Source organism: Rhinolophus ferrumequinum, chromosome 10, assembly GCF_004115265.2.
Source record: "Rhinolophus ferrumequinum isolate MPI-CBG mRhiFer1 chromosome 10, mRhiFer1_v1.p, whole genome shotgun sequence".
Taxonomy (NCBI): Eukaryota; Metazoa; Chordata; class Mammalia; order Chiroptera; family Rhinolophidae; genus Rhinolophus; species Rhinolophus ferrumequinum.
In genome coordinates this window covers 25,306,825-25,373,573 of record NC_046293.1, presented here as the reverse complement: position 1 = coordinate 25,373,573, position 66,749 = coordinate 25,306,825, and the positions used below count along the sequence as shown (strand labels likewise).

Genomic DNA, 66,749 nt, shown 5'->3' with positions numbered 1-66,749 from the left:
TTTTTATTCTTTATGTTTTCTTCGGAGATGAGACAGAGGCTCTTGAGGCTGTTGGTTAACTGTTATTTTTCTCTAAGTCTTTTCTAAGCAGGAGTGTTATACAGCTTATGCAATAAGAAAATAAAGGGATTCCAGTCCTAATCCAGCCACCTGAATTGTGTGACCTTGAATAAGTGACAAATCTGTTATAAATTTAATTTACTCATCAATAATAAGAGCATTCAAGACAATGACATTATCTCTGGGTGGGACTTTGGCCACATCTCATACATTTAGATACACAAAGTTGTTAATATCATTTATTGTAAATACTTTGTAGTTACTGTTTGAAATTCTTTTCATTTCAAGAATTATTTACAAGAGTGATTTTCTTTCTTCCAAGCATTGAGGGTTTTTTTTGTTTGAAATGTTTAATAACGCCTAAAATAATGACAAAATATTTAACTCGGTACTTTGTTTTAAAAAAAGAAATGGTGTGTTCTCTGAAGTACATATTTTAAATAGCTCATAAATATGCCCTGTTATTTGATTATAGTCTATTAAATTTTAGTGAATCTTTAGTCAAGTGAATGTAGCAAATGTAGAGTGTGGTGTGCCAAAGCTTCCCACTATAATTTTGTTTCTATATATTTCACATATTTTAAAACATTTCTTTGATATTTGTAGTCTATACTTGTGGTACATTAAAGTTCGGGATCAGTTACTCATTGAAGAAATAGTAATTGACCTACGATGCCCATCAACATATTTGTCATTTGGAATACACCTGTGAACAGAATACAAAAAGATCCCAGACTTTATAGAGTTTACATTTTCTGACAGTCAGGTTAACAATAAACAATAAAAGTAGGTAAATATGTAAAAGGTAATAAATACTAATGAAGGAAGAAAAGGTAAGAAAGTGTGGAGTGGGGCTGACCGGTGGCTCAGGCGGTTAGAGCTCCATGCTCCTAACTCCGAAGGCTGCCGGTTCGATTCCCACATGGGCCAGTGGGCTCTCAACTACAAGGTTGCCAGTTCAATTCCTCGAGTCCCGCAAGGGATGGCGGGCTGCGCCCCCTGCAACTAGCAATGGCAACTGGACCTGGAGCTGAGCTGCGCCCTCCACAACTAAGACTGAAAGGACAACTTGACTTGGAAAAAAGTCGTGGAAGTAGACACTGTTCCCCAATAAAGTTCTGTTCCCCTTCCCTAATAAAATCTTAAAAAAAAAAAAAAAAAAAGTGTGAAGCACGTGAGGGATGGTGGTGTTATAGACTGCTATTAAATAAGTTGGTCAAAGTCAAACATACATATTGAGCAAAGGCTTGAAGTGGGTGAAAGATTTGCCCAATAGAATATCAAGGAGGTAAGTTAGGCAATAGAATATCACAGTGAATCACAGTGAAAAAGGGACCTAGAAAGAAGGAAAAGCAGTGAAAAATAAGTTATGGCTGGCATATTCCAGGAACAGCAAGAAGGTAAAAATGTCTGGAGCTGAGTAAATGAAGGCACAGAGAAGCAACAAGGTGAAATCACGTAATACCTGCAAGTCATTGTAAGGATATTGGCTTTTCCTCTGTGGGAAACAGGAAGCCATTATAGGCTTTACAGCAGAGTGAGGATGTGATCTGGCTTACATTTTAGTTTTCGTGTTAGATCATTTTGGTTTCGGTATGGACAAAAGAGTATGAAGGCAAAGTTAGAAACAAGGACACAAGTTAGGAGGCAATTACAGAAATATAGTATATTAAAAAGAACAATGTCTATATTATATTATCAATTTAACAATGTTATATAACATTGCTATATTGGTAATATAGAGCAATGTCTATATTTATTGAATTGACTGCCTTAATAAGGTGTAAAAATATCCTTAATGAATAGATAAATCATATTAATTATTGTGTATACAAATTCATGTCTTTCTATAAGCATTGAATCAAAAATGTTTAACCCGTCACATTAATCATCACATTCATTCATGTTGATAATCCTCTGCATTATGTGTAGGAGTTACTCAAGTAGTTTCTGGATTTCTCTCAGAGAGAACTGATCCATGTGCAGCTGTATTCTTGGTATGTCCATGGGAGGAGGGAATTTCAGGAGCTTCCTATGTTGCCATCTTGGTGACATCCATCTTCAGTGCATATCTTGAGCCAAGACATTAGAATGAGTTATACCAAAGTGTTTGTTCCTATTTCTTCTAGAAATGGAAATACATGACTCCAGGAACCAAGGCGTGGATCTGGCGGCAGTTGTTGTAAAATGCTTATTTTCCATTCTTGAGAATATGAGCCCTTCTGATTTAAATGTTTTAGAACCCAGGAAAGAAATATATTTTCATTAATACAATTAGAATTCCACTGAATTGGAAACTTGTATCTGGCCATTCAGGGAGTCCATGTCCATGTCTCTGGTATAACACATACAAATTCTCAAGAAACAATAGATTTATTGATGCACAGTGGGGGCAGGAATATAAATGGAACCACGATGATCTTATGAAGCCCCTCCATGTACCACAATGCAGTAGTTATATTTAACAGGAGGCTAATGTAACCACCCCTCCCCCCATTCAAGTAGAACTGTCAATGAAACAGATTCCTCAATTTGTGAACTGAAGACTACACAACTGGTAAAGAATTCTTATGATCGGTGGCCTTCACTGTGAGCAAAAATAACAACAAGAAACAAACAAACAGCAAAAAAAGGATCCTTAATAACTTTTTAATAAATTCTTTCACTGCTGAGTTAGCTGGGAAAATCTTGCTTATCACACAGTCCACTTCTATATACATGTGGCCTCAATAATCTATTGCAAGCAGGACCAATAATTCTTTTAAATTGTGTTGGTTTGACTCATACAGGTTTTCATATTTTCAGATTTAAAGAAAAAGCTATTCTATATACGTAAAAAGGATTTGTTATAACGGTAGTATACTAGATATAGAGATTCTGCTTGGCTTTTCTGGGATCATTTCTTTGGGCTTCTCAAGTTCTTACTCCCAGATAAGAACAATCTAATAAAAATAAATTTTAAAAAAAAATGGAGAATCTTTATTATGTCACTTTTGTAATGTTCAGTCATTCTTCATCCAATGAATTGTGATTAGAAGTCCTGGTTTTACTCTGATAAAGATGGCTTTGCAGTTCACAACACTATACAGGAAGAACCAACTGGAGTTAATGATCTCTAAGAATAACAGTATGAAATACCAGGCAATGTGAGTCTTCGTGGCACATCTAGTTCACAAAATATTTTTAATCTGTTCAAATATACACTTTTTTTGTTGTACTTTTCTGATGCACCAGCATTCTTCACTATCAAAATAGTAATGCTAAAAGGAGTTCGCATCTTTATGTCCATATAAAAATAACTCATTTTGGATCTTTCAGGATAAATTAATCCTAAAATTGTTGCTAAGTTAACTAATTATAACTAGTATATGTTTATTTGCCTGAATTTACTATATCATTTTGGCAAAATTTATATTGAACTACTCATTCCAAACATAATCTCATAGGATTCTTTTCTTCTTGAGGTTACTTCTGGAACATACTAGTAAAACTGTAGTGTGGATTGACAGTTTTGTAGGCACATCAAAAGACCCAGCAGGAGGACTTCGGATCTCAGCCTGCCATGACCTTTGCCGTGGCCCACGGGCGTCAGGCGGCGGCGCAGCTGTCCGCCAGCACTCGGGAGCCTCTCGCGGCCGCTGCTGTGCGGCCTGCGTCGCATCCGGTGCTTACCACACTATGGGCTATGGCCGCCGCTGGGGGCGCCCTGTTCCTGAGCGCCTCCTCCGTGGCCGCCGCTGGGGGGCGCCTTGTTCCTGAGCAGAGCGGCTCAAAAGATAAAATAACAGTCCACTTTTTAAACCGTGACGGTGAAATATTAACAACCAAAGGAAAAGTCGGTGACTCTCTGCTAGATGTTGTGGTTGAAAATAATCTAGATATTGATGCTTTTGGTGCATGTGAGGGAACCTTGGCTTGTTCTACTTGTCACCTTATCTTTGAAAAGCACATATATGAGAAGTTAGACGCAATCACTGATGAGGAGAATGACATGCTTGATCTGGCTTATGGGCTAACAGACAGATCCCGGTTGGGCTGCCAAATCTGCTTGACTAAATCTATGGACAATATGACTGTTCAAGTACCGGATGCCATGGCCGATGCCAGACAATCCATTGATATGGGCAAGAACTCCTAAGCTAGAATAAATAGGAATATTTTCACAAAAATTTACCCATTTTTATAATTACTATTTCTTAATGTAATTGAGAACATGGATGAATGGGTTTACTATATGACTAGCTTTACTATTTTAATTCACCCTGTATAACTGCCAAATTTTGTAGGTCTGAAAGTATGCAATCTTTATTTTGGTTAAATTATAAAAAGCAAATCAAGTATTAGAAAATAGTTAATGTGATAAAATGTTACAATTTTAGCAAAATGTTTTCACATAAATCTTATGTCTACTTGCCTATAAAGTAGGTTTAAAAAGGTATTATTATGCCTTTTAGATGTGGGTGAAGGCAGAGATCCAGAATGGTTTGTCTACGACCATACAGTGAATTATAAAATCTGTACTAGAACCCACATCTTATTACCACAAATTATATGTTCAGATCGAAATTCGAGAAATTATGAATATCTTATTTAGTAGTAATAAATGTGAATGTGTATGGAAAATAATTGCTTTGTGAACTGCTTAATTTCAAAGACAGTTATTACCTTATAAGTAAATATTTCAAAATTTTAACTGAGTGAAAAATATAAGTCTGAGCACAGTCAATACAACGCTGTCAAAGAAGTTTGGTCTCAGTTCTGACTAAACTGGAGAAATAAACTAAAAATTAGATGTCTTATTCTTTTCTATCCTAAGCAGAATGGTCTGTATTTGTAATCTTTCAAAAATAATGCTGATCTCTAAATCTCTGCCTGTAATAGAATGGAAATCTCATGGATTAGTTTTTCTCACACTGCACAGCTGGGCAGGGGTGCCAGCCCCTCCACGAGGACAGAGCAGCTCAGCTCAGCAACGTGCATAATCCCAGAAACAAGGGATTGGCTCGAGTAGCACAATGACCAATTATGTGTGGCAAACATTTGTATCTTTATCTTTACTATGAATAAACTGGGAAATAATAATAAAAAAAAAAAGACCCAGCAGAATGAACTTTTGGCCTAAATACCTCATGTTATTCATTTAAATATTTAGGAAAGGATTGGCCACTTCTAGATGTAATTCATCCAAGGGTTTACAATTTGTTGGCTTGGGCTGGGGAATACGTATGCAAGGAAAATTTTAGTATATTTTATTTAGTATGTAATTCAATTTGATTAAAATAACATTTATTAAGCTAACTCTGTGCTTAGAGATCTGTACTTCAGTTATATAATTGGAGTTTTAACAATAATACAAGAAAGTTATATAACTGACAGCAAAGAACACAGTGGCTCATATTTTCAAGCTGGGATCATCTTTGTACTTCAAGCATTTTGGTCAGTCTTGGTACATATCTCACACTCTACAATATTTTTTAATTTAATGAAATCTGAAAAGAATAACAGAGGTACAAATTCTTATGGTCAAAGCATAGTCTTTAGTCCTCTGATATTTACAGATATTAGTGTTCTTAAGTCCTAATAGTCTCTGCCTAAAATTGCTTTTTTCCCTAATAAGAGAAAATATTGGCCTAAAATAATGGATTTATATTTTAAATCTAGATATATTATCAAAATATATTAAAACTCAAGGAAAAATTATTAGGTTGGATTTTTTTAAATCCCACACGATCACATATGAAAAATCTCTAAGAGAAATTTCCAGAGAATTTGCTTACTATGGAAGTATATAAAAAATCACTTTATGTAGCTTTAAGATAAATATAACTGTAGCTATTGGTTTAATAACCTAAAAGAATCTGGCTCCTCTTGGCCAATATTTGATATGAATATCAACTATATACCAGTGAGACAAAAATTTTGCAAATTTATATCTTTAGCTCCCAACCTTCCTCTGTAGTTCAATTTTTCCAATTGCCTACCTAACATTCCTATGTGATATCTGAAAAAAAGTGTTCATATGTTATACACAACATGTGTAAAGGAGAACTCTGAATTCTCTGTTCATCCACACCCGATCTCAGAAATTGACTTTAAGTATTCATCCAGTAGCATCAGCAAAAATAAAGAATCATTCTTCATTCCTCACTTTCTTTCATTCTTCACAGCAAGTCCAGGTTATTTCACTTTCATAACATATTCCAAATATCTCCTTTCTACTCCATCTCCCTAGCTCCCACCCCAGTTCAAAGCCACCATCATCTCTCAGTGTATCTCTTCCATACACTCCTTAGTGGGCTCCCTGCTTCCATATTTGGTTCTCTAAAACCTATTCTCATCAAAAAAGCCAAAATTGTTTTTAAAAGTTAATTGATTTACAATTATTATTTGAATGAGTGCTATTTGGTCAGTTCTACCATAACAAAATTCATTTATTGAAAATATTTATTGAGCAACTATCATTATGCTATCCAGTTCTAGGCACTGAAAGTATAGTAAAAAAGAAAACACAGTTTTTTAGTGTCTGCCCTCATTAAGGTCACATTTAAATAGGAAAGACAAATATTGAATCATCAATTTCAAATTCAGTGCAATATAAAGGAGAACTCATAGGTGGTGCCATGGGTGATAAAAGAAAAAGTAGTGATGGGGTAGGAGAATTATGCTAGTTAGCAGATTTAGTTTAACAATATATTATACTACACCTTCGGTCAAGTGTAGAGGTTTTCTAGGGAATGAGGAATAAAAGCATCTTAGTTGTAGAGCATAGCATGGTAAAAGCCTTGTAGTGAGAAAGACCTTACTATTTGAGAAATTGAAAGAAGTCTACTAGGTCTGAGTTGGGGCAAACTTTAAAAAACAAAAAAAATGCTTTTGCTTTTGTTTTGTTACAGAATTTTGTTGAGTTCAGACTTTGTTATTATAAATTGGGACTTGAAAGATGAAAGCAAGTTCTAAAGAAAATTTGTGTAATTCTAAAGCTATTGTCAATGAAATTCACATAAAGCACAGAATGCCAGTTCACTACTACTTCAAAGGGACACCTTTTGCTTATTTAGAATTTTGACCTCCATCAGTTACACCGGCTCCAAGCAAGGTCAGCCCCTCCTGCTCAGTGCCACCAGCCTCAGGTTTAATTTTGATAATATTCATCACATAGACAAAAATCAATAGTCCTAGGTATTGTAATATAGAGTAAAGTGAATGTGATTTGATTTAAATATTAAAACAGGAAGTATTTTCGTCTACTTTTATGATCAAAGCAAAACATTTTTTTTGCTTGATTGCATATTGCAAAGGTATTATTAAGACTGGGTATTCTTGTAGATATGATGAGGAAAAAAACTAGTTGATTCAAAATGTTAGCTTGTTTCAGCCATAGGCCAATTTTTTTAAAAGTAAGATTTCAAAGACATGGACAGAATGAGATCTAAAATGTAGGTGGAGAAAGAATTGACCTTAAATGCAGGAGGGACACTTCATCTCCTGACATAAAAAGAAAGGAGTTGAGGAAAAATGAATTGAAATATGTTTGAAAGTTTGTGAGAGATCTGAAGTGAAATCAAATGTGATGTTCTCAATTTTACTGATACATCTTTGAGAAAGATGATAAAACTTTGAGAAAGTAAAAGAACTCACGAGTAGTACTTAGTGACCTGCCTAGCTGAGCTACCAAAAGTTTTGCTCTACAAGGCATTAATTTGTATTGTTGTGTTATTTTTTTCAAGACTAGGCCATGGTTTTAAAAAAGAGCACATTATTCTTGGTCAGACTTATCTAGAATAACAAAGATTTTGCAATAAAATGTATTCCCTTTTTTTCTCTTTGTTTGTTATGGCATAATAGATTGGCAACTCCTCTCTTTACTTCTCTATAATACTTTGAAAGTACCACAAGTCAATGGAGAAAAGGAAACACATACTATTCAGATCTTTAAAAGGCTTTCAACAAAGATTTTAGTGGTTGTTGACTCTAGAATATTGTTTAATCCTGCCTAAGTGCTTTCTTATTTATACAATCTTTAGTTTATAAAAGAAAATGCCTGGTTTTATAAGAGGTCAGTTACATTTGGGTTGTTTTTTTGTTTTTCTTTTTTAAATCCTGGTGGATGGAGTTGGTCAGGAAGAAATTTCCCTGTTTGTGTTGGACTAAATTAGTCAAATATTGTACTAATTTGCACAATTCCAGACCAGTTGGGCAGAGCATAGCAAGTAACTGATTCTCCTTCCTCCTTCCTGGAACAATGCAAATCACTGCCCTGGAATCAGGCAAATGACTACTGCTTTCCTAGACAATTGATTCTGTCCCTGGCTTGGAATATCAATCTAACCTTAGAGATAAGATGTATAAACATAGAAGGAAACATAGAGATTATATATTGTATAATGGCCATATTCTAAAGTAAACATGAGGCCAGGTCAAAGAGTTTTAGTTTGCTTTTGTCCACTCTCTTACTTGACCTTATATATCCCAACACTGAGTTTTTACTAAGTGCCAAAGATTGTCCTAAGCACTTCATCAATAAGACATTTAATCCTCATAAAAACTCTGCATGATTGGTACTATTTTCCTCATTTTGCAGATGAGAAAATTAGTTTCCAAGAGGTTTCAACATGACCAATATTAATCAGTTTGTAAATGAAAGAGCTGTTAAAAAGAAACCACAGACCCAAAATGCATGTGTGCTAAAATACCCATGATACCAAACCTAGATTTAATCCTGATTTAATTGCAGTTTCAACCTCTTGCCGAAAAATCATCTTAACCAACCAGTCTGAGACTTTCTGGTCAACAACAATGAGGTTATCTGTCATGTAGGCCCTCTCCATTCCCATGGGAAGAAGAAGCAATCTGCATGATAAAGCACTTGCCTTGCTGATCCCTTCCACCCAAAAGAAGATGCCCTGCTCTAAAAATAATCTTTTCTATTCTTTTGCTAATATATCCCCAATTCTCTCTTCTTTGAAAACCTTCCATGTTTTATAATCACTCCAAGCACCCTTGTCTGTGATTTTCTTGGCCCCCAGCTTCTTACCGCACTGGCCAGCATGCTTCTTGGCCATGGTGCCCTCAGCTCCTCCCTGGTACCCAGGGGCCCCGGGATGGGTGGAGGAGACCACAGCCACACTGGCCCCAGTGAATGTGTCTGTTCAGGCAGGCCAGGGCAGGAGACTCCCAGCAGTTCTCCAAGAGCAGGTGATTCACCTCTTTGAGGGAAAACTGGGGGTTAGGCGGGATCAGCACCTGCTGGTCAGCAACATGTGCCACATGCCCAGCTCAGCTGTCCAGTCCCACTCAAGCACATTGGCACCGATCTCACCACTGGTGCCCACATCTGGATGGAAGATCTTGGTCAGGAAGTACATCTTGGGCGGGGACGCGGGAAAGTCTTTTCCCAGCAGGAGTTTCATGCCCAACTGGCCTCTGGCATCTGGGGTCCCCTCAGGGCCCTCAGTGGTGACCTGCAGATCAGTGAGATCCCCCTCTTTGGGAACCTCATTGATGTTCCCCTCATTGGGAAGGACCTTGATGCCAGTGGGTGGGTCAGCAGTCAGCATCATGACTTCTTTGTACACCAGGCAGGTGGCCCGTGGGGTGGGGGACAGGTTCTCCATGTTGAATTGAATAGTTGACATTTGAAAAAGACTTGAAACTGATGAAGGTGTGAGCCTTAAAAATTTATGGGAGGAGAACATTCTGTGAAGAGAAAACAAGAAGTGAAAAGGTCTTGAAGCATGTACATCATACTATAATTTTTTAGGATTCCTCTTCACTTCGTGAAAGGAAGAGAAGAAATTCCGGCACTTCTAGGTTCTAGGTTTGTAATAAAGGAGGCTGGTTTTATTTTTATTTACTTATTTACTTTAATTAAAGTTTATTGGGGTAACAATTGTTAGTAAAGTTACATAGATTTCAGGTGTACAATTCTGTAATACATCACCTATATATCACATTGTGTGTTCACCACCCAGAGTCAGTTCTCCTTCCATCACCATATATTTGATCCCCTTTACCCTCATCTACCACTACCCTCCCCCCTTACCCTCTGGTAACCACTAAACTATTGTCTGTGTCTATGAATTTTTGTTTCTCATTTGTTTCTCTTGTTCTTTTGTTGTTTTCGGTTTATATACCACATATCAATGACAGTAATAAAAGAGGTTAGTTTTAATATAAGTTGTTAACATTTTATCTAAGGAGTGTCTTAAAACACATGAACATACTTCTTTATAATTCCATAGCTTAGCTTAGTGGGGAAGGATAGGAAAGGTAGAATACAGAAGGGCATGGCTAAGTCTCCATGGCTGAGGTGATCTACCATCCCTAGAAATAGTTTTAAAGTAATAAAAGTTTCCATTTATTTAATATTTCAATTAACACAAACTTTTTGCATATTTACAGACATTATGTTTCAAATAGTGTGATCATCCCTGGAAAACTCTTGTGAACAATTAGTGTCTGTCCTTAGAAAAGACAGAGCACGATACATATTTGCTGAAAAAATGTATTCCAATAGAAATATCAGTTTCTTCTCTAAAGCTATATATATATATATATATATATATATATATTCTATAGAACAAACATTGGAGATAAAATATTAATAATAATTTGAAACGTTCCAACCCACTAAACTAGATCCAAAGCTTAGAGTTTTCCTCATGCAGTGCGCCTAATGCTCTTTTTGTTTGGACATTGTCCAGTCATAATATATGGACATGTCTCATATCATTAAAAGACAGGAGATCTATGAATAATTTAAAGCATACAGGTCTGAAGAAAGAAAAGAATGGCCAGCATACATATTAAGGTAAGAAGAGATTAAATAATATAAAATAGTTGTTTTGCATTAAGTGTTTGGTGAAGCATTTCATATGTAAATAATTTCAAATTATTTCAAACTTTCATTCTTTTCAAAGAAGATCAAATTATGTCTTAACTTACTTCTTAAATTTTAAAGAACAAAACATTTAAAGTATATTTGCCCTCTTGAAATATATATGTGTAAAATTACTACACATTTGACAATGAGTTTTAGAACTTACAGTGAATATAAAGATTATCTTGCTCTAAATTCTTGTTTTATAAAGAAAACAAGGTCTAGAAATTTGAAGTAGTTTTGGTAAGCAGTGGCAAACCAGGAGGATAGACTAAATGGCTTAATTAACAGTCTAGTATTTTTTTCTGTGCACACAAATCACCTGAGAATCTTGGTAAAATGCAGATTCTGATTCAATAGATCAGGGATGGGGTCTGAGATGGTGAATTTCTAACAAGTAGCTGATCCTGCTGGTCTAGAGAACCACAATTTGAATAGGAAGATTTTACGCTACCCAGATTGATGTCAGTTAATACAAACTAAATAATACTAGACATTATTCTAGCTTCAAGTGGCTCTGGATAGTAGTTTCCAATTCTGATCCGTGAAATGAAGTTTACATTACTACTACACCAATATTCACTTTGAAATTTGTACCACAGAAAGAAAAAAAAAGTTTTACAGAGCTCATGGAAATGTACTTTTAAAAAATCATATATTACAGCACACATAAACGGAACTTGACATCAAAACTTTAGTCAAGAAAGTTTTCGTTTTCTAAATCCACTGGGATTTAGAAAATCCAATTAGAAAACCCTGAATTAGAAACACAAAATATCAAATTAGAAAACAGTGAATTCTAGAAATTTCATTGAAAGAGTTCATCAAAATTTTAATTACAGAATATATAAAAATTAAAATTAGTGTCAATAGAACATTCATAATACCAGTTATAGAATATTCAAATAATTTACTGTTAAGTAAAAATGAATAAAGTAAATTAATTGACTTGAGGGCCAGAAACCCAACATAAGCTCTGCTGGACAAGAACTATGCTTTGGTGCCTGTCTGCATCCACCTGGAAGAGAGGTTCCTTTCTCTTCACACAAAGATGGCATATAAGCTGGTGACAGCCCTGACTTTAAGGATGTGAAAGAGTAGCAAGTAATTCTTCAGTTTCTAAAGACATGTACCTGGGCTTCTGATGGTCACATTCAGGACTTTTTTAAATTCTTAGGACATACACTCCTTCCTCACAGTCAAAGACAGCATACTTTCACAATTGCCCAAGTAGTCACTATAACTTTGGAGGCTGTTCAGACTAGACTTATGAAATCACTCCAAGGCTAACATAACAGCTGTTCTCTCTGAATCAGATATTCCCTTGTGAGCATACACATAACAACTTTTCAAGTTGGCAATGTAAGGAACAAGCACACATTTGTTCATGGAAGAAATAGGAAGGGACGGGTAAGTAACCAAACAGAAGACTCAGGAATACAGAAACATGTGATTCTACAGACCAGCCAGAAACAGTATTTCTGTGGTTTGGCAAAAATCCTGGAATAGCATAGACCTTGGGGGATAGATTCACTCACAGGAATTGGAAATCCAGTCACTGTCCTTGCTTCACAGAGGTAGATCACATTATTCCCATCTTCTATGATGCCTTGGAACATGTTAGCATCTTAAAAGAGTATCATGCCCATGAATTTTGTTTCAAATCTACATTGGAAACTATTAAAAGTATAACTTGCAAAATAATTAGTTTTTAGTACCATGAAAAACATAAGCTTTATTCATTTTCCTTCCTCATTATTAAGAGGTACTGATTTTTAATTTCTGTGGAAATTATATCACTTTATAGGACTAAACAGTTAAATTAACATAATTTAAGGTAGACTCCCTGTGCCTAATATCTCCACAATCACCTACCTGTGCCTGAAAATCTACCATTAGAGAGACTTTTCTTTTGGTCTTGAAGTATTTCTTTAGTATTCATCACTTTATATAAAATGCACGTACCCCAGTATATTTAGCACTTTCATCAATATTATCAGAATGAATTTACAAGTAATAGCAGGAGGTTCTTCAGAGGGGAGAGAGTGGAATGCATGGAATTCTAAGGCAAACTGTTATTTTTCACTTAGTCAGAATAAACCGAGGTAGTTTCTTCCCAGATGCTGCAAGAGCATTCTCTTTTGATGAGGCAGACATTAAATTATGATGAGGCAGACATTAAATTATCTAATGTCTAGGCAGACATTAAATCACCTCTAAGAAGAGGTTACTTGATATTTTGTATTTCACGGATCAATAAAATAACATAAAATAAAAATTAGAAAATTGATAAAAGATGGCTGATTTTTTATTTTTCCAAGTAAGAAATTGAAGAGTAAAACCATTTATTTTTACCATTACTCTATAAAAGAAAGGACATTTGATACTAAACATGTAGGAAGACTGTAAATTTAGAATGAAGAACCTAATATGTTGTCAGGTTTCTTTATTTCCCCAAGGATTAATGCAAACTTTGTCAACAACACCAATATCTTATTCTCAGAGATTCTTACATCATCATTTAAGAAGCATTGCTCTGGTGGTTCCCAACTGGGGATAATTTTGCAAACTCAAGGGATATTTGGCAGTGTCTGGAGACACTTTTTGTAGTTATAGGTATGGGAGGAGAGTGCTACTAGCATCTAGCGAATAGAGGTTAGGGATTCTGCTAAACATCCTATAATACAATGCACAGGACAGTCTCACAACAAAGAATTATCCAGCCCAAAATGTCAATAATACCAAGATTGAGGAACCCCAATTTAAGGGATCAACGAAAGGAGCAAAGAAATTCCTGTATTGTCAAGACAGCAGTTCAGTAGTAGTTCAGGGCAACACTTCTTCAAAAGGACATCAGTGCTGTGTTTCCTGGGATTTTTATGACTCCAGTTAGGGACTTTGACCCATATTTGAAAACACGTGGGTCAGAGTTGGTTACCATTTAATGCAATGCGTTCCTCATTACCTCCCTTTTCCCAAGCTAAATTTGTAGGCAAAATACACATGAAAGTACTTGACACAGCGTCTATCATGTAATAAAGGCTTAATAAATTTTGCTTTCCTTATTTTTCCTTCTAATTTTCTTTTTCTGGTAAACATTGTCTCCATGTATAAATCCATTACCAAACCTAATAAGCTATCTGAAATAACTTACCAAGCATTCTCTCAGCAAGGAAAAATGGGAATGTTACATGCTGAGGAGTTGCTGGATAGATTGATAAATGTAAATAATCAAGTTTATTCTGAGCCTTCTTATTGTTTTAGTTAGTTAATTGGAATAAAATCAGTCTTGGAACATTCTTGAATCCAATTCCCAGTCAAAGAACTGTTTCTCTCACTCCCACATCTAAAACTTTAATGGATCACAGTTGCCATTTGGACAAAATAAATACAAAATGGCCTCATGATTTGGCACCTCAGTTTATTTCTTGCCTCAAGCTTCACCATGTCCTGCTCGCTCACTCTGCATTCTACCTGCTCTGGCCACTCTGAATCCTTGTACTTGACAGGCTTTTTCTTACTTCTGAGTTGTGGAACATCTTTTTACCTTCATTTGGGACCTACTGCTCACTCCAACAAGAGACATATATTTCAATTGCAAAAACTTTCCTGTCTTTCACATGAGCTATCACACATTCAAGGAGGTAGCCGTCCCTGCTGCTCAGGTCTGTGGGAGGCACCTGTCTTATATACTCCTCTTCCACCTTGCCTTGCTCCTATCAAGGCACTTATCACACTAGATTTACCTAGTTTTTAAAATGTCTCTCCTATTAAGTTGTAAAATCTCTTAGACTGCGAATCACTTACAACTTGTTAATTAATTGTTGAATTCCTAGTGCCTTGTTAAAGGTTTGGCCAATAGTAGGTGTCCAGTAATTATTTGTTAATGAATGACAATTTTTAAAAACAAATTATCTTGCTTTTTACATCTTTACCTAGCTAATTACCTGGAGACCATTTCAAGCAATACTTAGGTTATAGGCATTGACAGGAGTCCAAAGACAAGAAGAACATGATGAACTCCAATGTGTTATACACAGCAATTTCATAATCATGTCTTGGAGGTATCCCTGAAAGTTCAAGATTACCTGTGAGTGGCAATTGAACCAAATTGATGAATTATATCATATCTTGTTCCATGAGTATCGTAAGAGCAATTCAGATTAACGTGCTTGATATTTACCATCACAGGCATAGTAGAAAGAAATTTGGACTGGCCTCAAGAAAAATAGGCTGTGAAAAAGTATTTTTGAAAATATAACTCAGGCCACAGCAACACACTGTATTTCCATCAAATGTATCATCACTGTATCACTGTGATATTAGTGATACACACTAATGGTAATGATAATGGCAGAAAGACTGATGTGTAAACTTATATGAAATAACATGGCAAGAGTCACATAGAAAAAGCTATTTTAAATATCAAAATGGTAATCACAGTGAACTAGGTGTCCAGACTAGAAGGACTACTCAAGGTAGTCTGAGGATAGTACAGATGGGCACAGTGAAGTAGGTCAGACCCACTCAGTTAAGGTCATTTCACTTTTATGTTACTGTCTTTTCATTTATCAAGCAGAGGAAAGGATGTACAAGAAAATAAGGATACAACTTCCAGTGCCTTCCTTGTCCTTCAAAGAAGTGCCATCTTAATTTGTTTTATCAATCTAGGAGTTGATGATGGAAGGAGGAGTAGAGTTTCACTGGTTCAGAGGAATCCAGAAGCCTGGATTAGCTAACTTTTATCCCCTTTTATTCTGGGGAGGAAAGAGAAAATCATGTCTTTATAGATGTGGCTGAGAACAAAAACCATCTTCCTCTCTGTGTCCCAGATGTCTGTAAGTTTTCCTGCTGTGACCTTTAACCAACCTCACGTCCTTAGCAAGCATACCAAAGCCTTCTAGTTGATGATTATCTGTGTTCCTTAACACATAGCCATAAATATTTTTGTTAGTAATGGCCAGAATGGTATGACAACTGAGATAAATATCAAACAGGTGATAGTATCCATTATAAAAAATCATTCATCACAAGATGACCAGGAGGTATGGCCACTGGCATGTACAGCATTCTTCGTCTCTGTCTTGTCAATCATCAGTCATGAGTTATACTTGTATTAAAAAGTTACAGGAGTCTGTTAGTGGAGAATAATCTGCACATATTGCTGGGTCATCTGTCTGTTCCACCTCTTAATACCCTATTATAAATTTTTTCATATTCTATGGAGTTGCCTGCATCACTCTTCAGTCTTAAGGTACCTTCTCATTATGGCAGCCATTACACCTTTGCCCCATAATTAGATAATACCTCATCACTCATACCTAATGTCTAAGTTCCAAATTTAAAAAAAAAATTGGCCCCACAGTTTCATAACCTCTCCCAAATTGTATTTATTGCTGCACCATCCAGCCTGCTCAAGTTAAAGTATAACAATAGTCTTGGGCATGGAGTACAACATCGGATTATGGCTCTGAGTTTAGATAATAATAAAATTAAGAATCTGAAGATTCTCAAGTGACACCTCTTTGGTGCAATCCTCTTTGATCCTACCCTCCATCAGGTAGAAAACTTTCTAAAATGTATATTTCCCTATTACTGCATTTACATGGTCTGGAGTTGATTTGTGTGTATTTCACCAGTTTTATCACCACATTCTTAAAGAAAATAATGTATATATGTATAGTTTGTTTGTTTGTTTTTACCCATTCACAAAATCTAAAACACGTATCAATAAATATTTCTAAGCCAACGAATAAACCTCTGTATTGAATGGATAATATTAATTGAAGTTTAAATGCTTTCTAATGTCATGTTTCTCTAAGGACAGTAACAAAAATTTCCAGGGGGATGGTGGTTTAGTGATGAATTACATAATTATAAATACTACACTATATTTTTATTTTTATTATAGTTCCTTCCCCCACTTCATCCACCCCTTATCTCAAGCTTTTAATATTTTCTCTAGTAAAGGAAAACGTTGTAGAACTAGAGTGTCTAAACTAATGTATACTGATGGTAACATTTGGTAAGACTCCATTTGATATTTGTCTGTTTATTTGTCTGTCTGTCTCATAGGGTGAAGGGATAGTATTTTGGATTGGTGGTGGAAGCTTAGGCAAATGAAAGATAAAAACTACCACTAAGTGACCTAGGATAGAATCCTATCTTTAACAGTGTTCAACTTTGTCCAGTTGAAAAACTATGGCTCTGTAAACTCAATCACATCATAAGTTTTCACTTTGCCCTTCATTATCCATCCACTTCACCTCCATTATTTTGTTGTTGTTGTTGTTACTCATACACAGTTGAGTACTGTATAATTAAAAATTTCTTGGCAACTCTAACAATCAATCAGTGATGCAGAAAGTAAACATCTGAGAACAAGAAGGGCAATTTCATTTGTCAGACAGAATGCTCCTTTGTGAGGAAAAAGTGATTTCCCTTTTAATGGATTACAACACCAGGAACTGAATAGTTTTGTTTATTTTAAAACATAATTAACAGCCTATACATTACTGGTCTTGGGCAATACTCTTATTTGTAGTGTTGGCTTACACTTATCAAAAGGTGAACTAGAAGGTCAAGACGTTCTCAGGAACTCTGAAATAAATTTTGAACTTTTGACAGACACTTCAAATGGACTATCATTAATTATGCAACTGGGAAAATCAAGAAAACGTTTCCTTGTTGTTTCAAGTATTTGTAAAACATATAATGTCAAAACAACATCTCCTCAGATTCAACTCAGAGGTGTGAGGAAAATACAGCAGTATTGTTCCATGCCTGATGAATGTCACCCAACTGGAGTAGCAGAGTAGCCAGGCAAATCTTCACCAGTCTTTCTCTTATTGTTGACTCTCTTCTTTCCCTTTGTAAATGGTTTCCCCACATAATTTTAGCAATATCCATGAAATCAAATATCATCTATAGGATGTAATGATTTCCAAATCTACATCCACAGCTCCAACTTTTTTCACAGTGCCATGTTTATTATTTCAACTGTCTACTGGTATTATATCGTTGTTGTACTGCAGTCACCTCACACTTAATATATACCAAAGTTACATCACCACTTCATCTATATATTCCTTTTGTCTTTCTCTCTTGTCCAATTGCAACACCATTTGCCATCAGTGTTAACCTTACCCTTTCCCTCGTTTTCATCCCCTTATCAAAACTGCCTCAACTTCTAACAATTGGAGTAAAAAAGATATTGTTTGATATTGCCATTATTCAGGCTCTTACTTCTGTAACCTAGTCTTTGAGCAGACACAAATATGGTTCTACTACCACTATTTTACCCTCACTCCTTTCTGTTTTCCCATGGATTACAGAGTTATTATTATATTCATTACTCTTCAAAATAACATTCAAACTCCTAACATAAGAAAAACACTTTTTATAAGGCAACCACATGCTTTTATCAGTAAGCTTATTGAATGTCATTTAATACCACCTTTTGTTTTCTTCACCAAACTGAAACTACCATTAATTTTATAGCACACACAGTATTTGATTATAGTCACAATTTTCTTCAAAAAGCTGTTACTTCAGTCACAATTTCTGCAGTGTCTACTCTACCTGAAAAATTCACAAGCATGTTAATATTTCCAACTTAAAATCTTCTTATTAAATTATTTTCCAATTTTCCCATTTATCTTTTTAAAGTGATTCCATTGAGTATTGCTCATAGTTTCAATATAGGATAGTCTTTGTATCACATGGTATTGCAATTTATATTGAGTGGACAGTGAAATATTCTAAGAAAAGAAGAGGTCTTACTCATCTGTTTACCATCAGGACCTGGTTCAATACTAAGTCCTCTCCAATATACATTCTCATGATGCCCTATAGTTCTTTCTCCTCTGTCACATTTGCCATGAGTGCAATGAAATAATTAATAGTGCAATTAGTTATTTAGCCTCTGCCTTTCCTGATAGAACGATAACTCCAAAACTTATATTCACCTCTTCATCCCAACCATCTACCACAATTCTAGCAGATAATAGGTAATCAATAAATATGTATGAATGAATGAGTGAATAGAGGTATTCCCATAGCAGTGAACACCAATAACCTAAATAATATTGAATTTGTCAACTGATGATGATGTAACATCTATTTTCTATTACGTATATACCTCTTTGCTCAGTAGAAATCTACTGAGAAATTAGGATATAGTACATTAATCCATGCCCTTTTGTATTCTTACATATGAAGATATCCTTTAATCTCCCTTAATTTATAATTATTAAAAGAACTTTTTCCCAACCACTTACTGTCTGGGTTACCCTATGAAAATTAATGACTTTTTCTGATGCTGTATTTTTCTTATCTATAAAATGAGAATAAATAATAAATTTAAAATTGTATTTTCTGAGGATTAAATGAGATATTGTCAATATCAGCATCTAGCACATTGCCTGCTAATTATTAAGTATTCAGCAAATAACTTCCCTCTTCAACAGTTCCTCTCTTCCTTTATCTTCCCCCCTTTCTCTAATACTCCCTCCTGCCTTTCATTCCTTCTTTCTCTTTTTGCCCCCTCCCTGTCTCCTTTCCTTTCTTCCCTTCTCTATTAGAAGGTAAACTCTTGTCAAGAACTGTGTCTTGTTCAACTTGTTATCTCTAGAAACTAGCACTGTTGCTAATTAATAACAAGTACTCAATAGATCTGGCTGGATTCACATCTGAATTTTCTGGAATAAGAGCCCATTAACTTGATAAACATGTTAATCATATAAAATTGTTTTGGGCCATGTTAATTAGATAAAATCATATTTGAGAAAAGAGATATCATAAAAGCATGCTAGTGCCCAAGACATTTTAAAAGAATAGTGCAAAACATATTTTTGTTAACAGTAAATTGCTTGATTAAAGCTAAGATAGAGTCATTTACTCAGCATAAAATTTTACATTTACAAAAATAAAACTATTTTAGGGACGTTTCACTACTTTAGATTTATGAGCCTTGGGAATAAAGAATTTGTTGCTTTGATTTATACACAATCTGCCTTGTGGTGCTGCTTGTCTTGAATGTTGATGAATGAAAGCTTGTGAGCTTCAATTGTTTTGGAAGCTAGTGACTTAATTTATCTTATGGAGAGTGGGGTGTAGAGAGTTGTTCTAATAATGAGCCTACGCGGCTGAGGGAAGGGTATTGGTCGAAAACGGAGACCCACAGTTTGAAGTTCCCGTGGAAATATATTAAATCTTAAAATGGTAGGACAGGTCAGCCATTGAGGATTAGCATGTCAGAGGAAAGGCAGTCAAAAGCTAAAGTCCTAAATAGGAATTGGAAAAGGAATGATGTCTTAATTCTACTGAGAGAACAACATCGTCAGAGTTTTCATGAACACAGCTCTGCGTTGGAATACAAAATGTAGTCAACACGGAACCCTTGTTCTCACATTCCTTAGGCCTCATCATTGCCTGTATTTTACCTTCCATTACAGCTCCTTGTCTGTTATAATTGGCTTTGTTGTTCTTTCCTTCATATTTGCTGTTGCAGTGCTGCAAGCTTATTTCTAAAAATCTGAAACTTTCATTACCCAGTGTAACATTCTTCAAACCAGAGGCATTAACTCCATCGATATTTGAAATAGAAAAGATGTTAAAGAAAACAAGACAAATGGGAGAATTAACGCGCTGGAAACTATCAAGAGGCTGCCAGTTTCTTTGGTATGGCTCATTTTCCTTGTAGAAATGTTTTTCAATCAAAATGATGGTAAATCTCTCTTTTTTTATATATTTTTTTTGCAATAAGTGATTATTACATGTGTATGCACTCACACATGTATGTATTTATCACCTTTTCTTTCATTTTTAAATTATATTTAGGGTAGAAAATGATATTGAACATTGTAAATAAAAACCTCACTATCTGTGTTCTGCATTATGAAATTATAAAAGAATAACTTAATAGTTTCAATTATCTGTAAAACGAGCCTGTATTGAGATATCTATTTGCATCTGAGTTTTGGTAATATCAGATATGCTACTTTTCCAGAAGCCTGGAAAATTTACCTTTTGGGGACTGGAGTGATAGTTAACAGCTTTTTTGGAGGGGCAGTTTTCTTCCAAGTGCTAGTTCCTACATATTAACTGCGGTCAGCCCTGTGAGTGAGGTACTAAATTAAACGAATGAACTCCTAAGTGTCATACAACTGCTTTCTTTGTTTTTCTCTTTCTTCCTGTTCAACCTGTGAGCCTGATTCCAAAAACAGAGCAGCATCCAGTGAACTTAAGAAGGAAGTCATATATTGACACCCCTGAGAAGTAATGGGAAAGGTAATTTAAAATGTCGTTAGTAAGTCTCATGATACTTGCTCCAAAAAGTAATTGATCCTTCATTGTGTGTGACTATAAAAGCAACACTGTACAGAGAAAAGCAGAGTAGAAGGACCGAAAGTGGAGACTTGAGGCAGCTGACTTCCAATAAGAGAAAAAGAGAGACAAAGAGACAGAGAGACTATTTATCTTGAACTCTTTGTTGTTCAGGCATTGGGTTGAAATGGTGCCCACCATTTTTCTGAGTACCTTTGGGCTTTATTTTACTGTTGCTGTGGCTTCAGAACCGTAAGGGAATATTATACTCTCTATTCATATTAAAGTACTAGCAAAGCGACCTTATTAAATGTGTTCTGTGTTAAAATTTGATGTTTTACCACTTCAACTTCTGAGACCGAGTGCTGGTTTGCCTTATAAATGTTAAACAAGTGTATGAAGGGAATTGATATCTTTTTCTTAAGATACCTCTCTTTGCATACTCAAGTTTATTGTAATACTGTCTATGAAAAATGTGTATGTTGCAGGAATATTTCAATAAGCTAACCTTGCGTTTTATGCATGTTCTGCATTTCTCCTACACTTGTTTAGAGTGTTGGTTACTGTCTTTACACAGGCAGTACATTCTATGGGTCTCCTCTGTGATGCAGAGTCATTCTACAGAAAAAGCTTGTCTCCACCTTTTAAACCTTAATGAATCTGTATACTTGAGTGTTGTCTTAGAGGATAATGAATTCAATACCACTATCTTTGAGCAGTCTGTGGAGGAGGAGAACTTCTATGATTGTGCAGATTTCAAGGTGAGGCACTGAATTTGCCATTTCAGAACTTAAGATAGGAACATGAAATTATTACTTAATATTTATTTTTAAAGAAAAAACAAATTTTGATTTCAGATGAATTGTGGAAACTAGGGAGTAAAACTAGAGAATTTCTGATAGGCAAAAAATAAAGCAAACATTTACACAGGCAAAAAAACTTGTGAAATATTGCCATTTTTCTATTATAGGGGCTGATAAGACATAATTGCTGCTTTTTGGTAGAACTGTTTAACAATATGAGGAAAGAGAATCTAGGTAAGGGGAAGCAGAATTGGGATGTACGGCAAGAAAAAAAAGGAAAATAGAAGGCAAGAAAATATGAAAATAACTATTACAAATGGTTCTCATATTAAATAAAGGAATTGTAACAGGTGATCACTAAGTCTCTCATTAAGAAATAATGAGTTTATAAGACTCTCTCAGCCTGAGAAGCCAAATTAAGATATTGTTTACCATTAATGTCTAAAAATAATTTTTCCACTATCTGCTCTTAAACATAAACAGGTTTCTCAAAAGTCCTCTGAACAGTTGGCTTTTGTGACATTGCTGGCTAAAGGAGATACTCTTAAAATCTTTGAGAGGAGGTCCGTAGTACTCACTTCAGAAGAGACAGTGACCTTTGTGCAAACAGACAAACCAATCTATAAACCTGGAGAGAATGGTAAGTCAATATTCATGTCTCAATCTACAAAGACACCCTACAAAGTCTTTACAACATTATTGATTATATTCCCCAAACTGTCTTTCCTATCCCCTTGGCAATATTATGAATACCAATTTGTGCTTTCTAATCCCCTCACCTTCTCCTCATCCCTACCCTCCTCCCAACTAGCAACCCTCAGTTTTTCCTCTATATTGCTGAGACTATTTCTGTTTAGTTTGCTCATTTACTCAGCATAATGTTCTCTAGGTCCATCCATGTTGTTGCAAATGGTAAGATTTTTTTCTTCTTTATGGCTGCGTAATACTCCATTGTATAAATGTACCACAATTTCTTAATCCAGGCATCTAACGATAGGCATTTCGGTTGTTTCCATGTCTTGGCTATTGTGAACAGTGCTGCAATAAACATAGGGGTGTACATGTTTTTTCGAATTAGCATTTTGGATTTCTCTGGATAGATACCTAGCATTGTTTTGTACACCTGAAACTAATAAAAATATGTATATATATATTCATGTTTCCTTTGTATCACTGACCTTAGGAATGCGTTCTTCAAATTCAGAGCAATCCACACATATGAATTTTAGTCTTAAATTTATTCTTAATGTTACGGGATTTCTAGAATTTTAACTGATTGGCTAGGTCAATTATAAAATAATTTTCTCCAACTCCAGTAAATGAATGCTTTGCTTCTTAAAATTTTGTATGCCACTTTCACTTTTGACAAATTCTAGTGACAAATTTTATGTAGTCTACATAATACAATGATTACAAGCATGAGATGTGAAGCAAAATTATTTGGTTTGAATTGTTGCTCCATAATTTACCAGTTGAGTAAGGTGGCTAAATTTCTATTTAGATTTGATTTTTTTCATTTGTAGAATAGAGATAATAAGTGTCTCACTTACATAAATATTGTGAGAATAAGAGAATGAATGTAAAATAGTATCTAGTAAATAGTAAAGACTCCTTAAATAATATTTCTTATCATTTCTTATGTTATTATTAACATAATAACTTATATTAAAAATATATTTCTTATGTTATTATTATTATTCATAACAGTAGAAATAATCACAAATCTGATAACCTATGCAGAGCCTTTCTATTTTCTTTATTATTATTGTGAGGAGAATATAGCAGAAAGAACACCAAACAAGGGTTCAGAAGAATATGGCTTTTGTCTTGGCTCTCTTAATAAATTATTGGCTTTTGCCAAGTAAATTCTGATCTTTGAGATCTTTAGTTTTCTCATTTGTAAAATAGGGAGTTAAATCAGAACATTTTGTGCTGATATTATATATTTGTATGAACTATTGAAAAGAATTAAAACAGAATTTACATAATGAGATTTTTTTACTGCATTATATTCTCTCGCTGTACTTATTAAAATGCTATGATGACGGATATGTATACAAAAGTAGCTACAATGGTTTTCTAGAATTCTGCTAAAATTAATGTACTATAATGTTTGCTAACATCCATATATTTTTCCAGAAAAATTATGTCTAACTCCTACCATACTTATTTCACATTTGTCCTTCTATAAATAATTCTGCTGCCAACTTGTAAGATAAGCTTATAGGTTGTTAGGGTAAAAGTTTCCAGTGGTGGCAGTAGCTAGTGTCAGCTTTAGTAACAAGAGTATTGTCAACAGAGGAATTACAAATGTGCAATAAGAGATCTTTCCAAATGGAACTCAAATCTCAAAGGGTCAAATCAGAGCTAGAGGAGAAGGGAAGGCAGTATTCTATGATAGCAAGGCAATTAATTTCTATGTCTATTCATAAGCAATCATACCTGGAAAAGAAATAACAGGAAAAAAAATATTGTCCTCTTTTCTTTTAGTTCAAATTCGCATTGTGACACTGAATACCAAGTTCAAACCTGTTGAGGATTTGGTGAGTTCAGTAATTTATAATGGTACAATGAAATGTAAGCAAATCTATGGCTATATAAAATGTGGTCAGGAAGTTTTTCACATGGAAGTATGAAAGGAAGTATGAAAATGGATTCTAACATGGAGAACTATGTAGCTATAGTTTCATTGTTAAACTTCAAATTTAAACATAAAACTTTTCTTTATAGTGAGCTAATTTATATTTCTTTAGGGCTTTCTATAACATAAGAAAAAAAATGGGTTGCATGAAACCTACTTTCAGTTCCAAGAAGAGGTTTGGGATCTCTTTCATATTTGGGGTTTTCTTGGCATCTTTAGCTGTAGAAACTTTACCCTCTGGGAAAGTGAGGGCTAAAGTCTCAGCAGTTAAATTAAGTCAGATAATCTTTATAATTCAATATGTGGCAAAAAAATGCATTATTATCTTATTAACCTTCATTTTTTTTTCTCTTTCAGTATCCTTTAATCACACTTCAGGTAAGAGATCTGCTTTTTCATACCCATTATTTTAAATATTCAGATACACAGTGATTTGTGTGTAGTTTTTATTATGTATAGTTAGAAATTAAGATAACTGAAATAATGGAGAGAGAAATCTTTATATACACAATTTAAGACATCAGACAAAGATCTAAATAAAGGGCTGTTACTTTTAGTATAGGCTGTGTGGCAAATGCAGTAACTCAGGTTTTCATGGGAAATAAAATATTGGCCTCTTTTTAAGGGAAATTTATGTTTAAAATTGCTTATTTTGGTCGCTGGCCCTTCTAAATCTTAATTTAGCCATATCTCATTTTAGAGGAATAGAAAACATAAACACCTATAAATTTACAAATTAGCTAGAAAGTGATATTATAAAATGGAATATTTGCTTTCAGAAAATAGTTAATTGAGTCTTTTTGAACTAATTCAAATCTCTAATGTCATGTAGTATGACATTCAACTGTATTTGAAGTCTTATGTCTGTCAGTAAATAACAGTCAACACCAACATATATATTGAAATCTCTACATAAAATATATGCACCATTATTATTAACTAATTCGGCAGGTTAGTACACTGAGATCTAGGTTCATCATTAATGATTATGTGTGTGAACACACACTTCAAATAGTCTTTATAATTTGAATGTTTTTGACTTTGTTATATGGTAGACAAATAGCTCATTCTTCTAGTAGGATAAATATCAGGTCAGCCATTTTTATGTTTTCTGCATTATTAGTAATCTATAAATAGTATTATCTTCGCATCCTAATTTAGCTAGTGTTGTGTCCCATTGAAAGCAACAGAAACTTTAACTAATATTAGTTTAAATTAGTAAAAAATGTATTGTTTTCACAAACCATTATGTCTGAGTGTAGGCACTTCAGGTTTAAGATAGTAACAACATAATGTTACTGAGGACCCAGCTTTCTACTTCTTTGCCTTCCTCAATTTGTTGTTTTATGCCAGCTGAGTCTGATTTTTTAGAATTTTTACCCAGTGACTGCCACTCACATTTAGATGGTCAGCACTCAGTCACATGGGCAATCCTTACTGAAAAGAAGTCTGGAAAATTAATTCAGCCTTCTAGACTTTATGGTAGAGGAAAGAAAAAAAGGTGAGTAGACAATAATGTTTTTGTTTCTTTGTAGAAATCTTTGTATCAGGAATTCTTTAATCACAATTGGATGATATCAATAAATTTATTACACATTATGCTCACATAATGTGTAAAATGCTAAAAGCAAATAAAGGAGAAAGGGTGACATTATCAATCCTTTCTTATTGTAGAACTTCTATTTAACAGCTCTTGCATGCATGTGGAATTCCTGACTAACTTACAGACCAAACAAACTCCTGTGAGAATATTTATAAGTATTTGTTAGAATAAATATCTCCTTGTGCATCTATTGGTGTGGGTCCACTATACTTTAGAGAGCACTGCTCTGGAGCATGCACATTAAGTTTTAAATTTTTTAACTATACAACTCTGGTTCAGAAAGATCAAACTCAAAAGCATTACTTTTTTTTATCCTTTTGGGCTTAAGAAAGATATGCTATAAGACTGAATTTGAATATCTAAGGAAATTATGTTATTTTTACAATTTGAGATCTCAATCCGATAAAATGGTAGAGCTTTCTTTACTTCACATAACTACAGGAAGTACCCAATGAAAAGAAGGAAAGAATAATACTCTTACATGACCTCTCTTTTATTTCCTCTTTATTTTCTAGGACCCTCAAAACAATGGGATTTTTCAATGGAAAAATGTGACTTCTTTTCAAAATATTACCCAACTCTCATTCCGATTAATTTCCGAACCAATGTTTGGAGATTATTCTATTGTCGTGAAAAGGAAGTCGGGAAAGACATTGACACATCAATTTACTGTTATTAGATATGGTAACCAATTGCTACTTATGGTTATCCTATAAAAATGAAGAGTTCAAAGGAATGAACAAAACAACTTTTATGTTAGAATTTGGCAAAAGTAGACGAAGCTTGATTTGGTGTTCTGCCATCTTCTTTTCTTGGCCTTTTCTGCTTTATTGTCTCTCCTTTCTTGCTCCTCACTCCTTGCCCATATCCTTATTCTGACTGCTGCCTTTTCTCCCTAGGAAATATTTCATTTTATAGAATCCAGACCATCTTCTCAGGAGGATCTAAAGGGTTGCAACAAATAAAACATGAAGCTCTAAGAATAGGGAAGAGACAGGAAAGGGGAATAATGCATCGTTAATGAGACACCATCACTTCTTGGTGCCACACAAAATTTGGGGCAATTGAAACATGGTCTATATAGATGCATACATAGGAAAGTGTTGTGCCTGGAGGCATACTTATTTACAAGATTGTAATAAGCTTTGCTCACCAGTGATTGTGAAGGCTGAAGTATATTTCTCTTTGTTTCCAGTGTTACCCAAGTTTGAAGTTAAGGTCAATGTACCACAAACAGTAACTATTTTAGATGATGAATTCCAAGTGGATACATGTGCTAAGTAAGTATTTATTCAGGAGAGTTGACTCCACAGGTCAATACAAGGCTCAGAGAAAATAAGAAATGAAATAAAATGAACCATGTAACTTTAATTATTTATACACTTAAAATTGTTAGAGAAGTAATGAATTCTCAAGGTAAAATACTTGAAAAACATAAGAAATTGCCTATAATTAATTCTACTAACTAACCATTAGCATTAGGATTTATTTTCTTCTAATTTTTTATGAATAGTTTCCACAATTGCAATCATACTTTTCTACCCACTATAATTAAGAAAACATGTCCTTATATTTTGCCAACCTTTTCATGAATTCCAATTCCTTGCTATATAAACAAATCTCTATGTGGCTATACTAAATTTACTTAACTATTCTTTTATTATATAATAAGTAGGCTGTTCCATTTTGTTTTCTTAGTAATAAATAATGTTATAGTATATGTCTTTGTGTATAAGTGTGTAAGAAGTACCTTTTGAATTAAAAATTACTTAAGAAAGATTTCCAGAATTGGAATTACCAAAACAAAATGTGTAACATTCTTTTAGTCTTTTGATTGCCATATTGCTCGTGAAATATGTTGTACCAATGTACACTTCCAACAGCTGGTACAAACGTACCTGCCTCATTGAATCTTCATCATCTTGGGTATTTTCACTAAAAAGAAAAAGAAAAAGAAAAAAAGAAAAGAAAAGAAAAGAAAATTTTGAAAATGTCTTGGTGGAAAAAGGCATTTTATCAATTTAATGTGAATTAATTTTAATCTTTTAAATTTAAAAAGAATTTCTATATGATTTGAAAAGATTGATTGTCTTTTTGGGGAAGTATCTCTAGTTCTGTTTATCATTTCTTAAAGTGTTGTAGTTTTTTTCAAATTTCGAATAATAAAAAATAGCTAATACTTATTAATATATGGCAATTACTGTAGAGCATGGACTGTGGAGTGAGGAAGATCTGAGTTTAAATTTTAATTCTATTAATTAACAATGTGGAGAAGTGAGTTACTTGATTTCAGTTTACTAATCTATAAAATGAAATAATATACCTACATCTCAGGGTCACTGGAGAAAAATAAATAAGATAATGTATGTAAACAGCAGATATATACTAGTGTCCAACATTTAGGAAATAAGTATTATAATTGTTCAATTTAATTATATTGAATTTTGCTATGTACTAATTTCACATTTGTTATCTGTTTTTCTAAATCTTACTGGACAGAACTCTCAAGTAACAAAAAACTCAAATCAACTCAAACTGTATTTGCCTATCACCGAATCTTTAAAAACCTGTATTGTAGTTTTTAGAGACAATGAGATACTTATTTAACCTTATCCCATAAGACATTATGCTTTTTATCAAAGCACATTTAGTTTATGCCAATCTCTATACTTTTTCTAGTTATTGAGTGATAATACGAGAATTGTTTAAAATATTGATCAAGCAGTATTTCAAGATCCTGAATAATCCTAGTTTTACTTATATACATATTTTTGCTAATGAAAAAAGTGCTGCAAACAATTTTTATATTTCTATCAGATTAAAATATAATTTTAAAAACTCAATTTAATCATTAAATCCTAGTCACTGAGATATTGAGAGTCTAACTACCTTGAATTTGATTTTTTTAAAACTTTTTATTTTAAGTGTGTTTTTCCAGAACCCATCAGCTCCAAGTCAAGTAGTTGTTTCAATCTAGTTGTGGAGGGCACAGCTCACAGTGGCCCATGTGGGGATCGAACCGGCAACCTTGTTGTTAAGAGTACAGCACTCTAACCAACTGAGCTAACCGGCCACCCCTTTGAATTTGATTTTTAAAAAGCAACTGAATCCTCCTAACAGATCTAAATGCCTAATTTATCCTAAATTCTGTGGGGACGATAGCACCAGTAAGTGAGGATTCCTAATGGAATTTGGTCATTGGGGTAGTCATAGTTTAGAGATTTCATATATAATTTCTGAAGAAGACTATAAAATATTACCATGGTTTTATTCATCTATAATTACTAGTACACTCTCCTACTAGGTACACCTTTGGCCAGCCTGTGCAAGGGAAAGCCCAAATCCGGGTGTGCAGAGAATATTATTACTCTGGCAATTGTCAGACTGACAACAATGAAATATGTGAACAATTCATTGCACAGGTACAGATCATGATTTTTATTCAAAAACACATGTTTTTCTGCATTTTCATTATTATTCTTTCTTTGCATTTATAAAATGGAATTAACAACATTTCATTTTGTGGATAATGGAGGTTGCAGCTAGATAAAGAATGAGGAGACAAGATGTTTAATGATAGTCTCTTATTCTTTAGGCCATGTAAATTGTTATCCACATATAGATTAATACAATTTTAGAATCAAAAGATTTTATTGGCTTCCTTGTTTTATATTCTGTCTAGATGACCTCGCTTGATCTTTCTTTGGGGAATCATTAATCATCCTTTAAATAAATGAATCCCTCATAGTATTCTCCATGCAACCTAGAACTGCCCTTATGAAAAAAGATCATTTGCAAACATCTGCAATTCAGAGTATCAATTTTTATTACTTAAAATTAGAAGATCGTTTTTGAAGCTGTCACTTTGCTTTCTCGATCTGTAACGTTTTAACCTTAAGTGAACAACTCTATCCATCTCTCTGAGGATCACCTTTGGACTTCAATAGTGACATTGGTATACACCACACAGTTTATATTTTAAACAATCTGCTAAAACTGTCTTCTTATATGAGAGGTTTTATTTATTTAATATAGGTTACTTAGAGTTTGTTTTCTGAATCAAAGTAGATAGATGATATATAGAAGATAGCTAGATAGATAGCATCATATATAATTTTAATTTAAAAAATATTAGCATTTTGTCCAAAAAATTTTTTAAGAATTCAAAATCTTGTCAATAATTATATGAATACATAATGCTTTCCAAATTAGCATCAGCAATATATAGGAGTTTTAAAATTTTATCATTTTTATAGACACAAATTTATTGTGTTTAAATATTTTTGTTGTCAGTTTGAGTTTGTTCATTTGAGAACTCTTATTTATTCTTGTTTTTCCTGTTTATGTGAAATTGAAACTTTATTTTATTATAAATATTGTCCTCTAGCCCTAAGCAAATATTGTTGTTCAAGTCTGTTGTTTAAATATTGACTTCCATTGTGATATTTTTGAAATACTAAAGTTCCTAATGTTTATGGGTTCTCAGCTTTAGAAAAATGTCTCACCTGCCACTGTGCCGTACATGTGGCTAAATATGCTTTTAAGATTTTAAAAATTTCTCTGATCAACATAAAATAGCTTTTTATTGTTCTAAGATAAGGAATTTTGTTTTCTTCCAGAGGGATATTCAGCTGTGTTAGCACCTAATCTTGTACAGTTTTGCTCCCCTGTTTATTTTAAAAAATGCTCATAAAAAATTCATCTGTGTTATTGGGTCTTACTCTGACTTTTGTTTTTATTATTTTCTTGTTAATATTATTTCTGTGTTCCTAAATAATTTATTTCAGTTTTCATCTTATTAATTCTTTTCCCTAAAATTTTAGTTAATTTTGTTAGTTTTAAAAAAAGGTTAGTTGCTTCTTTATGTAAAAAACACCTTCAGTTTTACATTTTCCTTCAACTGTATCTTAAAACCATAGATTTTGATGCAAAGCGTTTTTTCCTTGACATTAATGTCTAGATTCTTATTGATTTACCTTATATTTTCTCTCTGACTCAGGGATTACTGAAAAATATTTTTTTCTCTTAATTTCAAAGCAATTAAGGTTCTTCTGATTATTTTTCATTATTTCCTTTTAATTTGATTGTATTATTGTTACATAATTGCCACTAGATAATTATCAAATATCTATTAGATAAAATATCACTAAAGTTGTGTTTTCTGTTGTTGATGATGATATTATAGTTAATGGTTCAGAGGAGCATATACTCTGAAATCAGAACGCGTGCTGAGCTCCCGAACCTTCTCACTGTGGAGATGATAACAGCATCGAGCTCATATAATAGTTTTGAGGAGGAGCAAATGAATTGATGTAGCCCTCTAGCATTTTAAATATTGAATTAATAAACACTTTTTATTTTAAAATATAACTAAATCTGTATTTTTCTAATGACTTATATCACTGATGAAAGATTATCTGCAGATTTTTCCTTATTTTAAAAGAACAGTTGACCTTAAATTGTGCTTTAGTGTTACGTATTTGAGGAGTGCTTCTGTTCCATCTGTTCTTAGTGCCTCTCAAGATTATTTTAATTTTTTATTCTTAAAATATCATTCAGTTCCATTTTTATCTTTTAATTTCTTCCCAACCACATTGTTTGCAGGAGAATAATATAGATTATATCTTTACTTTGTTTTAACTGCTGTTGAAAACTCCTCCTCTCTACTTCTTTTGTAATTCTTTGATCATTTCAACAATTTTGTGAGATGCAGCCATGGGGCAGCAGCGGAGTTATACATCCATGCTAAATGAAACTCCATATTCTGTTAAGACTTTTGAATCCCTAACTTTTTTATACTTTCTTTTTCAGTTGGAAAATGGTTGTGTTTCTCAAACTGTAAACACAAAAGTCTTCCAACTCCACCGTTCTGGACTTTACATGTCATTTCTTATCACTGTAACTGCTACAGAAACTGGGACAGGTAATGGTCATGTTTTATGGGCAGTCTGGGGACACATGCAGCTCACCGGGGAGAAGTTTATTGAGCTAGCAGTACTCACCAACTATAGATCAATAATTGTTCACCACAGTAGTGATATCACAATCCATTTCTATTTACTTTACGATACCTTTCAAATCTGGTAAAAGTCTACAAACAGTTACCTTGCAGGCTAAAGAAAGATTTCAGAAAATAAAAGCCTTATTCTTGACATGTCTCTGACATTCCCTATCATAAAGAGAATAACAAGCTAGAACTGAATAGAATGGTAAGAGGAAGGAAATTAAAAGTGTTTTCTCCTGCTTCTGATTCAAACATTTTTATATTAATTACAGTATTCAGTTTGATGTATGCTATAACCAGATTGATATACAGTACTCTCTAACACACTCTAAAGCATCCCCAGTTCCCTTTCAATGTAGAACAAGAACATAATCCTGTGCACAGATGTTTGCACATGTAACCTAAGCTATTTGTTCTTTTAAAATTCTTGATCAAATGATTGATCTTCCCTGACACTGTTTTTCATTTCTTACAGGTGTGCAGATTAGTAAAAAGGCTTCTATTACCACCACTCAATTGCTTGGGAGTGTGAACTTTGAGAACATGGACACTTTCTATAGAAGAGGAATTCCTTATTTTGGAACTGTAAGTTTGACTTAAAAGTATATGTTCAACAAAAAAAAAAGTATATGTTCTCATTTCATTTTCTTGGATCATAGATTGACCTTTGGAAATTTCTGAGAACATTTTTCATAACACATTTGCAACATTACTGCATCTGATATTCTGGAAAAAGTCCTAGGCTGAAAGATAGAATTATAGCTGTTTCCATATTATATATTTATTTAATAAAACATCTTTCTGTCTATTGGAATTTAAGACAATTACAAATAAATGACCACATTTATGAATAGAAAATTTGTTTTCTGTATAAATATGACATTTTGAATGTTAAAAATTAATTCTTCTTTTTTTTTAACAGCTTAAATTTTCCGGTCCTAATGATGAACCTATGGTGAACAAGTTATTGCAATTGGAGCTCAATGACAAATTTATAGGAAATTACACCACAGATGAGAATGGTGAAGCTCAGTTATCCATTGACACTTCAGATATATATGATCCAGAGTTCACCCTTAAAGTAAGACATCCCAAAGAGGATTTGAATGTTAGGAATCTCTTTAAAAAACTAGCTTGTATTGAGAATTTTAACAAACTTTTAAAATTTAAGGTATTTTATGTTTTCTTTTTCATTAAATAATACATGAGAATCATATTCAATGGTCATGTTTTATGGGCAACCTGGGGACAAGAGGACAAGATAATAGCTTATTATAATTGTGGTAAATTCTCTAACAACCAATATTTTCCTTTGAGAAACGAAGGAAAGTAGCTCATGAAGATGATTTGATTTTTTCATTTAATCATTTTATGCATAGATGGGGGGATACTATGATTTCTATTTTTCTGCTTTCTAAACAGAATTTTGCAGTTAAACAATTTATCCATTTTCAAATATAGCAGAAACCCACAGGGCCTAAGGCTATTCTCTGACTTCAATTACAAAGTAAAAATAAACAATTCATTGTAAGCCTAATGACATAGATATACATTCATGGTCATGTTTTGTATACAAAAAGAGGAGCTAGTGCTATTATTATTTTACTTCCAATAACTTACAGTTGAAAGTCAGCCTCAAGCTAAGATTCCTCTCTACTTTGCAGACATAAGAAGCCTTCCATTCCGTAATAACTACTGTCCTTGAAAGATCTTTACAGTGCTAAGATTCTTGTTTTTCAATTACACCTGACATTCAACATTATATTAGTTTCTGGTGTACAACGTAGTGGTTAGACATTTATAGAACTTACAAAGTGATCCCTCCAATAAGTCTTGCACCTGACACCATAGATAGTTATTACAATCTTATTGACTCTATTCCTTAAGCTGTACTTTACATCCCTGTGACTATTTGGTAAGTACCAATTTGCACTTCTAAATCCCTTCACCTTTTTTCATCCAGCCCAGCAACCCTTCTCCCATCTGGCAACTATCAGTTTGTTCTCTGTATCTTTGAGTTTTTTCTGTTTTGTTTATGTGTTTATTTTGTTTTTTAGATTCCCATTTTATTAATTGTTTTCTGATTGCTTTTGTAGTTCTTCTCTGTTCCTTTCTTATTCTTTTGCTATCTCGACTTTTATATGTTGATCACTTTCTGTCGTGTTGTGTTTGGATTCCTTGCTCTTTATTCCTTGTATATCTCTTGTATTTTTGGTTTGCGTTACCATGTGCTTCACATATACCAAGCTATGTTTATGACAGTCTATTTTAAGTTAATGGTCACTTAAGTTTGAACACATTCTAAAATCACTACCATTTTTACTCCACGTTTTTGTTTACTCCACGTTTTTGTTTTTGTCATTATTTTTTACTTCTTATGTGTGTATGTGTTTGTGCATAGCCTTTAATTTACTGTTGTAATTACACATGATCTTTCTACTTTTGTCTTTTAACTTTTGCATTAGCTTAAGTATTGGTTGATCCACTGCTTTTATTATGTATTTGTCTTTGGCAGTGAAGATTTTTTTTTTCTTGGAGATATTTTCCTTTTTTTTTCTTATTCATATTTTTTATTTTTTTGTTCTTTTTTTTCTTAAAGAAGTCCTTTTAAAACTCCTTCAGTTTTTTCTTATCTGGGATCCTTTGTTTTCTTTTATCAGGCCACATATATTTACCATAAGAGCTGCTATCTTCCCAGCTGGTTGACGCCTGAGTATAGGGATGACCAGTTCTCAGTCCCACGCTTTTACTCCCGAACTAACAGTTTCCTGAAGATTGTTCCTGAACCAAAGCAACTTAGATGTGATCAACAGAAAATTGTTACTGTGCATTACTCACTAAACAGTGAAGCATATAGTGATGATTCAAATATAAACTTCTTTTATTTGGTAAGTCTCAGCTGGTAGATTCTTAGATCTCATCTGCTTCACAATACAGCTTAGAATGTGTACAACAGTCATGTGTCTTCATCTGAGTGAGGCAACTTCCCTTTGCTGGTGAATACTATAGGTACCACTAAAAACGAACACAGAAGCAAATAAATGGACACATAAAAAGTTCCAAGGCAATTTCAGTCTCCCTAACATTGAAAAACTTACTCCTCAGAGTCTATTTTAAGCATTCAGTTATAACTCATATCAAGTATTTATGACCCTTCATGAGAATAAAATATTAGGCAGATACCAGAGACTAAAATAGAAACTTGATTTTGATAAGCAATAAAAGGAATTCGCCCTTTTAGTTCTGCTTCCATATTTGTCCATTTTGCCTCTATAAGGCATATGGAAAGGTGAAAATCTACAGACTTCGAAATTAAGACTCTTAATTGAAATTCTCCCCCCTCTCCTATTCACCATGCAAGTTAGTTGACCTTGGAGAAATTGTTTAAACTCTCTAAGCCTTAGCTTTTTCTACTGTATATATGTAATTTGAAATAATAAGACTTACCTCCTGGGGCTTTATATGTGTTAACTCACTAATCAGCCTTATGGATATCTCCATTTTTACCAATAAGGGAACAGAGGCAAAGAAGGTGAAATGACTTGGCTTATTCAAAGCCAGACAGTCTAAACAATTTCAGAGCTTTATGCACCCCCTTGCATGGTACATTGCATATTATTCACCAAGTTTCTAACACATAATAGGCTCTCAATCAATTGTCGTCATGTTCTCTGTTTTTTTGCAAGTTGTGCAAAGTCCATTTTTAATATTTGTTCATGGAAAATACCTTATCTTACAGAATACAATTATCATTACATCATTTATTATCTAAAAATAATATATTATCATATTAAATGATATAATTTCACATATTGTGTTGTTTTTGTTCTGCACAGATGATGGCCAAAGGAACTATCTTCCTCAGTGGACAGAAGGAAATCAGAAACGAAGGTATATATAATACATTTAATTTTTAATATGTCTGCTACCTGCATTTTTCTTTCTTTTTAAGGAAACATTGTAGTGGTAGAGTCCTCAGTTAGGTTAAAACAGTGCTTAATATTACGATTTGTTGATAGAGGGCAATAGTTAGCATGGATGGCCTAAGGCAGCCTGCTATGTTGATGAAGGAGATTTCAATCTGTTCCTATTATTGCCAGGTTAGCAAGTCCATTATAGAAAAGTGATGTCCAAAACCCAAATTGCCTAAATTATGCAGTCTTCTTTATTTGTATATACAGTTCTCATTATTTCACTTCTCTGCCTTTAAAATAAAGCTCAATTTGCTCTTTCTATCCATAAGCCATGCTCTTGTATGTAAATGTACCCAGTGAGTCAGGAAACTTTGGGCATTGTATCTGTTGATGACGTCTTGTCTTGTATTTACACAGCGTGGAATGGAAACTTCTCATTCCCAGTCAACGTCAGTGCTTATCTGGCTCCTGTGGCCACCATGCTCGTCTACACCCTTCATCCCGATGGAGAAATTGTAGCTGACAGTGTCAAATTCCAGGTTGAGAAGTGCTTTAAAAACAAGGTGATGTTTCTTTTATTTCTTGCCTGTCTTGAGTGAGAGGGATGAGAAGTTTTCTTCCTGTTTTCTCCTTATCTCGCTACTATAAACTTAACATGGTAATCTCACAACAAATGTTGGTCTAAATTAATTGTTAGGGGATGAGAGATCCCCAAACAGAATGAATAACTTTTGATAGTAATGCCAATCCTGAGATGATAGGAGGCTGTCCCTGTATGGAGAGTTGAGAGTGAGAGTAAGCAGGAGAAATAGAGGTACAGAAATCTATAAAGATTTATTTGGAAAAGATGTAGTATATTCAAATTATTTTCATATAAAATTATGGTACTCTCGTTCCTTTTCTTCCTCACCTTCAGGTTAGCATAAAGTTCTCTAAGGAGCAGGGACTACCTGGATCCACTACTAGCCTCTATCTTCAGGCAGCCCCTGATTCGTTCTGTGCACTCCGGGCTGTGGATAAAAGTGTTCTACTGAAATCGGAAGAAGAGCTGTCAGCTGAAAGTGTAAGTTCTCTGATTTCCTCATGTTCCTCATTTTTATCTGTACTCCTACAAGTCCAACCCTTCAGATGATATTTTTTATTTGAGATGAAACATATTGAAAATAACAAATATTCTCTTTATTTGTTCTTTCATGGGTTCTATATATATATATATATTTCTCTTGGATGACCCAGCACTCATAACAACATAGAATTCTGTAGATAATTATAATGAGTTAGGGATAATATAACAATGTGGTTTTAAAAATCATAGATGTAATCATATATATATATATATATATATATATATATATATATATATATATAGAAAGAGAGAGAGAGAGAGAGAGAGAGAGAGAGAGAGAGAGAGAGAGTTAAATCTCTGTGTTGAAGGATATGCTTGGATACTGTGTAAAGTTATAATCTATTAATGGATCTTATATTTTCACAAGGATTTTCAGACCAGAAATCCCAGAATTTCACACCAAAATTGTTTCAGTTGATAACTGCTGGATATTTTCTCTTTATTTTTAACACAAGTACATATAAATATGGAAATTTATGATCATATGTAAAATTAATCTAATAATTAAGATTTTTTTCTTAATATTAAAATTGTATCTATTGTCTTAATCCATTCGGACAGCTATAACAAAATACTACCAACTGGGTAGCGTATAAACAACAGAAATTTATTTCTCACAGTTCTGGAGGCTGAAAGTCTGCAATCAGGGTGCTAGCAAGATCAGGTTGAAGTCCTATTTTTGGGTCTCAGACTTCTTCTATCCTCACATGGTGGAAGGGACAAGAGCGCTCTCTTGAGCATCTTTTATAAAGGCATTGATCTCATTCTTGAGGGCTCTGCCCTAATCACCTCCCAAAGGTCCAACTTCCCAACACCATCATGTTTGGGCATTAGGATTTCAACACATAAATTTTGTGAAGATACAAATATTCAGACCATAGCACCTAGTATTGTAGAAAATGTGCAAAATAAACAAAAGCATAGAGAAGGAAATCTTTAAAACCACTCATCTTAAAATTAAATGTATGTACATTTTCTTGTAATTTAAAAAATCTCTTTTCTGAAGGCATATATATTTTACAAACAAGATCTCATTCAAAAATGTAATTTTGCTTTTTGCTTTTCACACTCTATAGTAAATCTAGTTTTACATATAAAGCTATAAAAATTAATTAATAACTTAATATCTAAAAACCATGAATCATGATATACTCTATAAAATTTTTCCCAATATAAAATTGTTTTACTAAAGTTGTGTTATAAGAAGGGCACGTTACGTGTGTATTAAATTCTAGGTTCTCACTTTCTTTAAATTTCTTGAAAATGCTACTCCACTATTGCCTTATTTGGAATATTGCTTTTTAAGAATTCTGACATAAGTCTAATTCATTTGCCCTTGTAACTTAACTAATATTTTTGCCTAAGGGCTTTTTTTCTTTCTACTTTAAATTTAATAGTTTTAGTAAAATATGTGCCAGAATTTACAGTTTAGAGGAAGTTTTACAAAGTACTTAGTGGATTCATACAATGTGTAAACACGGATCTCCTCATATTTCCAGAATTTTTCTGGAATTATAATTTTAAATGTTAGTTTTTTCATTGTTTCTTTTCCCCCTTCTCGAAATACTCTATAAATATGCTCAGACTTTGTCCTGTTTCCCAATTCAACCATTTTGCCTATGACCTGTTTTAATTCACTCTTTCTCCCATTTTTATTATTTTTTCTTATTTTTTTCTTATGCTACTTTTTAACGTTTTCTTTCTATTTTTTTCTTGAGCTCCTAATACTGTAGCATTTATTTCTCCTTAATCTTAAAGCATCTTTATTAGAATTAATTTTTTTTCAGTTCTTGATATTTTGTGGACAGTGTTCATATGCAAAGAGTAATCTTTCCTATTGTTTTCATGAAATGCAATGTCTTTAATAAAAATGTTGTTGGTGATAGAAATAGGAGTGGACAGATTAGCATATTTTATTCCTCTTTTGTTTCTGCAGTGTCCTAAATTTTACCCTTTTACAACCTTTCCTCCTTTAAGTGCTCTGTTTCCAAGGATCACCATACGTCTTTGAATGATCTGATGATTTCCTATCAGCCATGCTGTTTGGAAGCTGCCACTTCCAGACCCATTCATTTCAAGCCTTTCCCTGTTTCCTAGACTGGTAACTATTGATCTGAGGACTATTATTCATTTTTTGACACTTAATGTTGTACTTCCTTTTATTTGGAGTTGACTTTGTGTATTTCCTCTAATTTCTCCAAGCCATTCTTTTCTTTTTTTCATGTAGTCTCTCAAGCCTTCTTTCTCCAGCTTTCCATATCCACAGATGTTCAGCAGCAGTAGAAGCTCTGTTGGAACTTGGTGTCTATTTCTCTACTAACAAATAATTTGGAGGTCACAGTATTATCTGTATCCTAGTAATGTTAAAGACACATGTCATGGACTTTATTACTTCTCCCTGATTTTGTGTTTTCTTTGAAAGGATATTTGAGAAGATTTAGAATAGAGCAGCCACCATTTTCCTCCAGACTTGAAAGTTCTTGCATCAGAATTGCAATGAATTATCTGTACAGTAGGCCTTGAATTAAGCTATAGATCTTCAGGCTGCTCTTTCTTACATGCTGTCCTAATTTCTTCACCAGAGCTGAAAATTTTTGTAAACATGTCATTGATCACCTAAAATTGAAGGTTTCCTCTTCTGAAAGAATGAGTTGACTCAAAAGTGTTGGATTCAATGTTATAACTATGCTGTTAAAGAAAAAAACAAGAATAAACAGTTATGGGACAAGTTTGTCAAGTTTGTAAAAATAAAATGAATGCTTAAAATCATTAGGAACCATGTGATTTTTTTTTTTTCTCATAGGTGTACGACCTTCTTCCATATGTAGAACTCTATGGTTATTTCTATAATGGTCTCAACCTTGATGATGGCAAAGTAGACCCTTGCATTCCTCAGAAGGATATGTTTTATAATGGTTTGTATTACGTAGCTGTAAGCAACAATGAGGATGGAGACACCTATGATATTGTCAGGGTAAGATCACCTAAAATTTTAAAAATTATTTTATCTCCATTTTAATTTTAGTATTCATAATGTATATCTATGTTTATTGATTATGTAGTTTTTTTTTCCCTATTCTTTGAGATAGGTGTCGGTTACCTGCTTAAAGAGCACTTGGAAATTATCATTTCACTATAAAAAGTGAAATAATAATTTATCACTATAAAAAGGAGATATTAGTTTTCGTTGATTTTTTTTCTTTTGTTGCAAATAAAATAAGTGGGAGCTGAAATTATAAAATTTCATGTTTGAAGTAATGAGATAGTCTTCAATTTATTGTGATAAATCTTATACAGAAATCTTCAAATCAAGACGCTAGAATATAATCTGGGTTTCATCCTACCTGGATTATCAATTAGATATGCTGAGACCTCCATGAAAGGACCTTTATAATTGAAGTCTTAGGTATAGAAGAAAATGGGCATAGAATTAGATAGACTTTAGTTTAAGTCCCTGCTCTCCATATTATTGACTTGTACGTGTGTGTCTTTGCTGTTAATCAGGTTAATGATAGTGCTTATCTCTTTTTTTTTTCATTTTATTGGGGAATATTGAGGGACAGTGTTTCTCCTGGACCCACCAGATCCAAGTAGTTGTCCTTCAATCTAGTTGTGGAAGGTGCAGCTCAGCTCCAAGTTCAGTCGCCGTTTTCAATCTTTAGTTGCAGGGGGCGCAGCCCACCATACCATGCAGGAATTAAACCGGCAACCTTGTTGTTGCGAGCTCACGCTCTAAACAACTGAGCCATCAGGCCGCTCCACTAGTGCTTATCTTATAAGTAATTTTCTCTTAGAATCAAATGGAAATGATATAAAATACTTAGCAAAAATTTAGCACATAGTGAGGAGTGCTAGATAAATCAGACTGATTATTGTTTTTCCTTTGCCATATATCAAATAGAAGTGACTTGACTTTTTAAATCCCAGACCCCTGCTAGAAGAGATAGTATATATATATATATATATATACACACATTATATCATTATAATGTAGCTGATAGGCCTTTTTTAGGTCTTGCATGAAAGGAACGCACTTTTCTTTTGCTGTTTGTTTCTTTGAAGGATATGGGTCTGAAAATCTTTACCAATCTCCATTACCGGAAACCAAAAATATGTTCAATGGAGAGGATGCCATTTCCTATGCCATTGGAACTAGACAGAGAATTATATGAACTGATATCCAGTGCCCCATCTAGAATTGCATGTGGGTAATGTAGAATTTTGTATCTGGAAGATGGCAAAAAGGATTTTATGGAATGGGGCATATTTGGGATAAAATTATTTTAAAAAATTGGATTTTACATGTTTTGGGCTACAACTACACATTTTGCAAAATAAAGCAGAATAAGGCAGGATAGAAATGGTTTGGGCTAAAAAGAAGAATTCGCTTCAGATACGAGTGGAAATTTATTGTTATTGGTAGAATACAATATTAGAACGGTATAGGAGAAGGCAATGGGTGGTGACATAGGAGGACAGTCATTACAAGTGAGTATGATACAAGGGTATGAGGTATCCTGTGGGGATCTTATACCCTTATTATATATAAACCACAATTCCCAGAGTTCAAGGCAGAGGATATTTTGATTCCCAGGCCAAATGGCTGGCATCAGAGAAATGTGTTCAAGTACTAGTTATTTCCTATTAGAAGGACCATAAGCACAAAAGTTAGTCACAGTCTTACATGAATAAGGTAATTAGGCAGATTTCCAATACAGAAATTTCATCTGAGAAGCAAAATGAAACAAGGTCGTCAGAATAGAACCAAAATCAAAGCTGTATTCCAGATCTGAAAATACTTGAATAGCATTCCTTAAATCCCTCTGGCCTGCCGTTGAGATTAATCCAGTAATTGAAGTGGGTCTGATCCTGAACATGGGTATCAGAAACTCCACTTGAGAAAAATGAAAGGTTTGGCAACTTTATACAAGGGTAGATTCAATGAGTTAAAGAGGCCTTCTAAAGTCCAGAAGTTGAAACTACTTTGAAGTTTCAACCCGGTCAGAAGGTTGAAGCTGTCTACTTTTCTGCTACTAAATTAAACCATATTTACTTAACTTTATCAGAAACATCTAAATTTTTTTAGTATGTTTGACTAAAATGTGCTGAAATAAAATGTACTGAAACTCAAAGTCTTTCATTTTAATATCTTCTTTCTTCAGTTATTCATTTATTAATTCACTCAACAAACACTTATTGAGGCCAGGAATTAGTTACATATTGTAAATACAATGGCGTAATCTCTGTTTTCCTGGAATTTTTAGTCTAACAGCGAAGCCTCACAGTAAAACAGGTAATTCCCAAAACCTGGGAAGAGTGTATTAAATCGAAATAAGATCAACAGGAGAGACCTAAATTTCTCAATAGCCTATTATGTCCTCCTGGAAGAAGCAACATTTATATTTATACTAAGACCTGAAAGGTGAATGATAATACACCACAAAGAAGAATTAGAAGGGCACTGCAAGCAGAGAGGAAAGTATTATGAAAAATAAAGAAACTAAAAGCACTTCAGAATGGCAGAAAGCATGGGGCAAGGGCAAGAGTAAAGACAGCTAAAGCAAAAGGGACACACAGATCACGAAGACATTGTAGGGCATTTAAAGAATTTAGAATTCATTTTAATGCAGTAATACACTATTGACAAGTTTTAAGCAGACAATTTAATATGTGTTTTCAAAAAATGTCTCTGGCTGTTCTGTAGAAAAATGGATTGGGACTTGGGCTAGTAATTGAGTTGAGGGACTGTGGTGCTTGAACTACTATAAAAAGACTGTTTTCAAGTTACTTTCATTTGGTTGGTTATGATAGGAAATCCAGGATGAGGGGGGAAGGGTCAAGGACAATTCTTCAATTTCTGATTTGGGTGAATGGATAGATTTTGGTACCTTTCATAGAGATGGCAAACACTGGAGAGAAGCAGGGGAGGACATAATGAGCTTACTTTTGGAACAGTTTCATTTGAAATGCCTATAAAACATCAAAAAAGACACGTGCACAAGCATGTTGCATGTGCAACATGGAGCTCAGAAGAGAAGTCCAGGTGGGAGACACAGATTAGGGGACTTCAGCATAAGTATTGTAATGAAGCCTGTGTGAGGATATCAGTAGGAGACAGTGCACAGTAAGAACAAGAGAACCTAAAACAGAGCTCTTAGGAGCAAGTCAAGGATGCAGAGATTACATGCTCAAATGAGAATAGCAAAACAAGAGTGACAAAAGAGATGAGAAGAAAACTAGAAGGATGTGATGTTATGGAAGTTTACAATAGTGACTGAGAAAGACACAGTGATTATAAGAATGTCAAATATAGCCTAGAGGCCAAGGAAACGAAAAAAAAAGTGTTCTTCATAATTAGCAATATTAATGTCATTAGAAGCTTTAGTGAAAGTGATTGTTAGCATAGAAGAATTGGCAGGCACCAGACGGCTTTCTGGCAGAAACCAGGATTTCAGATGAGACACACGATTCAGTGAATAGACCTCACTTTCTCTAAATTTGGCTGTGGTGGAACAATGTAGTCTGACTGTTTGTTGTTGCTTCCAATAATGGGAGAGACTTGAGAACCGAAATGCTGATGCCTAGGTTGCTATGTATATTTAGGTAATGAGCCCCAGGAGTAAATCCCAATACTGCTTCACACTAAGTATGCGCGTTAAAGATGTAGATTATAGGTGTGTGTCATTGAAACATGTATTTTTATTCTCTCTAAATAAAGCATTTCTCTATTCTTTTACCTGGTGAAGTCACGAAGGACAACTCTGACTCTGTAGAATGGGCTAAAATGGAAACAGTAAGAGCAAACTTTCCAGAGACATGGATATGGGACCTCGTCAGAGTCAAGTGAGCTTTTAAATTTTTTCTCCTGTGTGTCTACATTTCTATTTTCTTACTGTTATTATTTATTGAATTTTATTTCTGGGTATATAAAGCAATACCGTATTTGTAAAATATATACCATTCATTTATGTGTCCTAAACATGTATTTTATTTTTTTCTCCAGCCTTGTTTCTCATTTATTAATTTCATCTATTAATAAGATAGATGTAAGATGCCTCAATTTAAAAAAAATAATGTGGTGTTTAAAGAAATGTGATCGTTTTAAGGTTAATTTCATAGAAATACAGCTCTCAAAGCTTTTATCTGATGCCTATCCAAACTCTGTAATTCATTTTTAACCTTCAATTATTAATTTTTTGCTTGTTCTGGACTAAATTTAGTTTCTTAATTTACACCTATACACAAAAATGCATTTCACTAATAATCTAGCCTTGTAGTTCCTCAGGTTCAGCAAATCTTTCATTCCTCATTCCCGACACTATAACTCAATGGGAAACAAATGGCTTCTGTGTGAATGGAGATGCTGGATTTGGCATTTCGTCAACAATTGCTCTGGAAGTCTCCCAATCTTTTTTTGTTGAAATGACCTTACCATTTTCAGTTGTTCGAAATGAACAATCCGATGTGATTGTCAGTGTTTTCAGCTACCTGAATACATGTGCAGAGGTAAGTTGTTCCCTTTGCTCTCGAGACAAAAATCTAACAAGGGCAAAAGAGTCCTTAATATTTTCGTTGAATATTGCCATATTTTTTATTCTCAAATGCAAAATGGTCCTATAAAGTGATATAAGTTGTTTCCATATTCCTCAAGCAAAAGCAATTGCTGTGATGCACAGCAATGATTTAAATACTGCTTTGAGGATGTCATTTCATAATGATATGTGTTCTACCATATTTATCTTCTTGTGAAAGGAGTCATTTGGTATCTTTTATTTTTGTTAACTTAAAACAAAACAGATAAAGCAGAATTTTCTCAAGATATGAGGAGGAATAGTTAATAGCAAAGTATTTAGAGTGCTACTCTCATTACCATGACTCTTTTTTAGATTTCTGTTCAACTGGAATCATCTCAGAATTTTGAGGCAAATATCCAGACCCCTAAAAACAATGGCAGTGAGATTATTCAAGCTGGAGAGAGGAAAACATATGTCTGGACTCTTGCACCTAAGAAATTGGGTAATCAGCTGTACCTATGCCAATCTCTCATGGAAAACCAGCCCATTTTTATTGCTTCTGTTTATTTTCCTTAAATTCTCTATATAAACACAACTTTCTCCATCACATTTTTAATTCTCCTTTTAAATAATTCTTCATTAAAAATTCTATGTGTATAATCTAATTTCTGGTTGCTAATGCTTGTGTAGAGCAAAACCACCCTTCAGTTCTAGAAAAGCATAATGTGATCAAAATACAATACAAATGTTAATTTGCATGACCTATCAAGTCTATATATTATTCCAAATGAAGGCCATATGTTGATTAATACTGACCAGTTCCTTTACTTCTCATTTGTTCCTTCACCTATCATCACGAACCTATATCACCTATACAAAAATTGCTTCTCAAGCAAAATGATTGCCATGAGTTGCAGATTTACTAAATATATCACATATCATGAGACACCGAAAAAACTGACTACATGGATGGAGATCAAACACTGAGAAGACTATTGTCTCAGTGCATATATTATCTACATTAAAGAAAAACAAGTTTGAAGGTGTCTTGTTGAAAATGTAAGGGAAGGGAAAAGTTAAAAAGAGTCTAGTAAACAAAGAATGCTAGATGTGGTAGAGGCATAATACACATTATAACTAATTTAAAAAATTAAGTGTCATTAAAATTTCCTCTATTTCATATCCTATATTCATTGTATTATTGTAGCAACAAAGAATATTTTATCAGCTCATTTTAGTTTACCTGTGATGTTGATCTGCCAAAGATTAGCTTTCCTATTAGATTTTAAGTTTCTCAATTTTTCTAACTATACAAGGTCTTCAAAAATCTTACCCTGGAAATTGAGATACAATACTGTACTAACTTGTATGGTTTTATGGCATTAAGTGGAGGATGCAGTTCTAAGATTGAAGTATCAAGGGCTTCCTAAAAAAAACAAACCAAAACAAAACACATCAACAAAAAAAAAACAAGGATATGATATTGGTACATAGGCATAAGGTAATATTAAACCAAAATAATTATGTTTTTCAATCCTCTAATTTTTATAAGTAGGAAATTTATGTGAACTATAAAGTCACAGGGAGTTAAAAACAATGGATTCCTTTCTAGCACTTGATTTAAATCCAGTGCTCTTTCCATTGTGTCATATTTTATTATTTTTGTTTGTTTGATCTTGGAAAAAAATTAGGAACTCTGGTTATCTAATTGTATCTCCCTATATTGTCGTGTCTAACCTGTATAAACAGTCAATATCAAGGAAATGCCTCAGTTGGCTTTGCAGAATTATTATTTTTCTTTAATTTCATAAGTTCTAGTTAAGTAAATGAGACACTTATTTACTATAAAGAATCTTGAAAGAAATAAAATAGAACATACCAAATTGTGTCCAGTCAGGAGAAAGAGCAGGTTATTTTGGTCTACGCATAAATATGATAGAATTCAATTCATCCAATTCAAGATGTGATTCACAGACTCTCATTTCCCATTTCAGAAGAGGCCAATGGTTAATTTAACTTATGTTTGGGAATGTTTTCCAGGTAAAGTGAATATCACTGTAGTTGCTGAGTCCAAACAAAGTAGTGCTTGCCCAAATGGAACAACCGAGCAGCGAAATCTAAACTGGAAAGATACTGTGGTCAAAAGTTTATTGGTAGAGGTATGTACACGCAAAACTACCAAGCTCTTCCAGATAAGAAATAGATAGTATCTGATAGGTTAAATATTAAAAGACATTCTCCTTGAAGAGACTTAATTAATTGACCATAGTTACTTTTGAGACAAGACATGTCATTTTAAATGAATTAAAACAGCAATAAAATCCATCCTTTTCTAATTAGTACCCGGCCCAGGATAGTAAAAATTATCACTTGAAACAGGCTTGATGTTTTTTGTTTTTTTTTTTTTGGTTTGCTCTAGATGTGTGAGGTTTCCTGAACACTTGTTCTTCTTCCATTCCTTTTTTAACACTCAAATCTGAGACAGACCTACTAGTCCTACACTCTTATGTAGTTCTCATCATCCTCAAAAAGAATCAATGCTTGTCATTGAAAGTATTCTCACTTCGCCTCTTGGCTTGTTCCTACTGTGCAAAACACTTATTTGTCTACTGGAGATGCCAGACAGGATCAAGGTGTCCCACAATGACATCAGTTATCTCTGCCCTAACTATGGGAACACAGGGCCCAACATGGGTGTTGGTAATGTACAGTGGCTTCCAGATATAAACAGAAGGGGACAATAAAATGGATCTCCTTCCAGGAACAAACATGTCCAGCCATGTCTATGTAAGCTGATTGCTTGATTACCTTTCCTTCATGGAAAGATGGTCCAGACTCATTATTTTGTGTTTGTTTTTTGTTTATTCTTTGACAGCCTGAAGGTATTGAAAAAGAAATGACTCAAAGTTTCCTTATCTGTACAAAAGGTAAGAGGATCTTTTAGGTGGTCAAATTAGTCCTAAAGAAAATTTATTAACAGGATCACTTTATTTCTTCTCCTTTCACGTTAGTCCACTTGCCATACTGAGTACCTCAGTGATTTCATTCTAAATACCTAATGGGGGATTATTTTATTTCATGCCCTGTCTTCATTGTATAATTTTAACAAACAAAAGGTATATTTATGACTTTTTTTTTCAGTTCACCCATAACATTGGCCTGCCTCAGCCTATTTTTCCCATCCTTATACTTTTGGCTCCTTTTGTCACATGATTGGCACAACATTAAACAGTGGAAAATCAGAATTATGCCCAGATAGCAAATAATGTAACCTTTGCTTTTTACTCTTGGAATGAAACAACCCGTAGATAAATTATAGCCCCTCAATCATTGCCCCTGTTTTATGGTAATCATGAGTATTGTTTTATCTGGTTGATGATGATATGATTTTAATGCCTGATAGAATTCTCTAAACTTTACCTTTTGTATGTGCTGTTTTATATGTCATAGTCAGTAGGGTTTTTTTTTAATATTTTTTTCATTCTTAAACAGTTCAGGCAATAAACTAATGGAGAATAGGTGTCATTATTTAACATAGAAATTTATATATCATTTTGTGAATGTATTGTAATTACAAGCTAAATCTAAACCTCCATTTCATCTCTTCTAAAAAGCAACTTATGAAATAAAAATAATGGAATTTATTTCCTAATATGTTTGTCCCACAAAACTTGTGCTATTGTTTAAAAGGAACATTACCTTATCATTACATTACCTATTTTATTAACATTTTCTTTCCAGGTACCAAAGCCTTCACACAGATAGTTTTAGATTTGCCACATGGTGTGGTAGAAGGATCCGCCAGGGCCTTTTTCACTGTTGTGGGTAAGTTGGTTAAATTGTGTGTTTCACAATGATTTAAAAATCTTGATTGAGGTGGTCTTTTAAAAGTTCCTTAAAATTAACAGGATGGAGAGATTTTTCTCATGCCATCAATTTAAGAGAATTATTATTGTTGAGGATTATCCTCTATGTTTGTTTGTATATGGGATCTGAAAAAATTACAGTACCATTTTCAAATCTGTTTCTGGGAAACACTTGTTCTGGTGCATGGTAATTGGTGTTTAGAAAACAAAGTGTTCTATTATAGCCCATTAACCTGAAATATTAAATTCCCCTTTGGAGAATCAGAATAATCTTTGCTTATTAAAGATGCTAAGCATTTCCTCAGTTATAGGAGAAATCTGTTTTACAAAAGTCAAACTTCTATGTCTATCATTAACGTTAACACTTTTTAGGAAGGGATGGATCACAGTTTACATTTTATAGAGTCAGTTTCTCAAAAAACAAACAGGCAAGAAACACACTATCTGGTAATGAGATTTGCAGAAATAATTTTCATACCAGAAGCCCCTTTAACATCACACTTCATGTCTATCTCCTCTTTAGAATTACTTCATGAAAAATTGCCCTGTTTCTACCTTTTAGATTAAATTTTAAATATTTTGTACTTGCACTATGTCTCTTTTATCTATAGTTATTAATGCTGAGATGCCATCTTTAAGTAATAGTAACTTCCTGCTTTTCCTATTTTAAGGGGATCTTCTAGGACTTGCAATGCAGAATCTGGAGAATCTTCTCCAAATGCCCTGTGGATGTGGAGAACCAAATATTGCCCTTCTAGCGTCTGATACCTATGTCCTTGACTATCTGAAATCTACCAAACAATTGACAGAGGAAGTTAAATCTAAGGCTTTTCTTTTCTTATCTAATGGTGAGAATATTTAAGTAATTTCTGCTCATAGTAGATGAAATCAGTTGTTACTGATACCAACATGTCAAAAAGATGTTATTTATAAAATAGTCTCATGGGGAAAAAGTGGATCTGAACTGAGGTACTCTTGAGTCCAAGCTATGTTTTTGTGTTTTCTTTTTAGTATTTTGGAGGTTTTTCCAGATTTTAATACCTTTGTGGTCATTTAGTTTCACAATTTAGAACTATAACCTTTCCAATAATAAGACCAGTTTTTAATACCTAATATTTTGCCAAGCTACCTTGTTTGTTGTTGTTGCTATTCTAGTAGCTAGAAATGGTTTATTTATCAACTTCTATATTTGTCTTTCAGTTGTGTTCCATTGCAATGAAATGATTGGATTTGTATGTAGAAAAAATAAGTATAAACTTTGTAAAATGTGATGTTAAAGAAAAGTCCAGGGGTATGATTTCTTGGGGTTTTGTTTGTTTGTTTTTCAGAAAGATGACACTGAAGTAAAATAAACTTAATAAAAAGATATTAAACAATTAGTGAATGCTATTTATTGAGCCAGGCTTAGTCACATGTCATCTTGTATTTGTCATTAAAATCCTACAAGGTAGGAACTATGTTCCCTCACTATGGATAGAGAGCTTGAGTTTCAGAAATTAAACTGAAATGATCATCCTAGTAATTTATGTCTGTCTAACACCTAAACACACGGCTTGCACTACACCATTCTTTTTCTAACTTTCTTAGATTAAACAAAATAACCTCCTACCATGTTGTATTTTAGGTTATCAAAAGCAATTGTCTTTCAAAAACCCTGATGGCTCATATAGTATGTTTTGGCAAAGGAATCAGAAAGGAAGCTTATGGTGAGACATGAAAATTTTATTTTAAATAATGGAGGAATGATCTGAGGAGGGCTTCTGTGAGAATGAGGGGAAGAGAGTTCAGTGGGGATTAAAAAGCAAAGTGGGTTTCAAAGTGAATTCACAGGGGTAAATCAGATAAAACTAAAATATTTGATTATTTTAATTCTAATACACTATACCTCGAGTCTCATGGCAAATTTAATGACACCCCGTCTACTTCCACAGCTTGTTAATTCCACAGAAAATTCCACAGCATAGTCTGCACTTCTCAGAGTCCCATGTAGATTCAGGAGAGTAACACTAGAAGGCACCAAAGCATCTAATTACACTCACTCTCTTTCCATATGTGGATAATCCAATGAACCATATATCAAGAATTTTGTATGCAAACATGCTGGAAATTACCTACTTTTGTTTTCACATGTTGCTGTTCAAAACATTTTACTGCCAAAGGGAAGAGCCACTATCAATAAAGACTCATTATAGTCAACATTAGACAAATTATTAATAGATGAATCGATCACCCAAAGGGAACAATGGTGATGAAACTGTTGAGTAGCTGACATCATCTTTCTTATCTAACTTTTGTCTAACTGGTGATTTGCATTACAGGCTCAGTGCCCTTACTTTTAAGACATTAGAGGGAATGAAGAAATATATTTTCATTGATGAACAAGTTCAACAACAGACCTTGATCTGGCTTTCAAGCCAACAGGAAAGCAATGGCTGCTTCAAAAGTGATGGCAAGCTTTTCAACAATGCCTGGGAGGTAAGAGATTAACAGAAGTAGACTTTCCTTCCTCCTTTGCGTATGTATAATCTTCCCTGCCTTTGGCCTAACTGATCTGGAACATGAATATTTTTCTTCTCAATATTACGCCCCCTGAGTCTGCTGCGGTCATAGGCCTGTGGAGTACTGGTCAACATCATCATTCCTGCTGCTTGCATGATAAGCATAATCTAGATACAACTCCTCATGAATCTATTACTTGCCTTACTGTCTTTAGCCCTTCCACAGAATCCATCTCTTTCAGTAGATAAACTGGAAATAGGAGATAGGGAAGAGAAAAGAAACTTAGAGAGGAAACATAAACCTGGTGCGCCAGACAATATGTTATAGAAAAGGGCCTTGAATAGATAATTAATTCCTATTCAAGGATAGCAAGAAAATTGGAGGGAGAGCATCCAGTACATTGTTTCAATGAAGCACTCTTCCAATACCCTCTCAAGTAAAAGCCTGAAGGCCTAGTTTGCCCTAGGTCAGAATGTAAATGACATGAACTTTGTCCTTGATAGTAATCCTTCCCTTTTCCTGTCTATATTTAAGTAAATCACTAAGCACTCTCCCTTCCTTCTGATTTCCTTTCTTTGCAAATAGCTATCCACCTCCATCCCATCCTCTGTATCCTTTATCATTTCCCTCTGGAAACACAATCCCTGATCATACTTTAGCATGCCCTGATATCCTCTGAAATCTGGACTTTTCCTGTTTCCTTCATAATCACCACTCTTATTCTTGGATTTTGGAATATAAAGCTAATCCACTTCAAAATATGGGCGAATGACAACTCTGTATGGCATTTAATTTTAATGTGAATTGTTTTCAAATTGCTTTACTATTAATGTAGTGTGGGAAAAATGTCTTTAAATTATTCCAAGCCTATTTCTCACAACAGAGGACCTGATAGAGAAGAGTACTTGTTCCTATGTAGAAAACTCAGAATTTTTCATGTTCTCTTCCAAAACATCTCCACATCTTTCTTATTGAATTAATTACTGATTACTACTTCAGTTTGTCTGATCTTACCCAATCTTTTTTCCATAATTATATGAGTATGTGTGTTCGCTGAATTAGGAGGGAGAAAGAAGCAAGGGAAAAATAAAAATTTGCACTGAAGAGGAATAGTAATACAACTTGCCGTAATTTAAGTGTGCTTTGGGTCCCCACACCTTATTTTAGTGTCTACCATCTGTAGTGATTTACACCTTGAAAACTGAGCTCCTCAGAAATATTTGTTTTTGAAGAAGAGGTCACCTTTTGCTTAAATAGGTAAAACAAAAGGTTTATACTAGATCAATGGATCCCAAGTGCCATCTGAATGTTATTTGTACATACACTAGAGCACCCATTAAAATCCATTTCCCTGTATCTCATTCCTGACTTCTTGAATCAGAATCTCTTGCGTGGATACTGCTTGATTTCATGTTTAAGTTTCATAGGGGATTTTTATGCAGTGTCAGTTTGCAAACCACATAACTCATAAGTGTTTTTATAAGTTTACACTGCAAGAATCTATGGGACCTGACTATTTTTACCTCCTAGGATGCTTTGCCAGAGATGTTCAGGAAGTTCCACAGCAACTTTCTGTTGTATCAGAAATTCTTTGTATACTTTTCCAAGTTAATACCAAATAAAGTAAAATATGACTCTTCCTATGAATTGCTTGGAATTCATGCTAATACCAGGCTACATAAATATAATTATATATGTCATTTAGTATCCTTGAGATTAATTGTATATTTCATTTCATTATTACAATGGATCGTGATGAAACCTTGCTCAGATAGTATGGTTATTAACCATTTAATTTAAAAATTATACATTTTCAGGGGCTTTATGAATAATGGTAGTTGTTCCAGTGTTTCTTTTATATTTAGTTTCACTTCAGAAGAGTAGCTGTTCTTTTATGGTCTACTACTCTGTATGACTCATTGTTCCTTTGTGTTTAGGTTGGAGATGAAGAGGACATTTTACTCACTGCTTACGTTGTTGGAGCGTTCCTTGAAGCTGGGCTCAATTTCACTGTAAGGATTCCCATCATCTTTTAGTTTCAGTCAGTTGAATGCGTATCAAATAGACCATGAATTCAGAGCAATTTGAAATTCTCAGGCTGGATGAAACATCAAAAGAACGTTTCATTCATTACCTCTCTTTAACTTGGTGTTACTCAAACTTTTTTTGCATTCATAGAAACCTTTGATGAACACTATTAGGTTTTTCCCTAGGGAGAATATATGTCTGCACATATACACAAGTTTTTCATACCATTTCAGGTATGTACAGATCTCCTGAATTTCAGCCATGAAATTCAGATTAAGAACTCGTGCTTTAAGTATAATCATAACCCAGTATTCTGTTTGTCTAACCAATTCAGTGTGTAAACATTTCAACCCAAGTGTTGTTCATCTTGGCTGCCTCCCAATCCAAAGGTCAAATTATCTGATTGCAAAATCTATTCCTGAAAGAAGATACTAGGAACTTTCAGGGTCATTAGTATATCTCAAAAACCATCTTTAGAAATATCAGCTTCTATCTGAGGCATTAGAGTAAAATATCTTAGTGCTAAAAATAAATTTATATTCTTTGCCACATAGAAGAAACTTATATTATTAACTAGAATATGACTGATCAGATATAGAGACTGCCATGTACATACTACCTAACTTTTATTTCTCAAACACCAGTAATCCATTAAAATTAATTTTAATGATATTTATAAAGTATAACACATATGTATATAAGAACAGGTTTGTATATATGAACATATACTTCAAGGATGTGTTTTATATTATATACAGTATAAAGAATGATTAGTTTAAATATTCAGCAAACTTATAAAGTATTCAGATATTATTTTAGAATACTATATTATTATTCTTCATGACTAGTTTCCTGCTCTACGAAATGGCCTCTTCTGCCTAGAGGAAGCATTGGAAAATGGTGTCACCAATGGCTATAATCATGCAATGCTAGCTTATGCTTTTGCATTAGTGGGAAAACCGGACAAAGTGGAATTCTTACTCCAGATCCTGGATAAAGATGCTACAAAAATAAGTAAGTATTATTATTCGTTTTTGCTAGTGGAGATGAGCTTGGAAAGAAAGTGATGAAAATTATTTAACAATCATATAGGAACCCTGTTTTCACTAACATGATTCTATATTTTTTATGGAATTTCTGAGTGACATTTTATCATTTTTTACTTTATTTATTTATTTTTCAATTACAGTTAACATTCAGTATTATTTTATATTAATTTCAAATGTACAGCATAGTGGTTATACATTTACATAATTTACGAAGAGATCACCCTGATAAGTCTAGTACCCACCTGGCACCATACATAGTTATTACCATGTTATTGACTATATTCCCTATGCTGTACTTTACATCCCATGACTATTTCGTAACTACCAATTTGTACTTCTTATTCCCTTCAACTTTTTCACTCAGCTCCCCCAAACCTCCTCCCATCTGGCAACCATCAGTGTCTGTGAGTCTATTTCTGTTTTGTTTGTTCATCTATTTTGAGTGGTCCTTTGTCTTTAAAGAACATTACATATTTTCTGTTTCCTGCTTTCTCTTTTCTGCTAGTTTCTTCTTAAATGAGTGAAATAAAGGAAATCAAGCATAGTGACCATGCCATAGATGATAAAAACGGCTTGTGAAACTTAATCACACCATTCTTGACCTTAGAAGTTGCTATTTAAAACTATGTTAGTTTCTTAAGGCTACCATAACAAAATAACATAGACTGGGTGGCTTAAGCAACAGAAATTTAGTTTTTTCACAGTTCTGGAGGTAGCATTCCAAGGTCAAGGTGTCAGCAGGTGTGGTTTCTTCTGAGACCTCTGCCCTTGATTTGTAGATAGCCATCTTCTGCCTCCACGTTCACATTGTTTTGTTCTGCTTTGTTTTCTGTGTTATGCATCCCTGGTGTCCCTTTCATGTGTCCAGATTTCCTTTTTTGATAAGAACACCAGTCAGATTGGATTATGGCCCACCTTAACTGCCTCATTTTAACTTAATCTCCTTTTTAAAGGCCCTATCTCCAAATACAGTCATATTCTGGGATTCTGGGAAGTAGGGCTTGAATGTACGAATTTTGAGGGGAGGAATTCAGCCCATAACAGAGGCCAAGAATGGAATCTGTGTCATTCGTATGTGTAACCAGTTCTCTTTCTAGGTAGGAGCTGTGTGAAAATTTTTTTCTTTTTCTCAGATAACATGATATATTGGGAAAGCTCAAAGAAACCCAAGACAGAAGCATCCCCATTCTTTATTCCTGGGACACTTTCTGCTAAGACTGAGAAGACTTGCTATGTGCTGTTGGCTATCGTTTCCCAGAAAACTCCTGACCTCACTTATGCTAGTAAGATTGTGCAGTGGCTTGTCCAACAAATGAATTCCCATGGAGGCTTCTCTTCCACCCAGGTGATTGGTATGGGTCTGATATCAATAACAATATGTTTAATGCAAAAGGCACTACTCTACAATAATTTAGACAGCAAAGGTAATCATAGAAAATACCTTCTGAGATGAAGAATGGTTGCTGTTATAAATTGTATTACGTTTAGTTAACAATTATCTATTGGGGGCAGTTCTTGTATATCAGGCACTCTACTACGGTAGGAATTCTCTATATACAAATGAATAAAATGAAGCCCCTTTTCAAGGAATTTATGCCTGACTTATATCTCCATTTAAGTAGTAAAAATAGAATGTAAGTCTAGAAGTGATTGTTGTCACAAGCACCAGAGTGTTGTGGATTATATTATGGTCAAACTACGAATCAACCAAGGAGAAATTTTTTCTCTATTTCTATGGTCTGCACATTGGCAAAAGAAAATGGAATGAAAGAATAAGAGAAGAAAAGAGTATGAACAATGATGTATGTTTTAACAGGAAAAAAATTTTTAATGCAAAGAAATGCAGTTTTATTCTCATGGGGAAAAATCTTCATTTCCTTCTTTACTTTCTTTTTTTTTCGTCTTAGTTTCTGAGTAAAACCATATTTTAATAAATCTCCTAACATCCTTTCCAGATTCTGACTCTCCATCTTTGAAGATAGTTGGGCATAAGAATTACCCAAGCAGGCTAATTATATAACATCTTAATTTTTCAGGAAAGATTTGGCACTATTTTCAACAAAAGATTGTATTTTATGTAACCCTTTAGAAAACTAACATTTGATTAAGATTTGTAGAAGAAAATTAATTTAAATAACAACAACTAGCACAAGCAAATATATTTTCCTGTTCTTTAAGGTAACACTTCTTGGTGTTCTTCTATTGACCTGTCCTAGGAATATTTCTATGAATAGATTTAAAGTTCATGGTCAAATTATGACTAATACTGCAGCATAACAGAATTTGGATTGTTGCTTATATTGTTCTGTACAGGGCACTGCTGTATGTCTTCTTGCCATAACCCGCTACATGAAGTTAACCTTCTCTAATGGCGAAAACAATGTCACCTTTAGCAGTGAAGAATCCAGTGAGGTTTTCCAGGTTAACAGTGATAACCGCTTACTGGTCCAACGTTCAGAACTAACAAAAGCAGGTGGACAATACACAGTAGGTGTGGAAGGACAAGGCTGTGCATTTATCCAGGTAATAGAAATCTACCTGAGAGGGAGATAAATATTTGCTAATAAAAAGTCAGACTGTCTGCTCAGTTATATATGAACTGTTATTTTGCCATTTGGCACATTTCCATGATTATTTCTACTCTTTCTCACATGAATATTTTCTACTCGATAGCTGAAAATGCAAGTTATTTAATGAAGAGAGATTTACTTTGAAGGATAACTGGGCAACTGAAAAGTTTCTTGAGGATGTCACTGTTAGAAAGTATTCTAATATTTTTGTTAAATTTTGTTGTTAAAGATTCTTGTATCTTCTGAAAACTAAACAATTATTTTTAGTGTTATTTCTTTATGGTAAAGATCTAAAATAAAGTGCATTAATAATGAAAAACAATAAGTCCTTTAGTTTTTACTACAGGAGAAATGGATGGATTTTCTTGTGATTTGTTCTTTTCTAGGCTACCCTTAGGTATAATGTGCTATTACCTAACAAAGCATCTGGATTTTCCCTTTCCTTGGAAATGGCAAAGAAAAACTCTTCAGAGATATTCCAGAGTAATTTTGACTTGACTGTAACCTTCAAGTAAGTGTCCCATTTTAATATCAACTCCCAGGTTAGAGAGAGGGCAATATATCAAAAAAGAATTATTTTAAACAGTAACAAAATAACAAAATATGAACGATGTTAACTATAACGACTTCATTTGTTGCTGTGTAATTTCTATAGCTAGTCACTTTATAGCTTTCTGTGTAGACAACACCGGTTAGTACATCTTAAACTAAGTCAGAACTAGAATTATGCAAGTACAATTTGTACTGTATGCAAGTATAATTTGTAAGCTTCTGCCACACTGATATTCCAGCAATGCTTCCATTTTTTGTATATATGTGTGGAAATACTGTCAGATTTGGACAATGGAGATGTTATTTTCCCTCCTAAAGACAAGCACAGATGGGCTGGTAGGAGAAAACCTACAAGCGCTTATTTTATAACTGTACAGAGCAAACTTTTAGATATTTATTTTTCAGAGTAGAAAAACAAAATAATTCTCTTAAATTCAAATATAATATATAGATGCCAAAGAGTTTTAGCCTTAGTTAATATGTGAAGAAACACTGAGTAAAATTAGTTTGAAGGATTTTCTTAGGATTTCCAAATGATAATCTCATGAACACCAGAGCTAAAATCAGAACTAAATACGTTGTGGAACTCTTAACATCATGTTTCAACAGTGCTATACAGATTTAGGGACATGACCTGGAAGATCTCTGAGCGACATTTCTACTCTACTAGCAGGGACATTTCAACACCCTGCTTTTTAAACAAAGATTTCCTTTGAGTGTTATGCAAATCTAAGGCTGCCCTAAGTATATGTACTATCAATTTACAAGCTTTGTTTATAAGTTCTGACTTCGAGACCTCAGGTAATCTCAGGGTTTGGGGAGATTCTAAGGTCAGATAATTCATTATTTACTCCAATTTATGTTGCTTTGTATCATCTCATCTGTTATCACTCTAGTTGTGCCTATTCTCAGATGTTTGTGAATGGCTTTCTTCAGGTGTTTTTTCCTTCATCTTTGTGTTTCCTCCAGACTTATAGCCAATTAGTACCTATGTACCCACCACCCTTGCCATAAGATGTCACTTTTTAAAAATGATATCTAAACTAGTGTTTTGTTTTTAAACTTCAGATACATTGGAATGCACAATAACTCCAATAAGGTTCTTGTTGATATAAAAATGCTATCAGGATTTACTCCAGTCATGTCATCCATTGAGGAGGTAAATAACAGAAGCGCAATGTTTCAGCAGAGAAAAAGTAATAGCATATAGATGAAATAATTGGTTAGCAAAACCAAGCTATGGAATTCTTCATTTAAACAAACTTATTCAGAGTTCACATTTTTATTTTTGCTGTAACACTGGATAAATGGTATTCTTAATTAGCAATTAGCAGTCATTACACCCCATAGTTTATACTCTATTTCTTTATTTTGTTTCTACTTGTGCTTATGAAAACATCATGGCACAAGGGAACATGCTGTAAGATAGACTTCTGACGATTGGTTAAATAAACATTATGAAGCATTGCATACTGGAATGGTACTCTTTAATATTTATTCCCATTCCTCCCTGCCAATGTATTCAAAGCTTGAAAACAGTGGCCAAGTGATGAAGATTGAAGTCAAAAATGACCATGTTCTTTTCTACTTGGAAAATGTAAGTTGAGCAATAATTTTTTCCTTCCATGGCTTTCTTTTCTCCTAAGGGTAATTGGATAATCTTATTTCTTACAGATAGAAATGACAAAGATATGGGACATTAAAGATGATCATTGCTCTTCTATCCCACCGATCATCTTCTCCCTGTTAACTCCAATGTTTTTTCATGTATGCCTTGACTACTTGACTAGATAAATCTCAAGTTTAAAAACATAATTTCCCTATTTTTTCATTCCTCATGGCATCTAGCATAACCTAGTCACAGAGTAGATGTATAATTCTTTTATAGTTTGACTTGAACTGCAGCGAAACCTGGTGTGAGTTTTAAACTTCTCCTTTCTATGTGTACATCATTACCATGCACGTAAATGCATATATTACTCTACTGCTTTCAACTAAATTCCTTGCACCTCAATATAAGCAATGGAACTTGAATTTTTATACAATATGTTACCTAACTCATTATTTTTTCATTATGTAAAATATTGATATCCTAGATCTATTTAATTGGGTAGATCATGAACTTCTGGAGATAATTTGCTCGGTGACATTTTTTTTTTTTTACACATCTGCTCTGATGTATTTGTAATTTGTGTCTTTATAGGTTTCTGATACAGCAAACAGTGTTACTTTCTCTGTTGAGCAAAGCAACCTTGTGTCCAACACTCAGCCAGCCCCAGTCATGGTCTATGATTATTATGAAAAAGGTAGGCAAACAACAACCATGCCCTAAAGCTATTGATCATGATATCTATATCAGGGATTCCCTGAACTACCAAATTGTACAAAATCATCCTGTCTACAAAGACTAAACTATAAATGGTTTTACTTTATATTTTTTCTACTTCATGACATTTTCTAACTGTGCCAGTCTCCAGTTATCAGTTTTTCAACACCTAGACTCTTTTTGATATAATATGCAAGAACTCCGCTTTCATTTGAAATACAAACTATGTTTAGCATCAGGTTTGTTGTTGTTGTTGTTGTTGTTGTTGTTGTTGTTGTTGTTGTGGCAAGACTTTCCATTTCGTACTACCTTTATGAACTTTGATTTGAGAAGGGGACTGGGCAATATTCTGAAAAGTTATAGGAAAATGTTGATTGATTAGGTCCCAACCAATTACTAAGATGTAGAGACCAGAAAAATTTTCCTTGGATTGTGAGTGTCATTAATTTCTTGGTGAATATCATACAGTTTGTCAAGAAGTATCGGAATGCTGGCTCCATCCTTTACATAATTGAATGTAATTTATCAAGTGCCTTAAGCTTTAATAAGATATTTTTGGATTTAGAAAAAAAGAAGTGATTGATTCTCTTGCAAAGTTACTGAAAAGATTAGACCTAATGTATCTACAATAGTCTGACATAATATGATTATAGAAAATTGGAGCTCTAGTAAGGATGAATTTTCCCTTTATTTTCCAGATGAGTATGCCATTGCTTTTTACAATGTCAACAATGTTTCAGTTTCTCAGTGAGACAAAACAAGACACAGGTAAGGGAAAGGAACTTGTACATACACAGACCATTGAAAACACATTCATGTAAACGTTATATGTGTATGTGTGTATTTGTCTGTATATATGTATGTTTATACATATATATGTATGCATAAATATATACATAAATATATCTATATATTTATGTATATATACATAGATATATTTATTTATTGTTTAAACTATGTTTTTAAATCCCAGGTGGAAAGCAATTTACTTTGAACAAACTCATTCTTCTGTATCCAACATGGAAGAAAACTATGCATATTCTGTAAACTGCTATGACTTCTCTTCACATTTTATTTCTTTATTATCCATTAAATGCTGTGATTTTACATTTGAGTCTATGATTTTCTTTTCTTCCAGTACTTCACTTATAACTTTAATCCTAGAAAACTCAGGGCTTCACTTTATAGCAACTCTAAATATTTGCTTTATTGTTGTCAATTCTGAATTCAAGCTTTTAGACATTATGGCATACAGAATAAGCAATCTCCTAACATTCAGAGAAAAAGAGAAAGGCAGGGTTGATGAAGGGGAGAGAAAGCGACTTAAGTTGAAGAGGATTTCATGTGAGCTCAAGAAAATAAAAATAAACACACAAAACACAGCCTCTTGTCAGTAAAAGTTCATCAAAGAATGGGGGAGATTACTTATGGAGTCACAGATTAACTGATAGGTTATTGAGATCATGTTCATTATTGAGAAGGTAATTTGCAGGCATTTTATCTTTCCAAAACTTATTAATAAGCAATACTTAATGTCTATCATTTGCTTAACTTAACACTACTATTATAGCAATGAATGAATATTGAGAAGAGGGAAGAAATAAAAACAATTTCTCTATTAACTTTAATACAGTTAAATGTATAGATATATAGCTCTGCTATGATGCTGCTACTGACAACAAAAAGCCATAGATAAATTGCCCAGTTGTGGAGTTAAAAAATTTGGAAACACAGTGTCCTAAAGTCTATCAATAGCCAACAAATTTAAAATACAGTGTTTTAACAGAAGATGGCTAGACATTTATTTTTATAATCTGTCTGCCCAATGTATACTGCTAATAACACCTAAGTTACAACTGGCCTTTAATAAATGTTTATTAATTGGTTTATTATAGATGAACTGTTGGCATCAGTCTGTGTGTGGTGCTACAAAAGTTTATTTCACTGTGTTAAGAATTCCTTTATACCATTTCAGTTCTCCTGTTTCACCAAAACATGGCATATCACATGTGTAAATAAGACATCAGTATTCATATTTTTAAAAAATATCCCAGACTTTATAGCTATTCAAGGATTCCACTCAAGGAAAATGTGACTCTTATAGTACATTTTGTGCTAAAGGTTCAAGAAAAATGAAAGGAATTTACTTTGTGGTACGTAATATCTCTTGGTGGGAAAGTTTTTTTTCTTTGCCAAAGTCAATAATCAATACTTAGTCCTCATTTTACTTGACATGTAGTCAATAGTTAGCCTGCTCACATAATACAATTGTTTCTCAAAGTATAAGCAAGCAAGGAGGGTATGCAGAGTCAACTGCTTGCTATACCTGCACAGGGAATGTCTGAGATTTAATGTTTACATTTGCAAAAATTTATTGGTGCCACAATGAGTATGGGAGGTAACAAGGAACTGAGATTAAAAAAAAAATTTGCATCGGTAGATGACTGGATTAAGAAACTGTGGTACATTTATACAATGGAGTATTATGCAGCCATAAAGAAGAAAGAAATCTTACCATTTGCAACAACATGGATGGACCTAGAGAACATTATGTTAAGTGAAATAAGTCAGACAGAGAAAGATAAGTACCATATGATCTCACTTATTTGCAGATTCTAAAGAAAAGAATAAGTGAATGAACTAATCAGAAACAGTTTTGGAGACAAAGAGGAAAAACTGAGGGTTGCTAGATGGGCGGGAGGGGTGGGGGGTGGGGGGGAGGGTGAGGGGATTGGAGGGCAGTCGGTGACCACAGGATGGCCACGGGTTTGAAAATTAATCTGGGGAACGTAATTTGGTGGTTACCAGAGGGTAAGGGAGTTGGGGGGTGGGGGATGAGGGTGAGGGGGGTCAAATGTATGGTGATGGAAGGGGAGCTGACTCTGGGTGGTGAACACACAGTGTGATTTATGGATGATGTGATACAGAATTGCACACCTGAAATCTATGTAATTTTACTAACAATTGTCACCCCAATAAATTAAAAAAAAAAAAAATTTGACGACTTCAGATGAACAATGAAGCTCTGTTACTTACCCTTTTCATTAAAATCTCTCTCTAGTTTATTTTGGACAGAAAACCAATCATGTCCCCAGTCCAAATTTTAACAGAAAATGGGGCGTAAGGAACATTCCAGTTTAGAAGTGTTGAATGGGAAATGCCAAGCATTGATGTGATCTTGTGTGTGTGTCTGTGTGTGTGTGTGTGTGTGTGTGCTTAAGAAAAGGCCTTAATAAATCAGAACACCATGAAATATTTCATGCAAGATTTATAGCTCTGGTTTGAATGAGACTTGTGTTATCAAAGCATTATCTGACACTTATTCCTCTTTCTCTTCCACACAAAAATACTGTGGAGAATGGGAATTCATTCCATCCATCATGTTCTTATGCAGTAATCATACTTTTTTTTTCATTTTGAAATAAATTATGCATACATTTAACTAGTACCTGAAATACTTAACATCCCTTTTACTGTCTTCTAGAAATCCCATCCTCTTTGGCCTTCTCGTTTCATCAGTTTTGTCTTCTTTCTCTTTTCTTTAGTCTCAGCTTCTTTCCTTTTATTGTTTTTACCCTACCATCACCATTTAAAGATTTTATTTCTTTCCTCATAATATACACATTTTCTTCTCACCTTCTGAAAACTTATTTTTTGGCTCCACTTTCTTTTCCCAAATATTAAATAATATTTTTCTTCATGATTCTAACAAACCTTCTTTTTTTTTCACTATACATACTAAAAATCGTGTGATTTGAATTACCATCTGTACTTTTATGATTTCCAAATATATACCTCTATATCTACATTTTAGCCCCATATTTGCCATTGCCTACTGTATTCTTTAACCACATATCACACAGGCATCTCAGTAAGATCCATCATCTATCCCTAAATCATCTCCTGTTGAGATTCCTATCCAGTGTGTGAAAATATCACTATCAAACAATCACCTAAATGTCAACATTAACTCTTCTCCTCTCTCAGCTCTCCCATTCTATTAATTATTCTTGATAATTGATCATTGTTGATCTATCTCCTGAATGATTATGGATCCACTTGCTTTTATCCACCACTGCTGTGCTGCCTTAGTTCAGACTACCAAGCTTGAGTACCTGTATGTGCCAAACACTCTTCTAGATGCTTTCAATATGAAATAGTAAAATGAATGAAAATAATAAAAATGGTTGCCCTATGGAGCTCATATGCTAATGGGGGAGACAAATAATACATGTAATACTATCAAACAATATATACAGACAAAATCAACATTATAGATAAGCAAAATATAGGGATTTTGAAGGTAATAAGTATTATGGGTCATAAAAAATGCAGAAATAGGTAAGAGGATCTAGAATTCCCAAAGAAATGGGAAGAGGGGAAAGACTAAAATACCAAGTAGGAAATTTAGAGTCAACCTCATTAAGGCAGTGAGATTTGAGCAAAGGTTTGAAGGAAGTGAAGGAGTTACCCACATAGATATCTGAGGAAAGACTATTCCAGACAGTGGGAGCAGCTAGAAAATATAAAGGGGGAGGGGGCGTAAGGCATCAGATGGAAATGTGTCTTGTGAACTCAAGGAGCTTCGACTAAGTCAGAGTGGCCAGAACAGAGAGCAAAGAGGAGCATATAGTAGTAGGTAAGGAGATGCGGATGTAACAGGGAGACAGAATAGGTAGGGGACTGAGGGTCACCGTTAGGACTTTAGCTTTCACTCTGAGCAAAACTGGGAACCAATAAAGGGTTTTGTGCAGAGGACTGACTTGATCTGCTTGTGTTTAAAAATGGTCATCTAGCTTTTGTGTTGAGAATAGGCTATAGGAGTGCAAAAGTAGAAGCAAGGAGACCTTTGCTTGCTTTCAGAGGCCATTGCAGTAATCCAGGTTTAAAAATAATAATAATAATGCTGGCTTAGGTCAGGGTCATACCAATGGAGATGATAAGAAGTGATCAGATTCTAAGTGTATTTTGAAGGCAAAACCAATAGGATTTCCTGATGGATAGAATGTAAGGAATAAGAAAAAGAGTGATTAGAGATTATTCCCATGATTGTAGTCTGAGCTACTGGAAAATAGAATTCCCATCACCTGAGCTGGCAATGGTTGAAGTAAGTTTTGGGCGGAATGTTAGGAATTCATCTTTAAACGTAGTGAGTTTGTGATTTTATATACAACGGACCCTTTAACAATACAGGTGTGAGGCCAGTAGAACGCCCCCCTCAATGCCCTGCACAGTTGAAAATCTGCATATAACTTTGACTCTACAGTCTGCCTTTCCATCTGTGGTTGGTTGAATCTGCAGATGTGAAAGCCATGGATAGGAAGGGACAACTGTATTTATTGAAAATAATCTGCTTATAGGTGGTTCCATGCTGTTGACACCCACTTTTTCACAAGTCAGCTGTACTCAAGTTGAGATATCAAGTTGGACATTGAACAATCAGTAACAGGACTTTGGGCGAGAGCTATGGGTTAAAAATATAAATTTGTGAGATTTTAGCAAATATGAGGTCAGACAATTAAGTTTGCGAACTCATCCTAGAAAAAGTGCTACATACCTCATTGCTGAATATCGCTACGGTCACTTTGAAGTACTTCTTTTTGGAAGTTATGCACCGACACCAGCACCTAGTCCACCCTTCAAAGCAATTTTGGAACTCTTTCTGGAATGGCCATCAGAGCTGTGAGCGTATTACCCTTGATGTCCTGAATGTCATCAAAATGTCTTCCTTTCAATATTTCCTTGATCTTCGGGTAAAGAAAGAAGTTAAGTGAGTAGGGAGGGTGTTCCAATACAGTTATTTGTTTACTGGCTAAAAACTCCTTCAGACGGTGCATGTGAGCTGGTAAATTGTCGTGATGCAAGAGCCGTGAACTGTTGGCGAAAAGTTCAGGTTGTCTAACTTTTTCACACAGCCTTGTCAGCTCTTCCAAATAGTAAACTTGGTTAACTGTTTGTCCAGTTGGTACAAATTTACAATGAATCATCCCTCTGATATCAAAAAGGTTAGCAACATTGTTGCAACAAGTTCGCAAACTTAATTGCAGACCTCATAGACCATGGATGGGAAGAAATCACTCAGGCAGTGAGCCTGGATAGATAGAAGAATCAATGAAGTTGCTGTGACGCACTTGAACATTAAGAGATAGAGAAGGGACTAGTTGAGGAGGAATCAGTAAAAGGAGACCATGAAGGAGAAACCAGTGAAGTAAGATGAAAACCAAAGCGGTGTGGTCTCCCGGAGGTTAAATGAAAATGTGTATTAAGGAAAAAAGGAATGATTGGTATGAAGTGCTGCTGATTAGTCAAGAAAAATGAGAACTGCACATTGATCATTTACTTACTTAGAAAAATGTACTCACAAAGGGACTTCATGTATCAAAGTAAATGTATTCATTCTTCTTGAGACTTTAGAACAAGTGTGTTAGAAGAGTCATGTTTTTCTGCAGTGAATTTTTCTGGAACTTTCTAGGTACCTGGGATGTTAATAAAAAATATGGAGCAATTTAATCAGAATTTCTCTTCCTCCTCCCTCCTCCTCCTCCTCCTCCTCCTCCTCCTCGTTTTTTGTCTCTCTCTCTCTCTCTGTCTCTCTGTCTCTGTCTCTCTCTCTCTCTCTTTCTCTCTCTTCCCACAACCCACTCTTTCTACCAAGGATCCAAACACTGGCTGGGAGGCTCCAGCACCATAGTACTTTTTTATAACTGCCTTGCAAAGAAAAGAAGAAACATTCCACGCACACAAAATATATATATTCTTAATATATTAATGTTTACAAAACAAGGTGAGTAAATCTAGTTTCCTTTGAGCTACAACAAAAGTATAACTCTTTTATTCAAAGTGGTTGCATTGACTATAAACCTTTCCCACCAGGGTGCATTTATTCCCAACCACACTCTGACTGAAAGACTAAGTCTGCCTCTGTTTGCAAAAAGATTCTGGAAATTTTTATAACTTGCTGTGACAACTTTGCTAAATACCAAACAAGT

General features: G+C 34.0%; 2 protein-coding genes and 1 pseudogene across 2 annotated transcripts; 2 read left to right on the top strand and 1 right to left on the bottom strand.

Annotated features, from left to right (window-relative positions):
• The first annotated feature begins 3,622 nt into the window (after positions 1 to 3,622).
• On the top strand, positions 3,623 to 4,325 carry LOC117028752 (adrenodoxin-like). Its single transcript, XM_033117640.1, has one exon. The coding sequence runs from the start codon at positions 3,623 to 3,625 to the stop codon at positions 4,196 to 4,198; it is 576 nt and encodes a 191-aa protein (XP_032973531.1). The 3' UTR covers positions 4,199 to 4,325.
• Positions 4,326 to 8,984: 4,659 nt separating this feature from the next.
• Positions 8,985 to 9,674, bottom strand: LOC117028751 (ubiquitin-conjugating enzyme E2 S-like; annotated as a pseudogene).
• An 11,685-nt stretch (positions 9,675 to 21,359) lies between these two features.
• On the top strand, positions 21,360 to 60,865 carry LOC117028653 (ovostatin homolog 2-like). Its single transcript, XM_033117503.1, has 36 exons — positions 21,360 to 21,517; positions 21,843 to 22,026; positions 22,552 to 22,708; positions 24,559 to 24,611; positions 25,067 to 25,087; positions 26,828 to 26,996; positions 27,508 to 27,592; positions 29,617 to 29,734; positions 32,124 to 32,235; positions 32,792 to 32,901; positions 33,239 to 33,397; positions 34,977 to 35,204; positions 36,153 to 36,207; positions 36,648 to 36,793; positions 37,147 to 37,293; positions 40,160 to 40,330; positions 41,419 to 41,560; positions 44,103 to 44,199; positions 44,634 to 44,862; positions 45,243 to 45,372; positions 46,911 to 47,029; positions 47,746 to 47,797; positions 48,612 to 48,695; positions 49,408 to 49,584; positions 50,361 to 50,442; positions 51,055 to 51,211; positions 53,173 to 53,247; positions 54,112 to 54,277; positions 55,446 to 55,657; positions 56,626 to 56,835; positions 57,269 to 57,393; positions 58,503 to 58,593; positions 58,963 to 59,031; positions 59,638 to 59,740; positions 60,459 to 60,528; positions 60,734 to 60,865. Exons 1-35 carry the CDS (start codon positions 21,453 to 21,455, stop codon positions 60,509 to 60,511), a joined length of 4,353 nt encoding a protein of 1,450 aa, XP_032973394.1. The 5' UTR covers positions 21,360 to 21,452; the 3' UTR covers positions 60,512 to 60,528; positions 60,734 to 60,865.
• The last annotated feature ends 5,884 nt before the right edge of the window (positions 60,866 to 66,749 follow it).

Coding starts and splice junctions, on each gene's coding strand:
- LOC117028752 (XM_033117640.1), top strand. CDS start 3,623: ATGACCTTTGCCGTGGCCCACGGGCGTCAGGCGGCGGCGCAGCTGTCC.
- LOC117028653 (XM_033117503.1), top strand. CDS start 21,453: ATGGTGCCCACCATTTTTCTGAGTACCTTTGGGCTTTATTTTACTGTT. Junction 47,030..47,745: donor TCAAAAGTTTATTGGTAGAG/GTATGTACACGC, acceptor ATTCTTTGACAG/CCTGAAGGTATTGAAAAAGA. Junction 59,032..59,637: donor TTCTTTTCTACTTGGAAAAT/GTAAGTTGAGCA, acceptor GTGTCTTTATAG/GTTTCTGATACAGCAAACAG.